The 71,656-nt window shown below is 52.9% G+C and overlaps 2 protein-coding genes and 1 pseudogene across 3 annotated transcripts; 1 reads left to right on the top strand and 2 right to left on the bottom strand.

Annotated features, from left to right (window-relative positions):
* Nucleotides 1-19,359: 19,359 nt before the first annotated feature.
* Nucleotides 19,360-29,543, bottom strand: LOC149433046 (nicotinamide N-methyltransferase-like; annotated as a pseudogene). The gene is made up of 4 exons (XR_016308887.1): nt 29,120-29,543; nt 25,658-26,443; nt 22,625-22,833; nt 19,360-22,338 (listed from the first exon to the last, which is right to left on the bottom strand). The product of XR_016308887.1 is annotated as a nicotinamide N-methyltransferase-like (transcript).
* Nucleotides 29,544-30,783: 1,240 nt separating this feature from the next.
* On the top strand, nt 30,784-35,482 carry UBXN10 (UBX domain protein 10). Its single transcript, XM_089664717.1, has 2 exons — nt 30,784-30,918; nt 32,029-35,482. Exon 2 carries the CDS (start codon nt 32,044-32,046, stop codon nt 32,797-32,799), a length of 756 nt encoding a protein of 251 aa, XP_089520843.1. The 5' UTR covers nt 30,784-30,918; nt 32,029-32,043; the 3' UTR covers nt 32,800-35,482.
* Nucleotides 35,483-38,482: 3,000 nt separating this feature from the next.
* LOC149433044 (ATP-dependent RNA helicase DDX19A) lies at nt 38,483-61,637 on the bottom strand. The gene is made up of 13 exons (XM_089664716.1): nt 61,519-61,637; nt 59,903-59,960; nt 58,225-58,287; nt 57,510-57,645; nt 51,341-51,433; nt 50,230-50,332; nt 50,038-50,152; nt 49,276-49,453; nt 47,408-47,645; nt 45,815-45,977; nt 44,679-44,870; nt 41,471-42,866; nt 38,483-39,657 (listed from the first exon to the last, which is right to left on the bottom strand). Exons 1-12 carry the CDS (start codon nt 61,573-61,575, stop codon nt 42,805-42,807), a joined length of 1,458 nt encoding a protein of 485 aa, XP_089520842.1. The 5' UTR covers nt 61,576-61,637; the 3' UTR covers nt 38,483-39,657; nt 41,471-42,804.
* Nucleotides 61,638-71,656: the final 10,019 nt, after the last annotated feature.

Here is a 71,656-nt window from a genome sequence, read left to right as displayed (position 1 = left end):
GAGTGAGGGCCGGCCTAAGCTACTTAACCCTTCCCAGGCCCTTTGAGAGGTTCTACATGCCGGGAGGTGGAGGTGGGCATTCTTCCCTCCCCACCCTGACCATCAATGATTTTCCCTCCCCACTTCCATCTATGAGCCTTCCTTCCCTCCCCACCTCCATCAATGAGCCTCCCCATCTCCATCAATGAGCCTTCCCTTCCCTACCTCCATCAATGAGCCTTCCCTCCCCACCTCCAGTGAGTGAGGGCCGGCCTAAACTATTTAACCCCCCTCCCAGCCCTTTGAGAGGTTCTACATGCTGGGAGGTGGAGGAGGGAATTCTTCCCTCCCCACCTCCATCAATGAGCCTCCCTTCCCTCCCCACCTCCATCAACGAGCCTCCCCTGCCTCCCCAACCTCCATCAATGAGCCTCCCCTGCCCCCCCCAACCTCCATCAACGAGCCTCCCCTGCCCCCCCCAACCTCCATCAACGAGCCTCCCCTGCCCACCTCCCATCAACGAGTCTTCCCTCCCCACCTCCCATCAACGAGTCTTCCCTCCCCACCTCCCATCAATGAGTCTTTCCTCCCCACCTCCCATCAATGAGTCTTTCCTCCCCACCTCCCATCAACGAGCCTTCCCTCTCCACCTCCCATCAACGAGCCTTCTCTCTCCACCTCCCATCAATGAGCCTTCCCTTCCAAACCTCCATCAACGAGCCTCCCCTGCCCACCTCAATCAACGAGCTTTCCCTCCCCACCTCCATCAACGAGCCTTCCCTCCCCACCTCCATCAACGAGCCTTCCCTCCCCACCTCCATCAACGAGCCTTCCCTCCCCACCTCCATCAACGAGCCTTCCCTCCCCACCTCCATCAACGACTCTTCCCTCCCCACCTCCATCAACGACTCTTCCCTCCCCACCTCCATCAACGACTCTTCCCTCCCCACCTCCATCAACGACTCTTCCCTCCCCACCTCCATCAACGACTCTTCCCTCCCCATCTCCCATCAACGAGCCTTCCCTCCCGACCTCCCATCAACGAGCCATCCCACAAGAGTTTTGGAGTTGCTGTGACCCAGTTGTCTAGACATTACAATTGGTCCTTGCCAAAATCCCTCAAATCTTTACACTTGTCCATTTTTTCTGCTTCCAAACACATCAACTTCAGGGACAACATGCTCATTGCTGCCTAATACATCCCACCCACTTTCAGATGCCATTGATATTCAATGATAATCAATGATATTCACTGTACCTGTCAGTGGTCAGAATGTTATGGCTGATTGGTGCACATCGCATGTGTCAGCTCCTTACCTGACGGAGATCAGCCTTTCAGCAGGTAGTAGGTGAAGGTTGGGCTCACCTGTCCACGGATTCTGCCCGTCTCTCGCACTGTCTGGGGAACGCTGCAAATAGTAGCAGCCGGGCGGAGCCTCTCTAAATGTCAGAATGTTCCTTTCCTGCTCAAGTCCGTCTCTCCCGTCTCCGGCAGTTCTGAGCGCAGACATGTCCACCAATCTGCTGTGAAGAGAACACATGGGAAGTGTGCGGTGAATCGGCAAATCAAAAACAACGGCATTCCCAACATCCCCATTGGAGCAGACTGGAACAAAATATGGTTGGCTACCTCCAATTGCTTGCTTTATTTGTTAGCCTACGAAAAGCTTAGAAACTAGTTTCACATTTGTCCATGACCTCAGAACATCTATACAAATTTGGCCTTAATGCCCCCCCCCCCCCTCCATTCCCCAAATTGTTTTCAGGGCTGTAGAGAGCGTGGTGCCCTACTCCACGATTGATGGTCCTGCCCCAAAGCTTCTCACTTTTGAATACGAGTTTATAGCTTGCTTTGGTGGGTCCTAAACCGGTGGGAAGTCCACCTACATAGACCTACCTTGGACCTCAATGGACATCAGAGAAAGCTGGTGATGTTTTGTATTTTATAGCTTGCTTTGGTGGGTCCTAAACCGGTGGGAAGTCCACCTACATAGACCTACCTTGGACCTCAATGGACAGCAGAGAAAGCTGGTGAGGTTTTTGTTCCTCACAGCTCAGCAAACGCTAGCTAAACCCTAGAGCCAACCATCAATGAATCCAGCCACGATTAATCAGAGGCTTATAGAGACCATGAGGCCCGAGGAACTTACCTCCAGATCTGTATACCCATACTAAATTCTTGAAGGTCTGGAACCCATGTGGAACTATAGTGATCAGCTAAATTTGGACCGCTACATTCTCTTGGTGTAATTGGTAACATGGAGCCATGTAGGTAGGGTCCTAAATCGGTGGGAAGTCCACCTACATAGACCTACCTTGGACCTCAATGGACATCAGAGAAAGCTGGTGAGGTTTTGTGTTCCTCACAGCTCATCAAACGCTAGCTAAACCCTAGAGAGACAACCATCAATAAATCCAGCCAAGGTTAATCAGAGGCCTATGGGGACCATGAGGCACGAGGAACTTACCTCCAGATCTGTATACCCATACTAAATTCTTGAAGGTCTGGAACCCATGTGGAACTATAGTGATCACCTAAATTTGGACCGCTACATTCTCTTGGTGGAATCGGTAACATTGAGCCATGCAGGTACTGCTGCAAGCCCAACCTGTGGCCCTTTGGCCCTTTTTGTGCAGCACTCGGGGACTTTGCAGACCTTGATCCGTATTTCCCTATTGTTATAGCCGTGATTTCCAGCAGTCTCATGTAATACGTCTCCAGTTTCCTGAAGCATGTCCAGACTCTAAACAACTCTTGGGGGATGTCAGGGGCCACACTTGAGTCCCTCCATATCAAGAACGTTGAACACCATTGCTCTGAACCCTTCCCCTTCCCGTTCCTCTAGAATGTTCTGGATCCCTCTTTTTGTCACTCTCCCTTTCCCTTTTTCTCCCGCTCCGTCAGTTCCTCAGTGATTTTGCTCCCAGTGAACTCGCTCCTCCCATGCACACGGGGGCATCTATTGGCTTCATCAGTGAGGAATCCCCATCGGACGTTACGTTCTCTGTGTATACACTTCTATATACCTTTGTATATCCATTGCTCCGTGGTCCGGTTCTGATGCTCACGTGCCCATTGTGGGCCCTTTTGGTTGTGGACACGGATCAGCATGGGCTCCCTGACCGGTCTGCGGCTACACCAGCCCCATATACAACAAACTGCTCTGTGTTCTGACACCTTCCTACCAGAACCAGAATTCACTTTTTCAGCAACTTGATCTAAATTAACTCATCTATTGGATCGGACTACACAGGCCAGCCTCCCCACCACCCTCCATCAATGAGCCTTCCCTCCCCACCCCCCCTACCGCCATCAATGAGCCTTCCCTCCCCACCACCTCCATCAATGAGCCTTCCCTCCCCACCCCCCTACCGCCATCAATGAGCCTTCCCTCCCCCTCCCCACCTCCATCAATTTGCCTTCCCCTCCCCACCTCCATCAATGAGCCTTCCCCTCCCCACCTCCATCAATGAGCCTTCCCCTCCCCACCTCCATCAATGAGCCTTCCCCTCCCCACCTCCATCAATGAGCCTTCCCTCCCCCACCTCCATCAATGAGCCTTCCCCTCCCCACCTCCATCAATGAGCCTTCCCTCCCCACCTCCATCAGTTAGCCTTTTCTCCCCCGACGTCCATCAATAAGCCTTCCCTCCCCATCTCTATTAATGAGCCTTCCCTCCCCCCACCTCCATTAATGAGCCTCCCCCACCTCCATCAATGAGCCTTCCCTCCCCCCACCTCTATCAATGAGCCCACCCCACCTCCATCAATGAGCCTTCCCTCCCCCCACCTCTATCAATGAGCCTTCACTCCCCCCACCTCCATCAATGAGCCCCCCACACACCTCCATCAATGAGCCTTCCCTCCCTCCCCACCTCCATCAATGATCCTTTCCACCCCCCTCCATCAATGAGCCTTCCCTCCCCACCTCCATCAATGAGCCTTCCCTCCCCACCTCCATCAATGAGCCTTCCCTCCCCACCTCCATCAATGAGCCTTCCCTCCCCACCTCCATCAATGAGCCTTCCCTCCCCACCTCCATCAATCAGCCCCCCCCCCCTCCAAAATAACAAAGAGGGGGGGGGGGAAAATGCACCACAAAAGTGCAAGCAGAGATGCTTCTGGAAAGCAGAATTTGTGGCCCTCAGGCTGCGTCCCCTTGGTTCATTTCCTAAATGCACGACAAAACACAAAACCGCACGTCCTTCTGTTTGTTACGGAAACGTACCGCAAACGTGCTGCCATCGCGGGGAGCGCTTGTGGTGCCATTATTTCTTAACGGCGCCCCATGAATGGGTAGCAGACACGCATTTGTCACACAAGAAAACACGCTTTAAAAGTCGCACTGAAAAGCCCGGCTGCAGCTCCGCGGCCGTAAAATTTCCGGAGCTACTTAGAGGCGTTTGACACACTTATGTGTCCTAGGCGTGACGCGGATTAATGAGTTAAAATGCGCAAAAAAGAAAAAAAAAAAAAACACGACATGAGTGGGAACGTGTTCCCTCTACTTTCAGGTGTGAATGGAGCCTTAGGGGCTGATTTACTGAAGGCAAATAGACTGTGCACTCCGCAGGGGCAGTTACTCCAGAGCTGGGGAAACTTCGCTTTGTAAAGAATAGCCAATCATATGCAAGGAAAATGTAAAAAAAACAAACAAAAACGCATTTTTGCTTGCACGTGATTGGACGATGGAAGCCAGCAGAGCTCATTAACTAAACTCTGGATCAACTGCACTTTGCAAAGTTCACGGTCTATTTGCCTTTAGTAAGCCAACCTCTCAGTGTATTTGCCTTCTGTAGCAGGCGCTGGGCGCTCCTCACGGTGCCCTTTTCTCTGACAGATTTGGATAATCGTGACTTACATCAACGTCCTCCGTATGAAATCCGATATCGAAATAAAATCTTTCGTGAAACAGAATCCCCAATTCATCTGGAAAATAAAAAAAAGGCGGCCGTATCGCCTTGTGAGTTCCTGGCAGCCGCTGCTCCACCGCCTCCTGAAAAGTGATCTGCGGAGCGTCGCTCGTGTAAACAAGCCCGAAAAACTGGGACTGTTTATTTCATATGCTCGCCAGCGCCAATCTAGTGGACATAATGCAGAACTTTCCTGATTGAGGTATTTTAGGAAAAATACCACATTGCGGCCAATAGATGGAGCCGACGATCACAGGAAATAAACGCCACAATGTGGGGATTGGTTGTAACGACTGAATGCTGAGCGATTCCCACAGCAATTTTTTTTTTTTTTTTATAAAAAGAACCCCCCCCCCCCTTTGTGGTGATTTCACAGAATTATAGAAACCAAGGCCTTTTTGCCGTGGGGGCTATAGGTCTTGTCCCAGCACCGGTCCTGGGTGCTGCCATGTGAACAGAGGTGAAGGGAGTGTACAGAGAAGACTAAGGCGGAGGATGGTGATGAGAGGCGTGCACAGCCTAGATCCGCGTTCACGGGAATTCACATCCTTCATCGCTGGTTCTGCAGCCACTTTCCGGGTCATTGAACTCCATCTGAAACCCTCTGCGTGCCAACCGGCCATCCACCTGCAGATGACTCCTCGTAGATCCCTCGCCTCGTCCTCACTTCTGTGCTCCTCAGCCATGTCTGTCTATGCTCCATTCTAGGGGTTAGTCCTCATGTGAGAGGATGGGGGGGGGGGGAACATAAGGGTTTGGGACCAACATTGCACGCCCCATAAACTGAAGACAGACTCATGTAAGTTGTATCTGAACCCAAAAAGAAAAATGTAATATATTGCAGCTTCCTGGTTCTTAGATGCGGTTGCTGCAATAGTTTTCTTTTAGGAATTTTTCCCATTATTTCCCCTCTCCTCTTCTGCATAATGTGGGTGGGAGGGGTTCTGTAGTCCTCAGTGCATGCTGGGAACAATGCAGCTCCGAGGTCAGCGACCTTTTCCACGGTTAGTGTTCATAAGTATTAGAGAGGCGGGGGCAGGGAAGGACAGCTCAATGGGGTCTTAAAGGAGAGTTCCACCCAGAAGTGGAAGCTCCGCCTATCTGCCTCCTCATCCCCCCTCTGCTGACAAATTTTACACCTTTTTTTTTGGGGGGGGGGGGGAAGGTGCCAAATGTGGCGACAGCGCATGCATCTCACACCTCAGATCGGCCCCCAATGCACGACCCATCACACCTCAGATCGGCCCCCAATGCACGACCCATCACTCCTCAGATCGGCCCCCAATGTACGACCCATCACACCTCAGATCGGCCCCCAATGCACGACCCATCACTCCTCAGATCGGCCCCCAATGTACGACCCATCACTCCTCAAATCGGCCCCCAATGCACGGCCTATCACTCCTCAAATCGGCCCCCAATGCACGGCCCATCACTCCTCAGATCGGCCCCCAATGCATGGCCCATCACTCCTCAGATCGGCCCCCAATGCATGGCCCATCACTCCTCAGATCGGCCCCCAATGCACGGCCCATCACTCCTCAGATCGGCCCCCAATGCACGGCCCATCACTCCTCAGATCGGCCCCCAATGCACGGCCCATCACTCCTCAGATCGGCCCCCAATGCACGACCCATCACACCTCAGATCGGCCCCCAATGCACGACCCATCACACCTCAGATCGGCCCCCAATGCACGGCCCATCACTCCTCAGATCGGCCCCCAATGCACGACCCATCACTCCTCAGATCGGCCCCAATGCACGGCCCATCACTCCTCAGATCGGCCCCCAGTGCACGGCCCATCACTCCTCAGATCGGCCCCCAATGCACGGCCCATCACTCCTCAGATCAGCCCCCAAAGCACGACCCATCACACCTCAGATCGGCCCCCAATGCACGGCCCATCACTCCTCAGATCGGCCCCCAATGCACGGCCCATCACTCCTCAGATCGGCCCCCAATGCACGACCCATCACTCCTCAGATCGGCCCCCGATGCACGGCCCATCACTCCTCAGATCGGCCCCGATGCATGGCCCATCACTCCTCAGATCGGCCCCCAATGCACGACCCATCACTCCTCAGATCGGCCCCAATGCACGACCCATCACTCCTCAGATCGGCCCCAATGCACGGCCCATCACTCCTCAGATCGGCCCCCAATGCACGACCCATCACACCTCAGATCGGCCCCCAATGCACGGCCCATCACTCCTCAGATCGGCCCCCAATGCACGGCCCATCACTCCTCAGATCGGCCCCCAATGCACGGCCCATCACTCCTCAGATCGGTCCCCAATGCACGACCCATCACACCTCAGATCGGTCCCCAATGCACGACCCATCACACCTCAGATCGGCCCCCATGCACGACCCATCACACCTCAGATCGGCCCCCATGCACGACCCATCACACCTCAGATCGGCCCCCATGCACGACCCATCACACCTCAGATCGGCCCCCATGCATGACCCATTACACCTCAGATCGGCCCCCAATGCACGACCCATCACACCTCAGATCGGCCCCCATGCATGCACTTCCAACATCAAAGCAGTTCCAATGCATGCATGTTAAACCTCAGATCACCCCCAATGCATGAACTTCAATACTTAGATCAGCTGCAATGCATGCACTTCAAACCTAAAATCAACCCCCATGCATGCACTTCAGACCCCAGATCAGCCCCCAATCCGGCCCCCGGCAGAAATGTTGGGCACGGCTGTAGGCAGGCGGGCCTCTTCTACGCACCATGCTGATGTCATCAGCCGCCGGCAGGCTGCAACCAATCAGAGCCAATGGCAGCGGGTGTCAGTGCGACCAGCATTGTGTGCCCACCTAAGGGCTGGGGGGTGGGGGCTGCTGATGTAACTGAGTGCAACACAGGCAGAGGGCACAGGAAGTTATCAGCTCACAAGATTCCTGGCGGGATCAACACATTTTTTCTTTTCTTTGTTGCACTTATCAAACATAAAAACCACTTTCAATGGAATATTTATCTGACCAAAACAGATCACACCGGAGGATGTCACTCTCGGGGTCTGCACTCCCATTGCCCAGCTCCAGTCTGTGCTCGGCTGACTCCCAGCATGTGGGGCCTTTGTACCATCCAATCAGAAGTGATCATCTCTCCGGGAATCCATTGTCTGCCTGATATTTACCTTCAGATCAACCTGCAAATGCAATCAGCTGCGACCCCCCCCCCCCCAATCACCAAAGTCTGAGAGGAGCTTTCACACCGAAATGTCATTGAAGACGTCATTTATAAACATTTTAACTGTTTAACCCCTCCCCCTCCAGGAGATTGCCCCCCCCTCCCCCTCAACTTCCAGAGGATTCCCCCCCCCTTCAGAGATTCCCCCCCTTCCTCTCAACCTCCAGAGGATTCCCCCCCCTCCAGAGATTACCCCTCCTCCCCCTCAACTTCCAGAGGATTCCCTTCACTCCAGAGATTGCCCCCCCTCCCCTCAACGTCCAGAGGATTCCCCCCCCCCTCCAGAGGATTAAGCTCCTTCCCTTTCCCCTCCAGAGGATTCCCCCCCCCCTTCCTTTCCCCCTCCATAGATTCCCCCCTTCCCCTCAACCTCCAGAGGATCCCTCCCCCCTTCCTTTCCCCCTCCAGAGATTCCCCCCTTCCCCTCAACCTCCAGAGGATCCCCCCTCCAGAGATTCCCCCCCTTCCCCTCAACTTCCAGAGGATCCCCCTCCAGAGATTCCACCCTTCCCCTCAACCTCCAGAGGATCCCTCCCCCCTTCCTTTCCCCCTCCAGAGATTCCCCCCCTTCCCCTCAACTTCCAGAGGATTCCCCCCTCCCCTTCCCCCTCCAGAGGATTCCCCCCATTCCTTTCCCCCTCCAGAGATTCCCCCCTCCCTCTTCCCCCTCCAGAGGATTCCCCCCTTCCCTTCCCCCTCCAGAGGATTCCCCCCTTCCCCTCAACCTCCAGAGGATTCCCCCCTTCCTTCCCCCTCCAGAGGATTCCCCCCTTCCCCTCAACCTCCAGAGGATTCCCCCCCCTTCCTTTCCCCCTCTAGAGTTTCCCCCCCCCCCATCCAGAGGATTCCCCCCTTCCCTTCCCCCTCCATAGAATTCTCCCCCCCAGAGGATCCCCTCCCTTCCCGACCAGGCCATTTTTTGTGATACGGCGCTCAGTCATGTCAACTGACAATTGCGCGGTCATGCAACGCTGCACCCAAATGAAATTTACGTACTTTTTTTCCCTAAAATTGCACTTTGCACTGTCTACACACAGCTCTCTCCCGTCACTATTTGTCGGCGATTGCCGGTGCAGGCGGAGAATCTCCAGTCAGGACCCGGTGACTGACATCCCTAGCCGCCAATGGCTGCGCAGGTAGGGTGGTGTGCTTGTGCGCCCCCTACCTGGAAAATGAAATCAGTTATATACATATGTGATTTTGTGCAGCCCTGCCGCCCTGTAGCAGTATTTCTGCAGAGGGCAACTGGTTAAAAAACAAAACAAGGTGATCCTGCCATGGAGGTCCTGGTTCAGGCACTGCCTGTTCTAGGGTGACAACGCCCTGTCCTTGCCTTCCAATTGTACTCTTGTGTTGTCACCTCGGCTCCCGATGGAGACTACAAGCCGCTGTGTCCACCCACATGACACAGACATGGCCCGCTGTTGTCACCACCTGGAAATGCCATGCAGCTGTAGTCACTGTCCCATGGAAGAGATATCCCCATCAATTCCTCTCCTGTTGACACCCATTTTCCAGGACAGGAAATGAGGCTTTATTTTGTTGATGGGGACACAGACAGCACAAAACCATCCGGAGGTTCTAACCCCTCACCATTCCAACCAAAAACAACAAAAACATTTCTGCTTTGGGGTTTTATGCCGCCACGTGGTGCATCGCAATACTGAGATCAGCCACCAGATGTCCCCTCTAGCAAAGAAATTGGAACAAGGACCGATCATCGTCATGCTGATCCGCATTTACGATGGATATCGAGCTGACAGATATCACGCTTCACCAGGGGCAGACTGACTACTCATGGGGCCCCCGGGCAATAGGGGATCATGGGGCCCCTGTGTCCTTGCCCAAACTCAAAAAAGCCTATGAAAAAGGTACCAGGGGCATCTCATGGGGCCCCCTACTGACCCCGGGCCCTCGGGCAGTGCTTAAGTTTCTAAATGGTCAGTCTGCCCCTGCACTTCACCAAAGACTTCAAACATCTGATTGGTTACAATGTAGCTACAAACATTTCTTATATTCTTTGTTTACAAAATATATATACATTTCTTCAGTTACTTCCTGGTTTCTGGCCTAGGCCAAGATGATGTCATACATTCCAGGAGTCCTTATGGGGGGGAGGGGCTTTCTCAGCTAAGCTCCTCTACCTGAATGAATGCCTGAGATAAGGGCAGACGGATTCAAGGAAGTAAATGCTACATGACTCACCTGCCCTTACTCAAGATGGCCAACTACAAGTCCCAGCATTCCACAACAATACGCACAGGAGGAATAGAACAGCAAGTCTCAGTAACTATGGGAGCAGAAAAGATGTCCTATATAACACAGAGGGGTCCCCGCCTCGGTCCTCACTATATAACACAGAGGGGTCCCGGCCTCGGTCCTCATATATAACACAGAGGGGTCCCGGCCTCGGTCCTCATATATAACACAGGGGGGTCCCGCCTCGGTCCTCATATATAACACAGGGGGGTCCCCGCCTCGGTCCTCACTATATAACACAGAGGGGTCCCCACCTCGGTCCTCACTATATAACACAGAGGGGTCCCAGCCTCGGTCCTCACTATATAACACAGGGGGGTCCCTGCCTCGGTCCTCACTATATAACACAGAGGGGTCCCGGCCTCGGTCCTCACTATATAACACAGAGGGGTCCCGGCCTCGGTCCTCACTATACAACACAGAGGGGTCCCCGCCTCGGTCCTCACTATATAACACAGAGGGGTCCCGGCCTCGGTCCTCACTATATAACACAGAGGGGTCCCGGCCTCGGTCCTCACTATATAACACAGAGGGGTCCCCGCCTCGGTCCTCACTATATAACACAGAGGGGTCCCCAGCCTCGGTCCTCACTATATAACACAGGGGGGTCCCCGCCTCGGTCCTCACTATATAACACAGAGGGGTCCCGGCCTCGGTCCTCACTATATAACACAGAGGGGTCCCAGCCTCGGTCCTCACTATATAACACAGAAGGGTCCCCGCCTCGGTCCTCACTATATAACACAGGGGGGTCCCCGCCTCGGTCCTCACTATATAACACAGAGGGGTCCAAGCCTCGGTCCTCACTATATAACACAGGGGGGTCCCCGCCTCGGTCCTCACTGTATAACACAGGGGGGTCCCCGCCTCGGTCCTCACTATATAACACAGAGGGGTCCCCGCCTCGGTCCTCATATATAACACAGAGGGGTCCCAGCCTCGGTCCTCACTATATAACACAGAGGGGTCCCGGCCTCGGTCCTCATATATAACACAGAGGGGTCCCAGCCTCGGTCCTCACTATATAACACAGAGGGGTCCCGGCCTCGGTCCTCACTATATAACACAGAGGGGTCCCGGCCTCGGTCCTCACTATATAACACAGAGGGGTCCCGGCCTCGGTCCTCACTATACAACACAGAGGGGTCCCCGCCTCGGTCCTCACTATATAACACAGGGGGGTCCCGGCCTCGGTCCTCACTATATAACACAGGGGGGTCCCCGCCTCGGTCCTCACTATATACACAGAGGGGTCCCCGCCTCGGTCCTCACTATATAACACAGGGGGGTCCCCGCCTCGGTCCTCATATATAACACAGAGGGGTCCCCGCCTCGGTCCTCACTATATAACACAGAGGGGTCCCGGCCTCGGTCCTCACTATATAACACAGAGGGGTCCCCGCCTCGGTCCTCATATATAACACAGAGGGGTCCCTGCCTCGGTCCTCATATATAACACAGGGGGGTCCCCGCCTCGGTCCTCACTATATAACACAGAGGGGTCCCCGCCTCGGTCCTCACTATATAACACACAGGGGTCCCAGCCTCGGTCCTCACTATATACACAGGGGGGTCCCCGCCTCGGTCCTCACTATATAACACAGGGGGGTCCCGGCCTCGGTCCTCACTATATAACACAGGGGGGTCCCCGCCTCGGTCCTCACTATATAACACAGAGGGGTTCCGGCCTCGGTCCTCATATATAACACAGAGGGGTCCCCGCCTCGGTCCTCACTATATAACACAGAGGGGTCCCGGCCTCGGTCCTCACTATATAACACAGAGGGGTCCCCGCCTCGGTCCTCATATATAACACAGAGGGGTCCCTGCCTCGGTCCTCATATATAACACAGAGGGGTCCCCGCCTCGGTCCTCACTATATAACACAGGGGGTCCCCGCCTCGGTCCTCACTATATAACACAGAGGGGTCCCCGCCTCGGTCCTCACTATATAACACACAGGGGTCCCAGCCTCGGTCCTCACTATATACACAGGGGGGTCCCCGCCTCGGTCCTCACTATATAACACAGGGGGGTCCCGGCCTCGGTCCTCACTATATAACACAGGGGGGTCCCCGCCTCGGTCCTCACTATATAACACAGAGGGGTTCCGGCCTCGGTCCTCATATATAACACAGGGGGGTCCCCGCCTCGGTCCTCACTATATAACACAGGGGGGTCCCCGCCTCGGTCCTCACTATATAACACAGAGGGGTCCCCGCCTCGGTCCTCACTATATAACACAGAGGGGTCCCCGCCTCGGTCCTCACTATATAACACAGAGGGGTCCCCGCCTCGGTCCTCACTATATAACACAGAGGGGTCCCCGCCTCGGTCCTCACTATATAACACAGAGGGGTCCCCGCCTCGGTCCTCATATATAACACAGGGGGGTCCTCGCCTCGGTCCTCACTATATAACACAGGGGGGTCCCCGCCTCGGTCCTCACTATATAACACAGGGGGGTCCCGGCCTCGGTCCTCACTATATAACACAGGGGGGTCCCGGTCTGAGTCTCTGGTCTGGCACTCACAATGGGGGTCTCTTAGGAGGATCCTGCAGTCGCCATCCCTGGGGGGGTCTCAGGATTCAGCCTCCTTCCTCTAGTCCCGGTCCTGTATGAGGGGTCAGGGACCGGGGTCTATGCAATATTGCGGGTGCGGCAGGCTCCTCCTCCTGTATTCAGGACACAGGGACCCCCCCTGGTGAGATCTCACCTGCAGACCCCCCATGTGGGCGCAGCCATTGATTCATCAGCCATGCAGATCCCCTGATATACACGCTGAGATCTGATTGGTCCCTGATAAACCTCTTCAGTCCCGTCTCCAGGACGGTTATTGTGTTTTTGTCTACAAATGTAAATCCCATCATGATGGAGGACAACCAATCCGAAGGCCGGGTGCAGCCTTGATGTGTGCTCAGCGGGGGAGGGGGCTCCGCTGGGGGGGGGGGCTGAGCAAGCAGATGACAGGTCCGTGTCCCCTCCGCTGGTGCAGAGCAGACACAGAGCCGCTCGCTCTTCTCAATGGGCAGTCAGATGAATACGGACCGACAGACGAAAGGGGAATTGGATCCCCAACCGTCCCTTTTTGGTGGATCGGATCAGATTGGATGTCGGCGGGTGTAAACGTACACATATCCGTTTATATCCGCCGCTCCATAGAGGTGAATGGAGGTTCTGATCCGATCCACCTGAAAACCAGGCAGGCGGAACCAATCGGAACGTCCGTGTGAATGAGCCCTTATTATAATTTTCACACCGGAGATCCGTTTTCTTCATCAGTTCAGTCACGTTTCTTCCAAGAAAAAAGCATTCCGTTCACATCAGTTTTTCATCCGTTTACATCCATTTTTTTACCAATGCAAAAATGGACCGTATGTCCATTTACGTCCGTTTACATCAGTGTATGTCCATTTACATCCGTTTACATTAGTGTATGTCCATTTACGTCCGTTTACATTAGTGTATGTCCATTTACGTCCGTTTACATTAGTGTATGTCCATTTACGTCCGTTTACATTAGTGTATGTCCATTTACGTCCGTTTACATTAGTGTATGTCCATTTACGTCCGTTTACATTAGTTTATGTCCATTTACGTCCGTTTACATTAGTGTATGTCCATTTACGTCCGTTTACATTAGTGCATGTCCATTTACGTCCGTTTACATTAGTGTATGTCCATTTACGTCCGTTTACATTAGTGCATGTCCATTTACGTCCGTTTACATTAGTGTATGTCCATTTACGTCCGTTTACATTAGTGTATGTCCATTTACATCCGTTTACATTAGTGTATGTCCATTTACATCCGTTTACATTAGTGTATGTCCATTTACATCCGTTTACATCAGTGTATGTCCATTTACATCCGTTTACATTAGTGTATGTCCATTTACATCCGTTTACATCAGTGTATGTCCATTTACGTCCGTTTACATCAGTGTATGTCCATTTACGTCCGTTTACATCAGTGTATGTCCATTTACGTCCGTTTACATCAGTGTATGTCCATTTACGTCCGTTTACATTAGTGTATGTCCATTTACGTCCGTTTACATTAGTGTATGTCCATTTACGTCCGTTTACATCAGTGTATGTCCATTTACATCCGTTTACATTAGTGCATGTCCATTTACATCCGTTTACATTAGTGTATGTCCATTTACATCCGTTTACATCAGTGTATGTCCATTTACATCCGTTTACATCAGTGTATGTCCATTTACATCCGTTTACATTAGTGTATGTCCATTTACGTCCGTTTACATTAGTGTATGTCCATTTACGTCCGTTTACATCAGTGTATGTCCATTTACATCCGTTTACATTAGTGCATGTCCATTTACATCCGTTTACATTAGTGTATGTCCATTTACATCTGCTGATATTAGTGTATGTCCATTTACATCCGTTTACATCAGTGTATGTCCATTTACGTCCGTTTACATTAGTGTATGTCCATTTACGTCCGTTTACATTAGTTTATGCCCGTTTACATCCTTTTTTGTCCATTTACATCTCTTTACATTTATTTATGTCTGTTTACATCCATTTTTCGTCCATTCTGGGGGGTTTTTAACAGAAGAAAAATAGGGCTTTCTTTGGCCCCTTTTCACCCGGGGGTTTTGTATGTCCGTTATTCATCTGTCCGTTTACGGATGAAAAACAGACCCCCATGTATTTCTATGGACTAGCGGACGTAAACGGATGATCGTCTGTTTACATCTGTTAATGTCCGCATCCATTGACATCCATTTTTTAGAACGGAAGAAAACCCTATTTTTCTTCTGTAAAAAAAAAAAACCCCGGAACGGGGAAAAAAAGGATGTAAATGGACAAAAAAGGATGTAAAACAGACATAAACAAATGTAAACGGACAAAAAACCTGATGTAAACGGATGTAAATAGACATTAATTAATGTAAATGGATGTAAACGGACATACGGTCCATTTTTGCATTGGTAAAGGATGTAAAAAAACTCATGTAAACTGATGAAATACGGATGTAAACGGACAAAAAAAACGGATGTAAACGGACAAAAAAGGATGTAAACTGATGAAATACGGATGTAAACGGACTAAAAAAACGGATGTAAACGGACAAAAAAGGATGTAAATAGATACAAACGAATGTAATCAGATGTCAACGGACATAAACTAATGTAAATGGATGTAAACGGACATATGGTCTGTTTTTGCATTGGTAAAGGATGTAAAAAAAGAATGTAAACTGATGAAAAATTGATATAAATGGGATAAAAGGATGTAAATGGACAAAAAAGATGTAAACGGACATAAACTGATGTAAATGGATGTAAGCGGACATGCAGTCTGTTTTTGCATTGGTAAAGGATGTAAAAAACGAATGTAAACTGATGAAAAATTGATATAAACTGATGAAAAACGGATGTAAATGGACTAAAAAAAGGGATGTAAATGGACAAAAAGGATATAAACGGACATAAATTATTGTAAACATATGTAAATGGACATACAGTCTGTTTTTGCATTGGTAAAGGATGTAAAAAAACAAATGTAAACTGATGAAAAACTGACATAAAGTAATGAAAAACGAATGTAAACTGATGAAAAAATGTGACTGAAGTGATGAAATAAGGGACCGCCGGGGTAAAAGGACCTTCCATGCAAAAAACTGGATGTTAACGGACGCAGACATTACCGATCGTCCGTTTACATCCGCTAGTCCATAGAAATACATGGGTGTCGGTTTGTCATCCGTAAACGCACAGATGAAGAGCGGACATACGGAACCTCCGGGTGAAAGCGGCCTTACATTGTTACATTTGTCTCCTCCAGCGAGGAGAAGATACATTGTATCCAGTGAAGAGGAGAACACACCCGGTCCAGTGACTGAGCGCTGTGATAGGCAATCAGACTCTCCCGCAGTGATCAGGTGACCATAAAGCGGACCTCCTCATTGGAGGAGAGCCCGATCTCCGTGTCTGGAGCACGCTCTAAGTCCAAACTTCCACCTGGCAGTACTCGGGTCGTCGGTTCGAATCCCAACAACGGCACCACCTGCCTGGAGTTTGCATGTTCTCCCTGTGCCTATGTGGGTTTCCTCCGGGTACTCCGGTTTCCTCCCACCTCCAAAGACATGCTGGGAGGTGAATTGGATCCGGTCTAAATTATCCCTAGTATGTGTATGTATGAATGTGAGTTAGGGACCTTAGATTGCACGCTCCTTGGGGGCGGGGCCTGATGTGAATGCACAATATATATGTAAAGTGCAGCGTAAACGGACGGCGCTATATAAGTACCTGAAATAACGTGGCGCACAGGGGCAGACTGACCATTTGGAAACTCGGGGACTGCCCAGGGACCCGGGGTCAGTAGGGGGCCCCATGAGATGCCCCTGGTACCTTTTTCATAGGCTTTTTTCAGTTTGGCAAGGACACAGGGGCCCCATGATCCCCTATTGCCCGGGGGCCCCATGAGTTGTCAGTCCGCCCCTGGTGGCGCATATATTGGTAGATTCATTTCTGTGAGGCCGCTTCGTTGGGAAGGGCTATCCCGGCACGGAGGTCCTGGTCTACTTCCTGTTCTAGGGTGACAACGCTCTGTCTACGCTTCCCACATCCGCACCTTTGTTGTCACGAGGGCTGTGAGTGGCCATTTCAACACCCACTGTTGTCACCATCAGGAAACCTCCACCGCAGCCAATGTTCGGTGAATGTCAGATTCACTGCTTTATAAACGGGCCCCAGAAGTAATCTCCATACATCTGAGTGACAAGAACTGATTTTACTGCAAGATGTAGAAAACAAGACCTGCCCTTTGCACCCCCGCACTACGCCCCATCTAATAAAATCATCGAACTTTATTGCAGCGGCCCCGCGGTTAATCATCTCCGGAGGTCAAACAAAAAAAAAGGAACGCAGAGAATTTATTTTCCAAGGCTCCGGATTGTCTGAACAAAGATGGTGCCGACCTTCAGGGGAGGAGAGCAGATGGGGTGTCGGCGGCGGTCCTGTGAGAGGTAAGAAATTCCTGGAAGGGTTTCACCGATACATGACCTGACATCTCCAGTCCACAGGAATCATCTATCTACACCGTGACCTCTGCGCCATCCTGTTCTATGATCCTTACATTCATATTTCCTGCTGAACCAATGAGGAAGCACGCAGCATGGCGTCCCTAACGCGTTTCGTCCCCTATAATTACTCCACTTTTCAGAAATACTGCTACAGGGCAGTAGGGGTGCGCAAAATCACATATATATATACATATATATATATATATACACGTGATTTCGCATTTCCAGGTAGGGGGCGCGCACGAGCGCCCTACCCGCGCACCATTCGCGGCCTCAGCTGTCAATCAGCCGACACCTGGTGATCACCGAGTACCTCCGACAGGAGAGAGACCTGTGTATGAACAGCACAGATCTCTCCCGTCAGCTCCTGCACACTGCTTTGTATGGCTCTGCATACCAGCATGCGTACAGTGAAACACGCAGACCCTAGTAAAACACGCCCAGCACACAGTTAACCCTTTGATCGCCCCTCATGTTAACCCCTTCCTGCCCGGTGCCATTAGTACAGTGTCAGTGCTTTTTTATCAGCACTGATCACTCTAATGGTGTCACTGGGGATGTCAGTGACACCAAGTCAGTCCCCCCCGAGTGTCAGAATGCCCGCCGCAGTCTCGCTACAAGTCGCTGATCGCCGCCATTACCAGTAGAAAAAAAAAAAAATCCCCATATCTATCCCGCCATTTGTAGACGCTATCACTGTCACGTAAACCAATTCATTTACACGATTTTTTTTTTAGCGGAATACATTTTGGCAGAAATTTATGACGAAATTAGATTTTTTACATTTTTTTATACTGGACGTTTTTTATAGCAAAAAGTCAAAAATATATATTTTTTTGTTTTTCAAAATTGTCGGTCTTTTTTGTTTATAGCCCAAAAAAATTAAAAACGCACAGAGGATCAAATACCGCCGAAAGAAAGTTCAATTTGTGGGAAAAAAAGGATGTAAATGTAATTTGGGTGCCGAAATTTATGACGAAATTAGATTTTTTAAAATTTTTTTACTGGATATGTTTTATAGCAAAAAGTAAAAAAAAAATATATTTTTTTTTTCAAAATTATCGGTGTTTTGTTTATAGCCCAAAAAATTAAAAGAAAAAAAATTCAACTGCCACATCGAATGATTGCCCCCCTGTGCTCCTTCCTGCAGAGTGGGGGCGTTCTAATACAGGATGTGTGTTACTGGCCAGATCACCAGGTGAAAACAGAGGGGGGGGGGGGGGAGGAAAACGAATGCAGCTGCCACATCGAATGATTTCCCCCTGTGCTCCTTCCTGCAGAGTGGGGGCGTTCTAATACAGGATGTGTGTTACTGGCCAGATCACCAGGTGAAAACAGAGGGGGGGGGGAAGAAAACGAATGCAGCTGCCACATCGAATGATTGCCCCCCGTGCTCCTTCCTCCAGAGTGGGGGCGCTCTAATATGGGAAGTGTGTTACTGGCCAGATCACCAGGTGAAAACAGAGGGGGGGGGGGAAGAAAACGAATGCAGCTGCCACATCGAATGATTGCCCCCCGTGCTCCTTCCTCCAGAGTGGGGGCGCTCTAATATGGGAAGTGTGTTACTGGCCAGATCACCACTTAAAAACGGGGGGGGGGGGGCAAAGAAAAAAAAGAAAATGAATGCAGCCGCCACATCGAATGATTGCCCCCTGTGCTCCTTCCTCCAGAGTGGGGGCGCTCTAATACGGGAGGTGTGTTACTGGCCGGACCACCAGGTGAAAACAGAGGAGGAAAAAAAAGAAAAGGAATGCAGCCGCCACATCTAAGGACTGGTAAGCTGCATTATGCTCCATTCTTGGTTTCGGGTTTATTATCGCTTTCATGAATCCAGAGCCGCCACATAACTCCTGACAACGCAGAGAAGGAATGCGACCGCCTTAGTTTGCTGAGCCTCTTCCAGAGTTGGAGAAAGAAAACAAAGACACGGGTGCAAATGATTCTCCTTTATTAATACAGACGTGTGTTCACTGGTCATACAAAGAGACACCGAGGGACTCAGACATGTGGGGGCGCCAGGGGGGGGTGGGGTCACGCCATGATAGATTGTGGGCTGAGGGGTAGGCAGACCAGGCAGCTGCCTCGGGCGCTTCATAATAAAGGGCAGGACCTGCCACCTCTGCTGCTGAAGGAGTTCATGGACCTGGAAGGGAGGGTCGGGAATCACACTTGGATCTTTGCATCTGGCACTCTATAGGACCTCGTCCCTTCACTGCCGGCACGGCACAGTCATGGCTGATCACCGCCAGAGCCATACATAGGCGGTCAAGGCTTTTAAAATTACATTCAGGGCCGGTTCACACTCCACGCGTTTCAGTTGTGTTTTTTTCTGCATCCAAAACGCACAGAAAGTCGGTGATATGGCGGTCGGTGTCATAGTTCTCATCAGCGCTGGCAGTTCTGGTGCATTCCGGTTGCAGAAAAAAAAAAGAGTAGAACAAGCCGCATTTTTCCTGCACAGAACGGCACTGGAACGCGGTGAAACGCACCAAAAACGCACCGGAACACACATGTCCCTTTTTAAATTGAAAAGAGGAAAAAATGAACTGTAACGCACTAAAAACGCACTGGAACGCGTCAAAAATGATTAAGCAAAAATGCACTGGAATGCACCAAAAAGCACTGGAACACGACAAAAACATGCAAGCAAAAACGCACTGGAATGCACATGTCCGTATTAAAACTGAAAAGAGAGGAAAAAATGAACTGGGATGCGTCAAAAAACGCGCATGCAAAAACGCACCGGAACGCACGTCCTTATTTAAATTGAAAAGAGAGGAAAAAATTAACTGGAACGCATCAAAAACGCACAGGAATGCACATGTCCGTATTTAAATTGAAAAGAGAGGAAAAATGCACCGGAACGCATCAAAAACGCACAGGAATGCACATGTCCATATTAAAACTGAAAAGAGGAAAAAATTAACTGGGATGCACCAAAAACGCACTAGAATGCGTCAAAAATGCACAAACAAAAATGCACCGGAACGCACACGACCCTATTGAAATTGCAATGCGAGGAAAAAATTATCTGGAACGCACAAACAAAAACGCATCCAGAACGCATCCAGGCTGCGTTTCTATAGTGTGAACCGGCCCTAAAAGATTTTTAACTTCCGCTGGGCATCTTGAAATTTTACCAAATTTACTATAGAGTATGTGAATCTCCCTCAGCTGATAGGAAGTCAGGTACTAGAGGCGCAGGCTGTGTTCTCCCTCCCCCTCCTCTTTCCTGCCAGTGCAGCTCTCCTGTATTAACCAGCAGATGGCGGTGATCACAGGCACACAGGAGCTGCACTAGCAGGCAGGAGGAGGGGAGGAGAGAGCCGAGACGCGGTGCGGGCTGTGTTCTCCCTCCCCCTCCTCTTTCCTGCCAGTGCAGCTCTCCTGTATTAACCAGCAGATGGCGGTGATCACAGGCACACAGGAGCTGCACTAGCAGGCAGGAGGAGGGGAGGAGAGAGCCGAGACGCGGTGCGGGCTGTGTTCTCCCTCCCCCTCCTCTTTCCTGCCAGTGCAGCTCTCCTGTATTAACCAGCAGATGGCGGTGATCACAGGCACACAGGAGCTGCACTAGCAGGCAGGAGGAGGGGAGGAGAGAGCCGAGACGCGGTGCGGGCTGTGTTCTCCCTCCCCCTCCTCTTTCCTGCCAGTGCAGCTCTCCTGTATTAACCAGCAGATGGCGGTGATCACAGGCACACAGGAGCTGCACTAGCAGGCAGGAGGAGGGGAGGAGAGAGCCGAGACGCGGTGCAGGCTGTGTTCTCCCTCTCCTCTTTCCTGCCAGTGCAGCGCTCCTGTACTATACAAGCAGGTGGCGGTGATCACAGGCACACAGGAGCTGCACTAGCAGGCAGGAGGAGGGGAGGAGAGAGCACAGCCCGCACCATCTCACCTACAGTGTGACGCCCGACATCTTGAAATTTTACCAAATTTACAATAGAGTATGTAAATCTCCCTCAGCTTGTAGGAAGTCTGGAACTAGCAGTGCAGGCTGTGTTCTCACTCCCCTCCTCTTTCCTGCCAGTGCAGTGCTCCTGCAGGGGTGGACTAACAACTCATAGGGCCCCCGGGTAATAGGGGATCATGGGGCCCCTGTATCCTCGCCCACACTCAAACCACACCCAAAAAAGCCTATGAAAGGTCATGGGATGGGGCCCCCTACTGACCCTGGGTCCTCAAGCACTGCCCGAGTTCCTGAATGGTCAATCTGCCCCTGCTCTCCTGTATTAACAAGCAGGTGGCGGTGTTCACAGCCACACAGGAGCTGCGCTAGCAGGCAGGAGGAGGGGAGGAGAGAGCACAGCCCGCACCATCTCACCTACAGTGTGACGCCGGCCATCTTGAAATTTTACCAAATTGACTATAGAGTATGTAAATGTCCCTCAGCTCATAAGAAGTCGGGAACTCGTGACGCGTGAAATGTACGCACCCACACGGCACGGTCACGAAGGCTCCGCCCCTGGCCTCCCCGGCTAGCCCTCCCAGCTACACTTTTTGGGCGTGGGCGAAGTAGAAGCCTCGTAGTCGGAAGCGTTGGGGTCGGCGTCGTCGGGCTTCCCGAAGGTGGCCAGCTCTACGATGCGATAGCCGTTTCCGGGAAGCGCTTCTCTCAGGAACGTCTCGCTCACGGGCAGCGAGAAGACCTTTTCGGCGCCGACCTCGTAGTAATTGGCGCCCAGGTCCCCCGCCAGCAGCAGGTGCCCGTTGGGTTTGAGGAGGTGGGACAGTGCCTGAGGGCCAGGCCGTAGGTCTCGAAGTTCCTGCAGGCCGCTTCCAGGCAAACGACGGCGGTGACGCAGTCGGCTTTGGGAGCGTCGATCGGTGCCAGGGGTTGCTCCTGCTGACGGTCACAGTGCAAAACCTTCTCGATTTTCCCCCTCAGCTTCTCTTCCTTCTCCTGGGGGTCGCTCTGCAACAGATTCACATTCATTATTTTAATTTTCGATGGAAACGGGCTTCCTCTGAGCTCACCGCACACTGAGAGCTGCTCACAATGTGCATTAGAAGCTGCAGAATTCAGACAGAGCTCCGCCTCATTTCCTGGAGGACGTCCAGCATCATCTAGCTCTTTCCCCCCCCAGCCTGCCCCCTTCTTTTCATTGGATTTCAGTCCTGTCAATCATGGAGGTGTGGTCTGCTCATTCTCTGACCCTGGAAATCATTCCCTCGTATTGCTGAACATAACATACTCACTTGTTTCCCTCCAGACCGCAGACGTGTTTCAGGATGGACGACCACATCAAACGCGTCGGCCTCTTTGTTCTGCCATTTCTGCAGCTGGCGCAGCTCGCTCTGCGTGAACCACGTGGCGATAATCTTCTCGAAGGCTTCGCAGGAGGAGAGGAGCTGGTAGATGGACGGGGCGGAGCCAACGTCAATGAGGGTGTCGCCTTTCACCGCACCTGTGGAGGACAATGCGAGATGGTTACCGCCCCCCATCAATGTCCCACAACTGCACAGTGCTGACTGGATGGGTTCTCGGGATGGCCACACCCCCAGAAGGGCCGATTCTGAGGAAAAGGTTGTCAGTCTGAACTCTATAATTCTATTCCAGTCTGTAATCTTAACTCAGAAAGATGGGGGCTACAGTCATCCTCCATGGTCCCTCCGTATCTAGGAATGTATGTATCTAGGAATGTAGCCCCCCTGCCTTGGTCCTACTGTATGTAGAATGTAGCCCCCCTGCCTTGGTCCCTCCATATCTAGGAATGTAGCCCCGCTGCCTTGGTCCCTCTGTATCAAGGAATGTAGCCCCCCTGCCTTGGTCCCTCCATATCTAGGAATGTAGCCCCCCGCCTTGGTCACTCCATATCTAGGAATGTAGCCCCCCGCCTTGGTCCCTCCGTATCTAGGAATGTAGCCCCCCTGCATTGGTTCCCCTGTATGTAGGAATGTAGCCCCCCCGCCTTGGTCCCTCCGTATCTAGTAACGTAGCCCCCCCGCCTTGGTCCCTCCGTATCTAGGAACGTAGCCCCCCTGCCTTGGTCCCTCCGTATGTAGGAATGTAGCCCCCTGCCTTGGTCCCTCCGTATCTAGGAATGTAGCCCCCCTGCCTTGGTCCCCCATATCTAGGAATGTAGCCCCCCTGCCTTGGTCCCCCATATCTAGGAATGTAGCCCCCCTGCCTTGGTCCCCCATATCTAGGAATGTAGCCCCCCTGCCTTGGTCCCTCCGTATCTAGGAATGTAGCCCCCCTGCCTTTGTCCCCCATATATAGGAATGTAGCCCCCCTGCCTTTGTCCCCCATATCTAGGAATGTAGCCCCACATGCCTTGGTCCCTCTGTATCTAGGAATGTAGCCCCCCTGCCTTTGTCCCCATATATAGGAATGTAGCCCCCCTGCCTTTGTCCCTCTGTATGTAGGAATGTAGCCCCCCATGCCTTGGTCCCTCCGTATCTAGGAATGTAGCCCCCCATGCCTTGGTCCCCTCTGTATCTAGGAATGTAGCCCCCCTGCCTTGGTCCCTCCGTATCTAGGAATGTAGCCCCCCCCCCGCCTTGGTCCCACTGTATGTAGGAATGTAGCCCCCTGCCTTGGTCCCACTGTATGTAGGCATGTAGCCCCCCTGCCTTGGTCTTCCGTATCTAGGAATGTAGCCCCCCTGCCTTGGTCCCACTGTAGGAATGTAGCCCCCCGGCCTTGGTCCCACTGTATGTAGGAATGTAGCCCCCCTGCCTTGGTCCCACTGTATGTAGGAATGTAGCCCCCCTGCCTTGGTCCCACTGTATGTAGGAATGTAGCCCCCCTGCCTTGGTCCCCCTGTATGTAGGAATGTAGCCCCCCTGCGGCTTCTCCTCGCCGTTTGCGTTGTATTTGTACGGATTGCAGATATTTCCGGATCAATAAATGATACATTGTTTTCTACTTGGTGGCAATTTGTATTACTTATCGTCAAACGGACTCATTGTAACGGCCGCCATGATATTGTGGGTGGTGAACGCTCAGCTGCCGCTCATTTCAATGACACCTGAAAACGCAGGGTGTTTTCGGCGCGATCGCGGCGCGGTTTTTTTCCGCAGAGCAAATGCACCGCGATTGCGCAAACAAAATTGCACGACGCCCAATAAAGATTCTGGAACCATTTTTGGGCGGCCTGTGATTTTGTTTCCCACACGGAAAAACGTGCCGCGATCGCGGAAAACACGCTCTGCTTTTTCAGGTGCCATTAAAATGAAGGTATCCTCTAACTCAGGGCAACTGTGGCCCTCCAGCTGTTGTAGAACTACAAGTCCCATGAAGCACTGCAAAACTGACAGTTACAAGCACAACTCCCAAAGGCAGAGGCATGATGGGACTTGTAGTTCACCAACAGCTGGTGGGCCACAGTTGCCCTGAGTTAGAGGATACCTTCATTTTAATGGCACCTGAAAACGCAGAGCGTGTTTTCTGCGATCGCGGCACGTTTTTCCCGTATGTTGCTCACCCTTGGTCTAACTACAAGAGAAATGAAATCTGATTGGCCGCTCAGTCCCCAGTCGCTGGGTCAGCGCAGCGCGTATCAGGTGCCAGCTGTCGGATCGGCGATAGCTGCATTGTGATTGGCCGCTCAGTCCCCGGTCGCTGGGTCATTGCAGCGCGTATCAAGTGCCAGCTGTCGGATCGGCAATAGCTGCATTGTGATTGGCCGCTCAGTCCCCGGTCGCTGGGTCAGCGCAGTGCGTATCAGGTGCCAGCTGTCGGATCGGCGATAGCTGCATTGTGATTGGTCGCTCAGTCCCCGGTCGCTGGGTCATTGCAGCGCGTATCAAGTGCCAGCTGTCGGATCGGCAATAGCTGCATTGTGATTGGCCGCTCAGTCCCCGGTCGCTGGGTCAGCGCAGCACATATCAGGTGCCAGCTGTCGGATCGCCAATAGCTGCATTGTGATTGGCCGCTCAGTCCCCGGTCGCTGGGTCACCGCAGCGCGTATCAGGTGCCAGCTGTCGGATCGCCGATAGCTGCATTGTGATTGGTCACTCAGTCCCTGGTTGCTGGGTCAGCACAGCGCGTATCAGGTGCCAGCTGTCGGATCGCCGATAGCTGCATTGTGATTGGTCACTCAGTCCCCGGTCGCTGGGTCAGCGCAGCGCGTATCAGGTGCCAGCTGTCGGATCGCCGATAGCTGCATTGTGATTGGTCACTCAGTCCCTGGTTGCTGGGTCAGCACAGTGCGTATCAGGTGCCAGCTGTCGGATCACCGATAGCTGCATTGTGATTGGTCGCTCGCTCGCGGTTCCACCTCGTACCTGATGAGAAGACGGCGTGCATCTTCCCGAGGACGAATCGCAGGTAGTCGTCCGCCAGGCTCCCGGATCCCAGATGGAAGTAGGACTCCAGATACAGGCGCGGGTCCATCTTGGCCTCGTACTCGCCGGCGGTGGTGAACTCAGCCATGGCGCCTCCGACTTTGGGAAGAGTCAGCCGTGAACTGCGACGGATCTTCTGCTGCGTCCAAAGTTCTGCTGGGGGAGGGGCGGGGCCCCGCGTCCTGAGGAATGCAAATAATGCCGAGGATATGCAATCGCTGACTGCGCTCCAAGAGGCCTCGTCCCATCCCGCGGTACAAAGCCTGACAGCAGCTGCTTTCCATCAGCCGCAGCTCATGATTCCTCCTGACTGGAGACAGAGATTGAATCAGAAAGCAGCAAAAGCTGATGATTTTCCACTGCCGATCACCCAGCAAGCACAGCGTGAAATCGCTCAGATTGCATAGGAATGTCGATGTCGTGGCAACAGAGATTTCCATCTTGTTAAATCTGCCGTTAAAATGATCTCCAGAGATCCCGCCATGATTGTCTTTTTTTTTTTAGGCATTTCCTGTGATAGGATGACAGCGTCTCCGCCTCCCATTTGTTCTCCTCCCTTGTCTGATGGTGACTACAAGTGACTGTTTTCCCGCTCATCTCACAGACACGGTCCGAGGTTGTCACCGCCCTGAGAAATGCCATCGCTGGAGTGTATGGAGACGGGAAGTGGCTGCAAAGGGGCTGCAGGAGATCCGCAGCGCGGAGATGGGACCCGGGAGGAAAAAGCTGAGAAAATAAAAGAGAAATTGTTTATGATACACAGAGAGGAGAGAAGACGGGGGTCACATCTACCGATAACACAGGTGTCTGCATTCCCCCCCCCAGATAATTCATTATGGGGTCCAGAAACAGACAGACGTGATAGATCGCCGGATCACCAGACAGCCATTTACTGTTACTGAGCCACTCCCAGTATGCCTCGATAACTCCTCCTACTCCCAGCATGCCTCGATAACTCCTCCTACTCCCAGCATGCCCCGATAACTCCTCCTACTCCCAGCATGCCTCGATAACTCCTCCTACTCCCAGTATGCCTCGATAACTCCTCCTACTCCCAGTATGCCTCGATAACTCCTCCTACTCCCAGCATGCCTCGATAACTCCTCCTACTCCCAGTATGCCTCGATAACTCCTCCTACTCCCAGTATGCCTCGATAACTCCTCCTACTCCCAGCATGCCTCGATAACTCCTCCTACTCCCAGCATGCCCCGATAACTCCTCCTACTCCCAGCATGCCTCGATAACCCCTCCTACTCCCAGCATGCCTCGATAACTCCTCCTACTCCCAGCATGCCCCGATAACTCCTCCTACTCCCAGCATGCCTCGATAACTCCTCCTACTCCCAGTATGCCTCGATAACTCCTCCTACTCCCAGCATGCCTCGATAATTCCTCTTACTCCCAGCATGTCTCGATAACCCCTCCTACTCCCAGCATGCCTCGATAACCCCTCCTACTCCCAGCATGCCTCGATAACTCCTCCTACTCCCAGCATACCTCGATAACTCCTCCTACTCCCAGCATGCCTCGATAACCCCTCCTACTCCCAGCATGCCTCGATAACTCCTCCTACTCCCAGTATGCCTCGATAACTCCTCCTACTCCCAGCATGCCTCGATAACTCCTACTCCCAGCATGCCCCGATAACTCCTCCTACTCCCAGTATGCCTCGATAACTCCTCCTACTCCCAGCATGCCTCGATAACTCCTACTCCCAGCATGCCTCAATAACTCCTCCTACTCCCAGCATGCCTTGATAACCCCTCCTACTCCCAGCATGCCTCGATAACCCCTCCTACTCCCAGCATGCCTCGATAACCCCTCCTACTCCCAGCATGCCTCGATAACTCAATAACTCCTCCTACTCCCAGTATGCCTCAATAACTCCTCCTACTCCCAGTATGCCTCGATAACTCCTACTCCCAGCATACATTGATAACCCCTCCTACTCCCAGCATGCCTTGATAACCCCTCCCACTATGCCTCAATAACCCCTCCTACTCCCAGTATGCCTCAATAACTCCTCCTACTCCGAGAATGTCTTCAAAACCTCTCCCACTCCCAGTATGCCTCCATAACCCCTCCTACTCCAAAAATGTCTCGATAACCCCTCCCACTATGCCTCAATAACCCCTCCCACTCCCAGTATGCCTTGATAACTCCTCCTACTCCCAGTATGCCTCCATAACCCCTCCTACTCCAAAAAATGTCTCGATAACCCCTCCCACTATGCCTCAATAACCCCTCCTTCTTCTAGCATGCGTCAATAACCCCTCCCACTCCTAGTATGCCTCAATAACCCCTCCTGAGAGCGACCCATTCTTTCACCAATGTTTGTAGAAGCCGTCTGCATGCCTAGGGGATGATTGTATACACCTGTGTCCATGGAGGGGATTGGAACACCTGAATCACATGATATGGAGGGGATTGGAACACCTGAATCACATGATTGGGAGGGGATTGGAACACCTGAATCACATGATTGGGAGGGGATTGGCACACCTGAATCACAGGATTGGGAGGGGATTGGAACACCTGAATCACATGATTGGGAGGGGATTGGAACACCTGAATCACATGATTGGGAGGGGATTGGAACACCTGAATCACATTATATGGAGGGGATTGGAACACCTGAATCACATGATATGGAGGGGATTGGAGCACCTGAATCACATGATATGGAGGGGATTGGAACACCCGAATCACATGATATGGAGGGGATTGGAACACCCGAATCACATGATATGGAGGGGATTGGAACACCCGAATCACATGATATGGAGGGGATTGGAGCACCCGAATCACATGATATGGAGGGGATTGGAACACCTGAATCACATGATATGGAGGGGATTGGAACATCTGAATCACATGATTTAGAGGGTGGGGCCAATACTTTTGGCAATATAGTGTAATTGTGCAAAAAAAAAAAAAAATGACACATACGTCTCCTTTAAGTCCCTGACCTGACGGGTGGACGTCGCCCGACGTCTCTGACATTTCCGAAGATGAACTCCGAGGATGAGCGAAAATATCAAACTTACATCACAGACGGTGACCGCGCTCCTTTACCAGACGGAAAAAAACGAGTGTCTGGCTGCTGCGCCCTTCAAAGTGCACAATGAGGGCCCCTTTTACTGCACATGAGGGGCCCCGTGTATGAATGTACAGTCACAGCCAAAAATCTTGCCCCCCCCCCTCCCATTTCTGTCCAATAACGCACCAGAAAATCGCTGCGATGACAAATGTTTCGGCGTTCTCGTGTTTCTTTCTTTGTATCGGCGACAGAAAACAGCGGAGAAACAAAAAGCCAAATCTGACCCATTCCACCCAAAACCCCAAAATGGACAAAATTATTGGCACCCTCCATGTAAATTTTGGTAAAAAAAAAAAAATACCTGAAATCAGTGGCTTCCTGGAACCATCAATGAGTTTCCTCCCCCTCTGTCCTGGGATTTTGGACCCCTCTTCTTCCTCCAATGGCTCCAGGTCTCTCGGATTGGAAGGCTCCTCCCCCCAACTGCCACTCTGAGATCTCTCCACAGGAGCTCTATGGGATGGAGATCTGGACTCATTGCTGGTCAGTCCAGTCCTCTCCAGCGCTGTGTGACTCCATCTCTGGGGGCTCTGTGACGTGTGCTTTGGGGTCCTTGTCCTGCTGTGTGACCCCTGACCTCTGATGGAGACCCAACTTCCTGACCCCGGGACCTACATTGCACCCCAGAATTCTTGGGTAGTCTTCAGACTTCATCACGCCATCCACACGGCCGAGACATCCAGTGCCTGAAGGAGCAAAGCACCCCCAAACCATCAGTGACCCCCCCACCATGTGTGACTGGAGGGAATGTGACCCCCCCACCATGTGTGACTGGAGGGACTGTGACCCCCCCACCATGTGTGACAGGCGGGACTGTGACCCCCCCACCATGTGTGACTGGAGGGACTGTGACCCCCCCACCATGTGTGACTGGAGGGACTGTGACCCCCCCACTATGTGTGACTGGAGGGACTGTGACCCCCCCACCATGTGTGACAGGAGGGACTGCGACCCCCCCACCATGTGTGACTGGAGGGACTGTGACCCCTTACCATGTGTGACAGGAGGGACTGTGACCCCCCCCACCATGTGTGACTGGAGGGACTGTGACCCCCCCACCATGTGTGACTGGAGGGACTGCAACCCCCCCACCATGTGTGACTGGAGGGACTGTGACCCCCCCACCATGTGTGACTGGAGGGACTGTGACCCCTTACCATGTGTGACAGGAGGGACTGTGACCCCCCCCACCATGTGTGACTGGAGGGACTGTGACCCCCCCACCATGTGTGACTGGAGGGACTGTGACCCCCCCCCACCATGTGTGACTGGAAGGACTGTGACCCCCCCCCCCACCATGTGTGACTGGAGGGACTGTGACCCCCCCACCATGTGTGACTGGAGGGACTGTGACCCCCCAGGTCCTCCTGGGTCTCCCCCCATATTTCTGTGTCAGCAGTGGCGTCCTTCTGACAGACACCCACCCCTCAATTTCTGCCCCTCCCCCACTGACAGACCCCACCCCTCAATTTCTGCCCCTCCCCCACTGACAGACCCACACCCCTCAACCTATGCCCCTCCCCCACTGACAGACCCACACCCCTCAACTTCTGCCCCTCCCCCACTGACAGACCCCACCCCTCAACTTCTGCCCCTCCCCCACTGACAGACCCACACCCCTCAACTTCTGCCCCTCCCCCAGACAAACCCACACCCCTCAACTTCTGCCCCTCCCCCACTGACAGACCCCCCACCCCTCAATTTATGCCCCTCCCACTGACGGACCCCACCCCTCAACTTCTTCCCCTCCCCCACTGACCGACCCCACCCCTCAACTTCTGCCCCTCCCCCACCCCTCAATTTCTGCCCCTCCCCCACTGACAGACCCCACCCCTCAACTTCTGCCCCTCCCCCACTGACAGCCCCCCAGACTGCTTCACTGACCCGGCACATGCGCAGTAGCGGCACGGATACAGCTCTACACCGAGGAACCATGAGAGGGGGCGGTCCGCCCCGCCCCCCATGCAAGACAAGTCCGACTCGCTCCTCTCCTCCTGGACGTAAGGACGTCAGCACGCAGCGCGCCCTCCTCTGTTGTCCTGGTAACGGACGGTTGTTTACTAGCCGGAGCTGGACGGAGTGATGGCGGCCATGGGAGAGGTGAGAGACCTCCGGGGGGGGCGGTAATTCTATTCAGAGAGATTGTGGGGGGGATTATAATTGAAAGGGGGGGAATATTATTGGGGAGGGGGCTTCAGGGGAATTATAGTGGGGGGGAATTATTATGGGGGGAGGGTAATTATTGTGGGGGGGGGGGGGCTGCAGGGGAATTATAGTGGGGGGGAATTATTATGGGGGGGCTGCAGGGTAATTATTATGGGGGGGCTGCAGGGGAGTTATAGTGGGGGAGGGTAATTATTGTGGGGGGCTGCAGGGGAATTATAGTAGGGGGGGAATTATTATGGGGGGGCTGCAGGGGAATTATAGTAGGGGGGGAATTATTATGGGGGGGCTGCAGGGGAATTATAGTGGGGGGAGGGCAGGGGCAGACTGACAACACATGGGGCCCCCGGGCAATAGGGGATCATGGGGCCCCTGTGTCCTTGCCCAAACTCAAAAAAGCCTATGAAAAAGGTACCAGGGGCATCTCATGGGGCCCCTACTGACCCCGGGCCCTCGGGCAGTGCCTGAGTTTCCAAATGGTCAGTCTGCCCCTGGGGGATGGTAATCATTATGGGGGGCTGCAGGTGAATTATAATTGAAAGGGGGGAGGGGAGAAATCGCAGTGATGATATGTAACGAAGGAGGATTTGTATGGTAATTGTAATGGGGGGGGTTGTAAATGTTATATAGGATAGGGGGTAATTATAATGGGGGAGGGGGAATTGCTGGGTGATTATATGTTATGGGGGAGGAGTCTTGGTGTAACTACAATGGGGGGAGGGGTTGCAGGGGAGTTATAGGGGGGTGTTGTAGGGCAGTCATACCAGGGTGGGGAATTGTGGGGTAAACAAAATGTTGGGGGTGGGGATTGTGGGTTACTTATAATGTGGGGAGGGAGGCAGGGAAAAATACCGTGGGGTAATTAAAAATTGAAGGGGGGGGGGTAATTTTATGGTAATTATAATAGGGGGGTGGGGGATTATCTATAATGGGGGAAGGGGATTGCAGGGTAATGATATTGGGGGGGGGGGTCAGGGGGTAGTTACAATGGGGGTCTCTGCAGGTTCCTCTGGGCGTTGGTCTGACTCCCTCTCTCCCCCCCTCCAGGTCCAGTGAGTAGGGATGGCCTCGGCTTCAACTGGGCTGAACCCCCCCGGCACAGGAGACCCCCTATGTAGAATGCACGTAGCGAGACCGAAATCTGCCAAAGGTCGCACCCGGACCACCCCGCAGGGCTTCTCCCACCATGTGGAGACTTACCCCTGCCACACCTCACCCACCCCACGACCTCCCTCAGCCCGGGCCCCGTCCAGAATTGGGCAGGAGGGCGTGCCAGAGCTGCTCCACCAGCTTCCAGCCAGACCACCTTCCTCCAGCCTGAGCCGGTACCGAGTGCTACCCTCCATTGGGGCAGCAGAAAGCAGTGGGGAACACGGGGAGGACGAACTCATCCGACGGACCGGCTGCATGAAGCTGACTTCGGGGTCGGGGGCACGTCTGCCAGCCAAAGCTTTGTACCGCAGTCAGTCCAGTGCTGCCTCAGGTGGTGACCACCCATCTAGCAGCCACAGGAATGTCAGAATGATGGACTCTGTGGTCCCTGTGAACCTGCAGGAACCATCTGAGGAAGAGCCCAGACTTCTCCTGGCCATCAGATCCCACTCTGGACAGAGGTTTCAGAGGCACTTTCGGCCTACAGACACTCTCTTCACCGTGCTGGCCGTGGCGGAGGAGAAGACCGGGGTGCCTTATAAGGACTGCATTGTGGAGTCTATGGAAGTGCCTAGGAGGAGCTTTATGGACCTCAGCCGGAGCCTACAGGAGTGCAACATCCCCAACAAGTCTGTCCTGTGTATCCAGTACCTGGAAAGAGACTAGAGGACAGAGGGTGCCGGTGATCCGTCCCTGTGATGTCCACAACCACCCCACAGTGCCGGTGATCCGTCCCTGTGATGTCCACAACCACCCCACAGTGCCGGTGATCCGTCCCTGTGATGTCCACAACCACCCCACAGTGTCGGTGATCCGTCCCGGTCATGTCCACAACCACCCCACAGTGCCGGTGATTCGTCCCTGTGATGTCCACAACCACCCCACAGTGCCGGTGATCCGTCCCTGTGATGTCCACAACCACCCCACAGTGCCGGTGATCCGTCCCTGTGATGTCCACAACCACCCCACAGTGCCGGTGATCTCTCCCTGTGATGTCCACACCGCACAGTGCCGGTGATCCGTCCCTGTGATGTCCACAACCACCCACAGTGCCGGTGATCCGTCCCTGTGATGTCCACAACCACCCCACAGTGCCGGTGATCCGTCCCTGTGATGTCCACAACCACCCCACAGTGCCGGTGATCTCTCCCTGTGATGTCCACACCGCACAGTGCCGGTGATCCGTCCCTGTGATGTCCACAACCACCCCACAGTGCCGGTGATCCGTCCCTGTGATGTCCACAACCACCCCACAGTGCCGGTGATCTCTCCCTGTGATGTCCACACCGCACAGTGCCGGTGATCCGTCCCTGTGATGTCCACAACCACCCCACAGTGTCGGTGATCTGTCCTGGTCATGTCCACAGCCACCACTTAGTCTTGGACATCTGTCCCAGTGACATTCACGTTAGGTCCTGGTGGGCTTACTGGGCTAGGACATGGAGCCCTCAAAAAGCTGAGAACAAGTTCTGCACAATGCTGGAGTGTTATTTTTTCAGGATTTTTCAGGACATGGAGCCCTCCGGAAGCTGAGGAACCCAAATCCCACAAGAACAAGTTCTGCACAATGCTGGAGTGTTATTTTTTGCAGGACTAGGGGTTCTTAGCTTTCCCAGTAGACCACGATGAAGCTCACTTACATCTACAGGGTGGCACCTTGTACTGAGCATATTCTATTCAGGGGGCGGGGGCTTGCATCACTTGGTACATTCTCCATAACAACGTTGTTTTTTTTTCTTACCCTATCAATCAAGAGGGGATCACAATGGTATGTACACTATAATAATTTATGAACACCTAACATCAGACCTATAAGAGCTTGTTGGACTTCCCAATCCATGTCCAAATTATGGAAATGAGGTGTCTCCAGTGAAGGGTCCCGGTAATATTCCCATCTTACAAAGACATTGTAGACAGTTGTGCTCTTCCAACCTTGTGGTAGTTTGGGGAAAACCCTTTTCTGTTTTACCATGACTGTCCCCTCTGTGTACAAAGCCAGCTCCATGAAGACATGGTTTGACCAATCTGGTGTGGAGGAACTGGAGTGTCCTGTACACAGCCCTGACCTCAACTGAACACCTTTGGGATGAACTAGTATGTCGATTGTGAGCCAGATCTTCTCATCCAACATCAGCGCCTGTCCTCCCATATAGGCCAAATTCCCAGACTCCCTCAAAAAAAAAAAACTTGTGGAAAGTCTTCCCAGAAGAGTGGAGGAAGTTGTGGCCATGAAGGGTGTCCAAGTCTTAAAAGACATAGTTTGACCAGTTGAGTGTGGAGGAACTTGAGTATCCTGACCTCAACCCTACTGAACACCTTTGGGATGAACTAGAATGCCAATTGTGAGCCGGATCTTCTCATCCAACATCAGTGCCTGTCCTCCCAAATAGGCCAAATTCCCAGACTCCCTAAAAAAAAAAACGTGTGGAAAGTCTTCCCAGAAGAGTGGAGGAAGTTGTGTCCATGAAGGGTGTCCAAGTCTTTGTTTGACCAGTTGAGTGTAGAGCAGGGATAGGCAACCTGCGGCTCTCCAGCAGGACTACAAGTTCCATCATGCCTCTGCAAGCCATAGCTGTAACTTTCAGTTTTGAAATGTTGCAATGCCTCATGGGAAATGTAGTTCCACAACAGCTAGAGAGCCGCAGGTTGCCTACCCCTGGTGTAGAGAAACTTGAGTGTCCTGACCTCAACCCTACCGTACACCTTTGGGATGAACTGGCATGCCAGTTGTGGGCCAGATCTCCATATCCATCATCAGTACCTGACCTCACAAATGAGCCAAACTCCCACATATACTCCAAAATCTTGTGGAAAGTCTGTCTTTATAGACTAGGACACCCTACTTTGCACCGTTTGACCAGTTTGGTGTGGAGGAACTTGCGTGTCCTGCACAGAGCCCTGACCTTAACTCTACTGAACATCTTCGGGATAAATAGGAATGAGTCAGGTCCTGACCTCAGCCCCACTGAACACATTTGGGATGAACTAGAAGGCCAGTTGTGAGCCAGGTCTCCTATTCTACCATCAGCACCTGACCTCACAAATGGGCTGAATTCCCAGACTCCATCAGAAATCCTGTGAACAGTCATCCCAAAAAGAGCTGAGGAAATTGTGGCCATGAAAGATGTCCAAGTCTTAAAAGACATGGTTTGACCAGTTGAGTGTGGAGGAACTTGAGTGTCCTGACCACAACCCTACTGAACACCTTTGGGATGATCTGGAATGCCAGTTGTGAGCCAGATCTTCCCATCCAACATCAGTACCTGACCTCACATATAGGCCAAATTCCCAGACTCTCAAAAAAATCTTGTGGAAAGTCTTCCCGAAAGAGTGTTCTTCACCCTCAACTGGTCAAACCATGTCTTTTAAGATGTGGACACTCTTTCGGGAAGACTTTCCACAAGATTTTTTTTGAGAGTCTGGGAATTTGGCCTATATGTGAGGTCAGGTACTGATGTTGGTTGGGAAGATCTGGCTCACAACTGGCATTCCAGTTCAAACCAAAGGTGTTCAGTAGGGTTGAGGTCAGGACACTCAAGTTCCTCCACCCTCAACTGGTCAAACCATGTCTTTTAATATGTGGAGCATGAGTGGGACCTCAACCCTACTGAACACCTTTGGGATGAACTGGAATGCCAGTTGTGAGTCAGATCTCCTTATCCATCATCAGTACCTGACCTCACAAATGGGCCAAATTCCCAGATACACTCCTTGTGGAAAGTCTTCACAGAAGAGCAGAGGATGTTGTAGCCATAAAGGTGGACAGCTCCATATTGATGGCCAAATGGCCTGTCCAACAAGCTCCTAGAGGTGTGATGGTCAGGGGTACACAGACTTTTTTCCATACAGTATTTCACCCCCGCCACAGAAGCTTCATGCATTGAACAGTTCGCTTGGCCCTTCCAGTGGGATCGTTCACCAGAACAACCAGATACAAATTTTCTAGTCTGAGAAAATGAACATCAACCCCAGAGCGGTCGCTATGGGCAGAACCAGCATTTCTCCTCATTCTTCAAGTCACATTTGTGTGCAGGACCCTGCGTAGTTTTATCATAGATGTTATCGCTAAAAACTTGACTGATTTGTGCAAAGGTTTTTGGGTTTGTTTTTTTTTCCCCCCCGAAATGTTTGGTTTGGATATGTAATTGTTTGGAGCCTCATTTAGCAATGTACACACTGCAAGAACCGGCCCATTGAGTCTTGACGATGGCGGTCAGATTCTTCCTTTTCTCCTCCCATACGGGGCACGCATCGATCGAGCGAGCGATCGATGTAAAATAGGGCATTATACGAGTCTTTAATGCAATTCTTTTTTATATATTTGTGTGCCGAGATTTCTGCCTGATAAAGTTTTTTTTGTGTAAATCCAAAAACGCACTGCACTTAATTCCTGAATAAATCACAATGGAAAGCTGAGGCTTGCGAGTGGTCAATACGATGGCTCGGGTCTGTGGAGGGGGAGCGAGACACTACCGGTCCCAATGGGACAGGATGGAGGGAAGCCTGGGGCCCAAAGAGGGCTGCAATGATCAATATCAGTTATTGAAACTACACTCCACTCTATGGAAATATTTGACTGTATTAGATATATTGGCAGCCATGAGGTCACATGAAATAATTCAACCAAAACCATTCCAAACAGCTCAGCTCTTTCCCTTTGGTTGTTGTCACACCACCACTGTACACATTTCCATGCAGCCTTTCCTGGGGCTGTTTACATGTAACAATCAGTATTTTGCTAGAAAATATCTTAGAACCCCCAAATATTATATATATCTTAAAGCTACGCCCTAGAGAATAAAATGGTGGATTTGGCAATTTTTTTGTCACATGGTATTTGCGTAGCAATTTTTCAAATATATTTTTTTTAAGAACAGACTCTCTTGTAATAGCAGTTGGAGCGGCAAACTGTAATTTCCATTACAAGCAGCTGGAGGGGACATGACAAGCCGTTGGGCCATGGTAGATGGGACAGACGAAGTCTGGCTGGTCAGTCAAGCCCTTGGGCCATGGTAGGTGGGACAGACTAGGAGTCTCCTGGCCGGTCAGTCAAGCCATTAGGCCATTGTACGTGGGACAGACTAGGAGTCTCCTGGCTGGTCAGTCAAGCCCTTGGGCCATGGTAGGTGGGACAGACTAGGAGTCTCCTGGCCAGTCAGTCAAGCCCTTGGGCCATGGTAGGTGGGACAGACTAGGAGTCTCCTGGCCAGTCAGTCAAGCCGTTTGGCCATGGTAGGCAGGACAGACTAGGAGTCTGGCCGGTCAGTCAAGCCGTTTGGCCATGGTAGGCGGGACAGACCAGAAGTCTGGCCGGTCAGTCAAGCCGTTTGGCCATGGTAGGCAGGACAGACTAGGAGTCTCCTGGCCGGTCAGTCAAGCCATTAGGCCATTGTACGTGGGACAGACTAGGAGTCTCCTGGCCTGTCAGCCATTAGGCCACGGTAGGCAGGACAGACTAGAAGACTCCTGGCCTGTCAGTCAAGCTGTTAGGCCATGGTACATGGGTAGGCGGGACAGACTAGGAGTCTCCTGGCTTGTCAGTCAAGCCATTAGGCCATGGTAGGCGGGACAGACTAGAAGACTTCTGGCCAGTCAGTCAAGCCATTAGGCCATTGTATGTGGGACAGACTAGGAGTCTCCTGGCCAGTCAGTCAAACTGTTAGGCCATGGTAGGTTGGACAGACTAGGGAGTCTCCTGGCTAGTTAGTCAACGAATTAGGCCATTGTACTCAGGACAGACTAGGAGTCTCCTGGTTTGTCAGTCAAGCCATTAGGCCATGGTAGGTGGGACAGTCTAGGAGTCTTCTGGCCGGTCAATCAAACGACACTGTTAGTGGGCAGGGGATAATACCAGAGTTTGAGACCTCACATCCCGCCCCCCCCCCACTACAGCCGTGTTGCTGATCACTTACAAGAAATACGGAACGGTTGTTACATGACCAGCGGCTGGAGAAGGAGCAGACATTGCAGCCACCGGTTGTGCAAAAACTAAAACAAGGGGCACTGAGCCCCCTTTGTGCAGCAAGCATGGTGGCCTTTTTAGGGGCTGGAAAACTATTGAAAAGACCGATCTTTATTGTGCATTAGAACACATCAAAGAGTTTTGGTTTTGATGAAATCCAGTTGATTTAAGTTAAAAACAAAAAGTGTGAATGAGCCCCTTCGTGTTCTCCATAGCAATCAAGATTCTCTCACTTTCATCGCCCCAGAGCAGCATGGGAGAATAGGATCGGCTTTTCACATTCTGTCACCCAAGGCAGTGAAGTGCTATGGCTGCAAAACCTGTCAGGGGTGCAATTCTCATTACAGCCGGAGCTTTACATAATATCTACAGATTACAAAGTCATGCTAATAGCACATATTCTTTATTCAAACATAATACAGCAGAAATCCAAATTTCTCCAGCAAAATCTAATGTCTACACGATAACTTTGTATTTATTTTAAACATGAAGTGTATGTGTTGTTCACCGGCAGGCAGCCATCTTGTGTGCCAAACCTGATGACGATCGATCCTCTGCACGCCTCGTGCTGCAGCTTTTAGTAAACCGACAAATCGCAGGCGGGATCGGCCTACAAGAATAATGCTCCTGCTTGTGAACAACAGATAAACTTAAAAACCAATTAGAAAAAACACTTTTCCCTAAAATTTAGGTGCATTTCTTTCCATTTTTACTTTGTAAAAGAACTGGTGGCTTCTCATTTGGAAGCAGATTTTTAAACTAAAAACACAAAAGTAGGACCCCCCACACCTGGAAGGCGGCATGGCCTACTAAGAATAGTAAAGGCCTGGCAGTTGTTCTAGGCCAAAGCCTAAAGGAGAGGCGGATTACTGCAACCTTTCATAAAAACTGCAAGTCATCCCTCCCCGCCCCAAATATGGCATTCCCAAAACCAAACCTGGCCTACCATCCCTCCCCAAATACGGAATTCCCAAAGCTACACCTGACCTACCATGCCTGAGTATGTCATTGCCAAAGTCAGACCTGGCTTATGATCTCTCCCCGAGTATAGCATTTCTAAACCAAACCTGATCTACCATCCCTCCCCGAGTATGGCATTCCCAACACCAAACCTGGCCTACCAACCCTCCCCGAGTATGGCATTCCCAACACCAAACCTGACCTACCATCCCTCCCCGAGTATGGCATTCCCAACACCAAACCTGGCCTACCATCCCTCCCCGAGTATGGCATTCCCAACACCAAACCTGGCCTACCAACCCTACCCGAGTATGGCATTCCCAACACCAAACCTGGCCTACCATCCCTCCCCGAGTATGGCATTCCCAACACCAAACCTGGCCTACCATCCCTCCCCGAGTATGGCATTCCCAACACCAAACCTGGCCTACCATCCCTCCCCGAGTATGGCATTCCCAACACCAAACCTGGCCTACCATCCCTCCCCGAGTATGGCATTCCCAACACCAAACCTGGCCTACCATCCCTCCCCGAGTATGGCATTCCCAACACCAAACCTGGCCTACCATCCCTCCCCGAGTATGGCATTCCCAACACCAAACCTGGCCTACCATCCCTCCCCGAGTATGGCATTCCCAACACCAAACTTGGCCTACCATCCCTCCCCAAGTATGGCATTCCCAACACCAAACCTGGCCTACCATCCCTCCCCGAGTATGGCATTCCCAACACCAAACTTGGCCTACCATCCCTCCCAGAGTATGGCATTCCCAACACCAAACCTGACCTACCATCCCTCTCCAAATACAGATTTCCCAAAGCCACACCTGTCCTACCATGCCTGAGAATGTCATTGCCAAAGTCAGACCTGTATACAAAGAGGGTGCAGCGTTAATAGATTCAGCAGTATTAAAGTATCAATACAAATCCATATATAAAGTGACAAAGTGCAAATACATAGGACACTGTATGGTGGTCAAAAGTGCTAAAGAGTGTAAACTCAATTTAAACAGTCCAGAAAGAAGAGGTGCTCTTGAGATTCCCAATGATCTCGGGATGTCCAGTGATACAGACCCTGAATCTGGTGGTAAATAATAAGAATGCGCACTCACCAGATACGCATTCTAAATGCGCATAAATAGTAGTAAGCCTCTGGTCATCCAGATGTCATCACAGAATGGGTTTGGTCGAATCAGATCAGGTTAATCCTCATTCCCTGGCAGTATTAATGCTCTTAGGGGTTCTCCACTCAATGGATGCAGCCTACTCACAGGGGTCCCCTCACACGGATGTAGATGCTTCTTCCCTCTTGGCCGCAGAAATGACACCCGCTCAGTGATTTACATCGCAGACAGCCACTAACTCTTCCCGAACACAACGTCGTTGTTGTGGTGCTCCGGCTAAGTGTTCGAGAAGAGTTAGTGGCTGTCTGCGATGTAAATCACTGAGCGGGTGTCATTTCTGCGGCCAAGAGGGAAGAAGCATCTACATCCGTGTGAGGGGACCCCCTGTGAGTAGGCTGCATCCATTGAGTGGAGAACCCCTAAGAGCATTAATACTGCCAGGTAATAAGGATTAACCTGACTTGATTCGACCAAACCCATTCTGTGATGACATCTGGATGACCAGAGGCTTACTACTATTTATGCGCACTTAGAATGCGTATCTGGTGAGTGCGCATTCTTATTATTTAGCACCAGATTCATGGTAGGTATCACTGGACATCCCGAGATCATTGGGAATCTCAAGAGCACCTCTTCTTTCTGGACTGTTTAAATTGAGTTTACACTCTTTAGCACTTTTGACCACCATACAGTGGCCTATGTATTTGCACTTTGTCACTTTATATATGGATTTGTATTGATACTTTAATACTGATGAATCTATTAGCGCTGCACCCTCTTTGTATATGTGTCTTGGAAGGTGTATGGGTACCTTTTTTGGTGTACAGCTGCTCATTCATTTAGGATTATTTTAGCGCTCGCTTATCTCCTTTTTGTACTCAACGTCAGACCTGGCCTACCATCCCTCCCCAAGTATGGCATTCCCAACACCAAACCTGGCCTACCATCCCTCCCCAAGTATGGCATTCCCAACACCAAACCTGGCCTACCAACCCTCCCCAAGTATGGCATTCCCAACACCAAACCTGGCCTACCAACCCTCCCAAAGTATGGCATTCCCAAAACCCAAACCTGGCCTACCATCCCTCCCCAAGTATGGCATTCCCAACACCAAACCTGGCCTACCATCCCTCCCCAAGTATGGCATTCCCAACACCAAACCTGGCCTACCATCCCTCCCCAAATAAGGTATTCCCAAAGTCAGACCTGGCCTACCATGCCTCAGTATGTCATTGTCAAAGTCAGACCTGGCTTACGATCCCTCCCCGAGTATAGCATTTCTAAACCAAACCTGGCCTACCATCCCTCCCCGAATACAGATTTCCCAAAGCCAGACCTAGCCTAAGATGCCCGAGTAAGGCATTCCCAAAGCCAGATCTTTCTAACCATCCCTCACAGAGTACGGCATTCCCAAAACCAAACCCGGCCTACCCCAAAACACAGCATTCACAAACCAAACCTGGCCTACGATTCCTTCCCAAATACAGCATTCCCAAAACCAGACCCGATATACCATACCAGAGTATGGCGTTCCCAAAGCCAGACCTTATTTGCTATGCCTCCCAGAGTATGGCATTCCTAAACCAAACCTGGCCTAACATGCCCAGTATGGCATTCCCACAGCCAAACCTGGCCTACCATCCATCCCAGAGTACGGCATTCCTAAACCAAACCTGGCCTACCATGCCTCCCAGAATATGGCATTCCCAATTCTAAACCTGACCTTCCCGCCCAAAACACAGCATTGCCAAACCAAACCCGGCTCTAAAAACCATGAGCACAGCTAGCGTCATAGGATTCAGTTGCCATGATAAAACCAAAAACCTTAAGAGAGAGGAATGTACGTGAGGGGACAGCAGCCAAACTTGAGTAGTCGGTCTTGATTTAGTCTGGTGTAGGCCCACTAATACAGGATTGATATTGGCTGTTTTAGTGTTACTTTGAGGATGGCTCGGGAGTGCGCAAGGGTCTCGGGAGGGCGCAGGGGTCTCGGGAGGGCGCAGGGGTCTCGGGAGGGCGCAGGGGTCTCGGGAGGGCGCAGGGGTCTCGGGAGGGCGCAGGGGTCTCGGGAGGGCGCAAGGGTCTCGGGAGGGCACCGTAGACAACGGATCCCGCAAAGTCTGGCCATCCCTGTTTAGTGTCTGAAATCATGATGCGCCCCTACATCTCCTACATTTTCAGCGATCATTGATAAGGTCAGAAATGAAGAAATCCCAGTTTAGAAATGAATGGTTTCAACTGTATGACGTCTTAAAGTCCAAAAATTGCACGGAATCGGGTAAATATGCAGCAATCTGTTCAAGCAGAAAGGGTAGGAAAAAAAAAAAAAAATGAAGTTCCCAATATAAGAAACAAGCCCTCCTTAACGCCATCGCTGGCAATTATGGGGCAACAACTGGTCCTCCAAAAAAAAGAGCAGCTGATAGTTTTAAAAGATTTCCTTTAAAGCTAGACTAAAAACAAAAAAGGTCAAAAACAAAGTCTGTTCTGTCCGAGTGGGGCCCCCGTGATAAAACACGAGTTCATTTTGGCGCTGGTGGTCAGATGTTGGTTGGAGAATGCCGCCACCACCGCTTCGGCCACTGGTAAGGAGAGCGCGGTGGTGGAGACTGGCTGTGGGAACGATCAGTTGGCTATCTTCTCGATTTCATCGATGTCATCTGTATCCAGCTTCTCAATCTTCTTATCTGAAAAACAGAAGTCGGGGTTAGAGGAGAAAACCCACCTCTGGGGGTTACAACATAGAGCAGCATGAGATGAGAGAAACTGCACCGCTCCAAGTCCCAACCTTGCTTCTGAAGTAGGGGGGGGGGGGGGGCTCTGGTCCATGCTGTGATGGCACAAGAGACCACCAGTCCCCTTCCATTCCTCTTCTGGATCCCAAGAGGACCCCCACCACTGGACAACCAATAGCTATGCCACTCGAGCATTGGACACCCAAAGAAGGATCCAAGCCAGAGTAAAGAGAGATGGCTCGGGGCTAGTGTGTCATGTGACGGTGGCTTTAGGGAAGGAAAATGGGCTTTTACCCCAGCAACTGGAGGTGGGCCAGGAGAGAAGGCTCGGGGCTAGTGTGTCATGTGACGGTGGCTTTAGGGAAGGAAAATGGGCTTTTACCCCAGCAACTGGAGGTGGGCCAGGAGAGAAGGCTCGGGGCTAGTGTGTCATGTGACGGTGGCTTTAGGGAAGGAAAATGGGCTTTTACCCCAGCAACTGGAGGTGGGCCAGGAGAGAAGGCTCGGGGCTAGTGTGTCATGTGACGGTGGCTTTAGGGAAGGAAAATGGGCTTTTACCCCAGCAACTGGAGGTGGGCCAGGAGAGAAGGCTCGGGGCTAGTGTGTCATGTGACGGTGGCTTTAGGGAAGGAAAATGGGCTTTTACCCCAGCAACTGGAGGTGGGCCAGGAGAGAAGGCTCGGGGCTAGTGTGTCATGTGACGGTGGCTTTAGGGAAGGAAAATGGGCTTTTACCCCAGCAACTGGAGGTGGGCCAGGAGAGAAGGCTCGGGGCTAGTGTGTCATGTGACGGTGGCTTTAGGGAAGGAAAATGGGCTTTTACCCCAGGAACTGGAGGTGGGCCAGGAGAGAAGGCTCGGGCTAGTGTGTCATGTGACGGTGGCTTTAGGGAAGGAAAATGGGCTTTTACCCCAGCAATCGGAGGTGGGCCATATTCAGGGCGTAACATGTTATGAATGCACTGGCTCCAACCAGTGGCGGATTTAGGTTTTGTGCTGCCCTAGGCAACACCAAAATTGGATGTCCCCCCCCCTACCCTGCAGAGAGAGCCTGACATTGACCAACAACACCCCTAACCCCCACCTGAGGGAGCCTTCCACTCAGACACTCACCTTCATAGCTCCAGACATCCCCGGAAAGGAGAGTCGGGCTTCTGCATGCACCATCAAGTAGCCTGCAGCCTCTCTCGGATCCAACCTGGTCCCCACTTCTGTCCTTTCTTCTGCTGCCCCCCCCATGAAAAGTGCTGCCCCTAGGCAAATGCCTTGTGTTGAATACGCCCCTGGCTCCAACTCCCACCTTTGACAGCTAGTGGGATATCTTCTCTCCCCCTGCTGTCAAACTTTCCGGGCTCCGCCCACCCGGATCACTCGTTCACAGTCCTCCGTGAATGAGAAACTACAAGTCCCAACAGCCTTAGCGGCTGTCAGCTTATAGTTTTCAATGCAATAGCACGGCGCTGCGCTAGTTCACCGATTCTTCCGGTCAGTATATATCTGCTCGTTCGTACATCCCGTATGGGCAAGCAGATATACTGAAAGATCTGCATGAATTCAGCGATCAGAGCAATGGTTTCCAGGCTCCCGCAACCAAAAATAAATACACATTTTATTTACCTGCAAAAAAAAATAAAATAAAAGTGCATTTATTATTTTTGGTAAAAAGGTGAACTTATCCTTTAAATGATCAAGGCCAGACGTGTATCAAGCGGATCTACGGTTTTAAATACTCTGCATCCTGGAGCCCCCCGCAGAAAAACACTTACTGAAGTGCTCCTGGATCTGGTTCATGATGTTCATGCTGTGTTTGCTGTCCACCATATTGATAGCCAGGCCTTGCTTGCCGAAACGCCCGGTGCGCCCAATCCTGTGGAGATACGTCTCGTTGTCTGGGTTGCCGTCTTTGTCCACGGGAAGGTCAAAGTTGATGACGACGGACACCTGCTCCACGTCGATACCTGGAGGAAAAGAGAAAAAGAGGGCTTTGGCGTTACAAAATCCCCCAGGAAAAAAAAAAAAAAAAAAGATGGGGGGACATTTCTGGCAGATGGAGACCACCCACCCATGGGGAGATCTCTATGAATTTCCCATCATGCTGCCCTACCCCCTTACACGCCGCTTCCCTCTTCTCCTGCTACCCCCCTCCTGTCCCGCGGCCCCCCGTGTCACACTGCCCTCCATCATGCTCCTGTCCTGAAGAGGTGGATCTTAAACAGGAAGGGGCGGGACAAATTTAGATGAGGGGGGTGCCCAATTTTTGTCTTGCCTAGGGCAGCACAAGACCAACATACACCACTGGCTGGGACAAGGGGTGGGCAGGAGGGGAATGTACGTGACATCATGCAACGTGCACGTGTGTGTGGGGGGGGTGGGGGGTGTTACCACAAGATTGGGGGGGGGGGGGGGCTTTGGTGGTGAGAATTGTTTGGAGAGGTGCTAGGAGTGGCAACTTGGGGGGGGGTTGGATTTGTGCTAGAATGGGAAATTTTTGGAGGGGAGGGATGTTTCTGCCATGCTGGGGGATTGGGGGAGAGAGGATTTGTGCTGCAAGGAGAAATTTGAGGGGTAGAGGATTTGTGCTAGGAGGGGGACATTTTTTGGGAGGAGATTTGTGCTGGTGGCATAGATGGGAGCGAGAGGATTTTCGAGCTGGGGGGGGGGGGGGGGGCAGGGGTGATTTGTACTGGGAGGAGAGAGAATTTATGCTTCGGGGGCAAGCAATGTCTGGTGGGCACTGCCTTGCATCTCCTCTGTGAGGTAGAGACCCTCCCCCAGCATGCCGTAAAATGCACCTAAATGGTCAGCTTCCCACTCAGATCTCCATCGACTACAAATGCAGGAGTTGGTCACCGGCTCTAAATATTGCCGACTATAAATGTCACACAAGCAGCGCTCTCCTCACCTCTGGCACAGACGTTGGTGGTCACCAGCACCTTCTCCTTCCCGTCTCTAAATCGATCGATCACAGCGGCTCTCTGCTCCACCATCATCTCTCCGCTCAGCAGCGCCACCTTATGGCCTTCCTTGGACAGCTCTCCCGCAAGCCATGATGCCGTCTTCCGTGTCTAAGAAGGGATTCAATATTCAATTAGTACCGACATACTGCTAAGTACTGTACACCGAGAGACCACGACTGTCCTGTGCCCCAGAAGCTTGCAATCTAATGCCTCCCCACCCACAGTTATATAGAGATCACTGAGCCAATCACAGTCTCTGTACCAGAGGAGCTTACACTTCAATGTCCCCTCCCCCACAGTCACACACTATTATTATACATGTATATAGCTCTGACATATACGGCAGCGCTGTACAGAGACCACTGAGCCGGTCCCATCAGTCTCTGTACCAGAGGAGCTTACACTCTAATGTCCCCTCCCCCACAGTCCCATCAGTCTCTGTACAGAGGAGGAGCTTACACTCCAATGTCCCCTCCCCCACAGTCCCATCAGTCTCTGTACAGAGGAGCTTACACTCCAATGTCCCCCCCCCCACAGTCACATCAGTCTCTGTACAGAGGAGCTTACACTCCAATGTCCCCCCCCACAGTCACATCAGTCTCTGTACCAGAGGAGCTTACGCTCCAATGTCCCCTCCCCCACAGTCACATCAGTCTCTGTACCAGAGGAGCTTACGCTCTAATGCCCCCTCCCCCACAGTCACATCAGTCTCTGTACCAGAGGAGGGGGGTGTTGCAGCTTTACGTTTACACATCAAATTAGTAAAACAAAAAGCTCCTCAATCCTGGAGCCTGGGTGAGCCCCAAATCCAGGACTGGCGCTCCCCAAATCCAGGACCGGCGCTCCGGCGGGCCCCAAATCCAGGACCGGCGCTCCCCAAATCCAGGACCGGCGCTCCGGCGGGCCCCAAATCCAGGACCGGCGCTCCGGCGGGCCCCAAATCCAGGACCGGCGCTCCGGCGGGCCCCAAATCCAGGACCGGCGCTCCGGCGCGCCCCAAATCCAGGACCGGCGCTCCGGCGCGCCCCAAATCCAGGACCGGCGCTCCCCAAATCCAGGACCGGCGCTCCGGCGGGCCCCAAATCCAGGACCGGCGCTCCCCAAATCCAGGACCGGCGCTCCGGCGGGCCCCAAATCCAGGACCGGCGCTCCGGCGGGCCCCAAATCCAGGACCGGCGCTCCGGCGCGCCCCAAATCCAGGACCGGCGCTCCGGCGCGCCCCAAATCCAGGACCGGCGCTCCGGCGCGCCCCAAATCCAGGACCGGCGCTCCGGCGCGCCCCAAATCCAGGACCGGCGCGCCCCAAATCCAGGACCGGCGCTCCGGCGGGCCCCAAATCCAGGACCGGCGCTCAGGCGGGCCCCAAATCCAGGACTGGCGCTCAGGCGGGCCCCAAATCCAGGACTGGCGCTCCGGCGGGCCCCAAATCCAGGACTGGCGCTCCGGCGGGCCCCAAATCCAGGACTGGCGCTCCGGCGGTCCCTAAATCCAGGACTGGCGCTCTGGCAGGTACACGGTGTACTGGAAGGTGTACTCACATGACAGAAGATCATGGCCTGTGCGATGGTGATGGAGCTGTAGATATTGCAGAGGGCTTGGAATTTCTCCTCGCGGCTGTTGCAGAGCACATAATACTGCTTGATGGTGTCCAGAGTCTCCTCCTCCCTCTTCAGCTTGATGATGTTGGGCTCGGGGACCACTTTTTGGGCAAACTTCCAGACTGAATCTTCAAAGGTGGCAGAGAAGAGCAGCATCTGGCAGTCCCGGGGTAACATCCTGAAAGGCAACAGCTGCTGTCAGATCAGATACAGAAAACCTCGCCAGCGACAGGATATGTACTACGCTTCCCGCACGTCGCTTAGGCCTCGCGAGCAACGTCGTATAAAGGATCACACAGGGACTCCATGGCAGCAAGAAGATCTCAGCCTTCAGGTCAATGAAGGTCGATGTCATTCTGCACATGAAATGATCCATTCACAGGGGAGGGCAGCAGAGCCCCCAGCTACAGATTGCCGATTACATGTCAGCCCTGAGCAGCGGCCAATAGAGTCCATGTATGCTGAACGCACAGATGTTGCCATACATACAGTGTGATAATACGGCCTAACGCAGGGCTGCGAGATCCCCAATACCCAACATTGGACCATTGTGTGCGGATCCAGAGAGACAACGCCGCTGCCTTGAGGTCCGTATGCCTTACATGTACACTGTATTGCCCCAAGTATTGGGCCGGCCTTTACACCCACATGACCTTTAATGGCCCCTCAGTCTTAGTCCGTAGGGTTCAATATTGAGTTGGCCCCGCCCTTTCCACACACATGACCTTTAATGGCTCCCAGTCTTAGTCCGTAGGGTTCAATATTGAGTTGGCCCCGCCCTTTCCACACACATGACCTTTAATGGCCCCCCAGTCTTAGTCCGTAGGGTTCAATATTGAGTTGGCCCCACCCTTTCCACGCACATGACCTTTAATGGCCCCCCAGTCTTAGTCCGTATATTCCAATATTGAGTTGGCCCCGCCCTTTCCACGCACATGACCCTTAATGGCCCCCCAGTCTTAGTCCGTAGGGTTCAATATTGAGTTGGCCCCGCCCTTCCCACACCCATGACCTTTAATGGCCCCCCAGTCTTAGTCCGTAGGGTTCAATATTGAGTTGGCCCCGCCCTTCCCACACCCATGACCTTTAATGGCCCCCCAGTCTTAGTCCGTAGGGTTCAATATTGAGTTGGCCCCACCCTTTCCACGCACATGACCTTTAATGGCCCCCCAGTCTTAGTCCGTATATTCCAATATTGAGTTGGCCCTGCCCTTTCCACCCACATGACCTTTAATGGCCCCCCAGTCTTAGTCTGTAGGGTTCAATATTGAGTTGGCCCCGCCCTTTCCACGCACATGACCCTTAATGGCCCCCCAGTCTTAGTCCGTAGGGTTCAATATTGAGTTGGCCCCGCCCTTCCCACACCCATGACCTTTAATGGCCCCCCAGTCTTAGTCCGTAGGGTTCAATACTGAGTTGGCCCCGCCCTTCCCACACCCATGACCTTTAATGGCCCCCCAGTCTTAGTCCGTAGGGTTCAATATTGAGTTGGCCCCGCCCTTCCCACACCCATGACCTTTAATGGCCCCCCAGTCTTAGTCCGTAGGGTTCAATACTGAGTTGGCCCCGCCCTTCCCACACACATGACCTTTAATTGCCCCCAGTCTTAGTCCGTAGGGTTCAATATTGAGTTGGCCCCGCCCTTTGCAGCTATAACAGCTTCAACTCTTCTGGGAAGGCCGTCCACAAGGTTCAGGAGGGTGTCTATGGGAAGGTTGGACATGGTTTGGTGCGGAGTTCAGCTTTAAGCCGACTGTATATCAAAAGCTGAGATAAAAATGTCATCGCTCTAAAAAGGAAGAACTGACCTCTGGATTCGGATACTCTGATCCTGGTGGCCCTGCGTGGCAATCATGACATCTGCTTCGTCCAGCACAAACACTTTGATCTTCTTCGGATCGATGAACCTCAGCTTGGAGCACCAGTCCAGCACTGTGCCGGGGGTCCCGATGACAATCTGCTCGGGGATCTTCTGTCCGCGCTCCACTGGGGACATAGAAAAGGCCGGTGACACAGGCGGAGGGACACGTGCCATACGGTGAGGGGGATGGGGTGCCTCGGCAGACCGGCAATTCGATGTGCCGCGCTCCCCCTCCCCCAGCAAGGCCACATTTCTAGTTATCGATAGAACATCTGTCACTTCTGATGCGACTTTCATGTTTTTACATATTTGCTGGTCAAGATTAACCCCTCCGTGCCGAAGGGCAAGACGAATCTGGTGTTAGCAAAACCACACATATCACCACAGAGCGGGGAGAGCGGATATGGTGAACGCGGGGTCCGGGGAGAGCGGATATGGTGAACGCGGGGTCCGGGGAGAGCGGATATGGTGAACGCGGGGTCTGGGGAGAGCGGATATGGTGAACGCGGGGTCCGGGGAGAGCGGATATGGTGAACGCGGGGTCCGGGGAGAGCGGATATAGTGAACGCGGGGTCCGGGGAGAGCGGATATAGTGAATATGGTGAACGCGGGGTCCGGGGAGAGCGGATATGGTGAACGCGGGGTCCGGGGAGAGCGGATATAGTGAACGCGGGGTCCGGGGTTTAGGAACATTTAAGGTGTGACTTACGTTTGTTTCCTCGGACGGCGTAGGCCAGTTTCAGATCTGGATGAAACTTCCCCATCTGTTCAATGACCTTCCCAGTCTGCAGGGCCAGTTCATAGGTGGGGGACAGGCAGAGACACTGCAGGAGGAGACACATAAGTACACGGTATGCAAACTCCTCCCACCAACTCTCACATGGAGGATGGTTCTGCTTACCTGCGGGTATTTGTTTGCAGGATTAACCCGGGACAACATGGCCAGGACAAAGGCAGCCGTCTTTCCTGTCCCGGACTGGGACTGAGCGATGAGGTTCTGAGGCCTGAAGGAACAATGGAACACAGAAGTACCATAAGCTGCTGTGACACTCGGGTATAAAAGGGTATAAAAAAAAAAAAAACCTGGACTAAACTGGAGGGCTCTAGTTTTGTCTTAGTGGGGGTCAGACTGCTGCATTCACACTAGTGCAGTCTGTGTTCTCCCCTGCGGGCCGCCCATGGCACAGTGCAGTCCGTGTTCTCCCCTGCGGGGATCCTTCCCATGGCACAGTGCAGACCGTGTCCTCCCCTGCGGGGATCCTTCCCATGGCACAGTGCAGACCGTGTCCTCCCCTGCGGGGATCCTTCCCATGGCACAGTGCAGACCGTGTCCTCCCCTGCGGGGATCCTTCCCATGGCACAGTGCAGACCGTGTCCTCCCCTGCGGGGATCCTTCCCATGGCACAGTGCAGACCGTGTTCTCCCCTGCGGGATCCTTCCCATGGCACAGTGCAGACCGTGTCCTCCCCTGCGGGGATCCTTCCCATGGCACAGTGCAGACCGTGTCCTCCCCTGCGGGGATCCTTCCCATGGCACAGTGCAGACCGTGTTCTCCCCTGCGGGGATCCTTCCCATGGCACAGTGCAGACCGTGTTCTCCCCTGCGGGGATCCTTCCCATGGCACAGTGCAGACCGTGTTCTCCCCTGCGGGGATCCTTTCCAGGGAGAGGCTAGTCCCAATATCTCAAATCCCAATAGGAGGGGAGGGAGGGTAACGACTTCTTCCCAGCAATAAAATCCTGACAGGTGCTGACCCCACCCGCTGCAAAACTATTAAAAAAATAACCCAGCCCCCGCAAAAAGATTTTCAACAGCCGCCCTCAGCACTTTCACAATAGAAGGCGAGCTTTAGGAAAGGTGACTCGCCCCGTAAATGAGGGCGGGGCGCTTGGGACCGACTTAAGACAAAAGGCTGTTTAAAAGAAAAATCGCAGAAAGAAATATAAAAAGACAAAAGAATCGGAAGGTTCCTCAGCGAGGATTTGTCACCACAAAGGAGGAGCGATACTCACGGTTCGGCCAGCATCATAGGCAGGGCGTTCTCCTGGATCTTGGAGGGCCGGTTGAAGCCCATTCCGTACACCCCCTGCAGGAGTTGCGGCTTCCTGAAATAAATCACAAAAACACGGAGATTTAGCCCCCGTTACTTTTTTTTTTTTTTTGGAGCGCGGTACAGAGAACAATGGAGGGAAATGACCCAAACCGAGACGCCGTGCATAGTAATCGAACGCATAAAGCGGAGAACAGCCCAGGGGCGCCCCTAGGGTTGGTGTCACCCGGTGCGGTAACACTTGGGGTCACCCCTCCGACGATCCCCCGCAGGATGGATCGGATCTGCGGATCGAGCATAATGGATCTGAGTCCGATCCATTATGATCCCCAATCCGCAGATCCGATCCATCCTGAGCGATCGTCGGTTTGCATCCTATACGGGGTTAACTGATCTCTCCACGAGCTCCACAAAAAGGTAAGTTTTAAAGAAAGCCGTTGATCCCTGCAGGATGGATCGGATCTGTGGATTGGGGAGCATAATGAATCGGACTCCAGAGGGGGAGGGGTACGGGGAAGGGGGGCGGGGGGGTTGCAGCACGCTGAAGATTTTTTTTTTCCTTTACCACTTAAGGACGGCCCTATAGTAGATATACTGATACAGGGCAGCACCTGTCACCTGTCATGTATACGTGATTTTGCATTTCCAGGTGGGGGAGGGGGGGACGCGCAGGCACCCTACCCGTGCAGCCAATCGTGGCTGCAGATGTCAATCACCGGCCAGTAATTACCCACCGGCGCCCGGTGATTGCTGAGCATCTCCGATGGGGAAGAAGATTGTTCGTAAACAAAACAATCTTCCTCCAAGTCAGCTCCGGCACACTGCACAGTACAGCTACCCCAATCAGTGTGATTACAGTGAAGCACACCTCCCCCTAGTAAAACACTCCCAGCACACAGTGAACCCTTTGATTGCCCCACGTTAACCCCTCCCTACCCAGTGCCATTAGTACAGTGTCAGGTTTTTTTTTTTAGCACTGATCACTGCATTGGTGTCACTGGAGATGTCAGTGACACCAAGTTACTGCACTGATCACTGTATTAGTGTGACTGGAGATGTCAGTGACACCAAGTTAGTGCACTGATCACTGTATTAGTGTGACTGGAGATTTCGGTGACACCAAGTTAGTGCACTGATCACTGTATTAGTGAGACTGGAGATTTCGGTGACACCAAGTTAGTGCACTGATCACTGTATTAGTGTGACTGGAGATTTCGGTGACACCAAGTTAGTGCACTGATCACTGTATTAGTGTGACTGGAGATGTCAGTGACACCAAGTTAGTGCACTGATCACTGTATTAGTGTGACTGGAGATTTCGGTGACACCAAGTTAGTGCACTGATCACTGTATTAGTGAGACTGGAGATTTCGGTGACACCAAGTTAGTGCACTGATCACTGTATTAGTGTGACTGGAGATTTCGGTGACACCAAGTTAGTGCACTGATCACTGTATTAGTGTGACTGGAGATGTCAGTGACACCAAGTTAGTGCACTGATCACTGTATTAGTGTGACTGGAGATGTCAGTGACACCAAGTTAGTGCACTGATCACTGTATTAGTGTGACTGGAGATGTCAGTGACACCAAGTTAGTGCACTGATCACTGTATTAGTGTGACTGGAGATGTCAGTGACACCAAGTTAGTGCACTGATCACTGTATTAGTGTGACTGGAGATTTCGGTGACACCAAGTTAGTGCACTGATCACTGTATTAGTGAGACTGGAGATTTCGGTGACACCAAGTTAGTGCACTGATCACTGTATTAGTGTGACTGGAGATGTCAGTGACACCAAGTTAGTGCACTGATCACTGTATTAGTGTGACTGGAGATTTCGGTGACACCAAGTTAGTGCACTGATCACTGTATTAGTGAGACTGGAGATTTCGGTGACACCAAGTCAGTCCCCCCGCCCCCCCAGTGTCAAAATGTCCACCGCAGTCCCGCTATAAATCGCTGACCGTCGCCATTACTAATACGAAAAAAAAAAAAAAATCCCAGTATCTCTCCCGCCATTTCTAGACGCTAGAACTTTCACATAAACCAATTAATTGACACGGATCGGGATTTTTTTTTTAGCAAAGACACTGAATACATTTTGGACGAAATTTAATTTTTTAATTTTTTTTTACTGGACGTGTTGTATAGCAAAAAGTCCAAAATATTTTTTTTTGTCAAAATCGGTCTATTTTTTGCTTAAAGCGCAAAAAAATAAATACTGCACGGGCGATCAAATACCGCCGAAAAAAAAAAGGACGTAAATTTAATTTGGGTGTGGCACTGCATGACCGCGCAGTTAAAGAAACGCAAAAAAAAGAAGGGGGGGGAGGGGGAAATTCTCGAGGGCGAGGGGTTAATGCATTAAGATAAACCCCCCCCCCCCAAAAAATCCCCACACTTCAGGCTTTAGAGCCACTTTAAGAACAAACTGTAGGGGGGGGGGGGGGGGCTGTGTAAACGGTTTCTCTTAGAAAGTGAAATATTTGAAGTTTATCATCTGGAAGCAGAAAGACGAGAAGATGAATGAGGGGGGGGGGGCTTGTGGATCTTCCTGCATTAAGGATGGACAACATTCCTGGCATTCCTTCATATATCCTGATCCTTGCTGGGGAGAGGCTGGCCCCCCCCCCCCCTTTGGTGGTGATGAAGGGGGGGAAGGGGGGGGGACTGGAATTCTTAAGATTCTTTGGTTTTAGTTTTGGGCGTTACTGCCGGCATTTCCTGTTATATAATCTGAGATGTTGACCCCCTTATGTGATATACTGACCTCAGCCACCAGTCCGGCACATCGAGATCCTGGTCATTATTACAGACGTCTGGCAGATCTGTTGAGGCCTTGCAGGTCCCCATCCCCCCCCCCTCCCCAACCACCACTCAGCGCATGTAGAGTGACGCCCCCCGACACCAGTCATTGGCGCATGTAGAGCGACGCCCCCCGACACCAGTCATTGGCGCATGTAGAGTGACGCCCAGCGACACCAGTCATTGGCGCATGTAGAGTGACGCCCCCTGACACCACTCACTGGCGCATGTAGAGTTACGCCCCCTGACACCACTCATTGGTGCATGTAGAGTGACGCCCCCCGACACCAGTCATTGGTGCATGTAGAGTGACGCCCAGTGACACCACTCATTGGCGCATGTAGAGTGACGCCCCCCGACACCAGTCATTGGCGCATGTAGAGTGACGCCCCCCGACACCAGTCATTGGCGCATGTAGAGTGACGCCCCCCGACACCAGTCATTGGCGCATGTAGAGTGACGCCCCCCGACACCAGTCATTGGCGCATGTAGAGTGACGCCCCCCGACACCAGTCATTGGCGCATGTAGAGTGACGCCCCCCGACACCAGTCATTGGTGCATGTAGAGTGACGCCCCCCGACACCAGTCATTGGCGCATGTAGAGTGACGCCCCCCGACACCAGTCATTGGCGCATGTAGAGTGACGCCCAGTGACACTACTCATTGGCGGAGAGCTCACTACCTGCTGAATGGCCATCAGGAACACATTCAGAGGGGCGGGACTCTATAGAACGGGATAAGAAGGATATCTGCCAAACTGCATAATCTGCCTGGATACAGGAAAAGGCGGAGCTACAAAAGCCCCCCCCCCTCAGGAAACGCAGAAGGGGTTTAGTCGGCACTCCGGGACGCGGGGGTTTCAATCAGAATGCACGAGTGTTTAGAGGGCTGGAATCCGGTCATTAGCGGAGGAAGGGAAGACAGGTCCCCGCAGCCCAGCGCAGCCAGGGATTCCTGGAACCGGTTGCCGTGGAGACGGAGGCGAGAGATTTGGCTCAGTAATGTAATTAGCGCGGCAGTCAGTCTCGCAGCGGCAGCCCGCCGCCGGAGGAAGGAGGATGCTGATCTATGACGGCCAGGAAAGGACGATCTACAGACAGGAGAGTCTAGGAACGGCAATGGGGTCACCGCCTGGGGACACTCATAGGGGGAGGAGTCAGGAAACCTGAGGAGGTGTAACCCAGAGCAACCAATCTACTCCTCTGTATGTACTGGGAAAAGTTTAATAACCAGTTCTATCGCCATGGACACCGAAGATTTAATAGGTCAACCCCCATAGCAACCAACATTATTAAATCTGACCTCCAGTCCCGCCTCCCCCCCCCTTCCAGTCCGGCACGGGAGTCCCGGCTCCCCCCCCCCCTTCCAGTCCGGCACGGGAGGCCCGGCTCCCCCCCCCTTCCAGTCCGGCACGGGAGGCCCGGCTTCCCCCCCCCCTTCCAGTCCGGCACAGGAGTCCCGGCTCCCCCCCCCCCTTCCAGTCCGGCACAGGAGTCCCGGCTCCCCCCCCCTTCCAGTCTCGCACAGTCCCATAAAGAGGACCTGTCACTAATTATGTCTCCTTGTCCCCCCCCCATATCTCTCCATAAAGAGGACCTGTCACTAATTATGTCTCATTGTCCCCCCCCATATCTCTCCATAAAGAGGACCTGTCACTAATTAGGTCTCATTGACCCCCCCATATCCCTCCATAAAGAGGACCTGTCACTAATTATGTCATTGTCCCCCCCCCCCATATCTCTCCATAAAGAGGACCTGTCACTAATTATGTCTCATTGACCCCCCATATCTCTCCATAAAGAGGACCCGTCACTAATTATGTCTCATTGCCCCCCCCCCCCCCCATATCTCTCCATAAAGAGGACCTGTCACTAATTATGTCTCATTGACCCCCCCCCCCATATCTCTCCATAAAGAGGACCTGTCACTAATTATGTCTCATTGTCCCCCCCCCATATCTCTCCATAAAGAGGACCTGTCACTAATTATGTCTCATTGTCCCCCCCCATATCTCTCCATAAAGAGGACCTGTCATTAATTATGTCTCATTGTCTCCCCCCCCATATCTCTCCATAAAGAGGACCTGTCACTAATTATGCCTCATTGTCCCCCCCCCCCATATCTCTCCATAAGGAGGACCTGTCACTAATTATTTCTATCATGGGGGATGAATGCATTCCTTGTGAGAAGAATAAAAGTGATTACATTTTTTTTTAAAGGGACAGTGCAAAAAAATAAATAAAATTAAAAAAAAAAAAAAAAGTTCAAAGTTTCCCCGCCCCCCCAGTGCTCGCACGTAGTGGTGAACTCATATGTAGGCCACGCCCAGACATGTAAATGTTGTTAAAACCACACATATGAAGTGTCGCCACGAACGTCGGAGCAACAACAAGAATTCTCACACTGGACCTCCTCTGACTTCACACTGCTAACCTGGAGACATTGTTAAAGCATCGCCCATGAAGATGTTTAAGTACCGCAGTTTGACGCCATTCCACGAACGTGCGCAATTTTAAAGCGTGACACGTTGGGTATCTATTTACTCGCCGTAAATTCCTCCTTCATATTTTACAAAATAATTGGGGTATATATTGTTTTTTTTTTAATCAGTGTATTTTTTTCAAAAAAAAATATATTCATTTTTAAAAACGGCGCATTTCGGTTTTCGGCCAAGTTACACAGTTAGTCTGGCTGAAAAAAGACAAAAGTCCATCCAGTTCAACCACAGAAGTGTATTTCGAAATTTCATTTTGGTGCACCACTAGCTAAAACTGAAGCAGCTGCACATGGGAGCCAATCAGCTTCTAACCTCAGCTTCTTCCATAAAACCTGGAAGCTGATTGGTTTCTCTACAGAGCTGCACCAGATTTGGCAGATGACCCCCCCTTGTGTCATCTAAAAGTTCAGCGCACAGAATCTGAACCCTCCCCCGCTTTGATTGCTATATACTGTAAACAGGCGATGTTCGACCTGCAAAATAATGTACATTTCTGTCCATCCAGTCCTGATAATCACACAGCTCTGCTATAGACCAGGATTTCTGTGGCATCCTCTCTCCACCCTCTGCTTTCTCTTGTTTCTTGCATGCAGCACACTGGTTGCGCTCCCAGCCCTGTCCCTGCTAGTCTGAGCTCTGCTGTACAAGAGACAGTTACCAGCCCAATTCAGGTATTAATACCACCTGAATTAATAAAAAAAAAAAAAATTATATATATATATATTAGTGGTGACCACGGAGCCTGCAGACAAATTAAATATCCTGACCGACATCAGATTTGTCGGAGCACAGCCCCCCCCATAACAGGGCACACCGCCAGGACTCACAGTCTTAGCTCCTCAAAGGACTTGACCGAATACAGTGGAGAGTTGGGGTCCCGCTGCAGAACTTCCACTTGGTTCGTCGTGTTCACCAGGTTGTTTCGGATCAGCTTGTTGAGCAGCGACTGCGCCGCCTTGTCCTCTGAAAGAGAAAAAAAAAAAAAAAATGGACGACGTTTTGCTGGATGCTCACAAAGAAGGGAGCGGTAAGAAATCTTCCCGTCGGCTGCAAGTGATCTGTGACTCCACCGGCGCCCCCTATGGTGGCTGTGAGGTCATTGAATGTCATCCTAGCACAAGATTATCCATGAAGCTGGACAATTTCTGACCACGGCCGCCTGCACTGTGCCAGCGACGTCACATTTCTATCACAGATGGTGGCCATACACACAACAATCTGATCGAACGATTCTTCACAGAATCGGGTGATCGGAACGATCGGAAGGACACGCCCTTTCCATCCAATTTATTTCCCTGAAATGATTCCGACGGGTCTGGACAGGAAATCTGCTCGTAGGAAAGAGATCATTTGTCGGTCGTACGACCCATCCAACAATGGTTTTCATCTTCTGATCGAGCGAATAAATCTACCGATAATGAGATTGTATGTAAAATTGTTCTGTGTATGGCAACATAAGTCTACATAACAAAGAGCACAAAATCATCGGAACGCCATTCGGGCCGAGATCCCGGGAACGGGGCCCACAGATGTACAACTGACCTTTATCATCGTCCTCAGTACTGGCCTTCTCACCGGCCTCACTGTTATCCGTGGAATCTGTGCCTGAAACGAGACAATCAGAGGAGAGCCGTCAAGTCTGCCCAGCAGATTGTAGAGTTTCCCCCCCCCCCCTCCAGTAGTTTGTGTCTCTGCCCCTCCCACAATGGGGAGATTTCCCTGCAGTAGTTTGTGTCTCTGCCCCTCCCACAATGGGGAGATTTCCCTGCAGTAGTTTGTGTCTCTGCCCCTCCCACAATGGGGAGATTTCCCTGCAGTAGTGTGTCTGCCCCTCCCACAATGGGGAGATTTCCTGCAGTAGTTGTGTCTCTGCCCCTCCCACAATGGGGAGATTTCCCTGCAGTAGTTGTGTCTCTGCCCCTCCCACAATGGGGAGATTTCCCTGCAGTAGTTTGTGTCTCTGCCCCTCCCACAATGGGGAGATTTCCTGCAGTAGTTTGTGTCTCTGCCCCTCCCACAATGGGGAGATTTCCCTCCAGTAGTTTGTCTCTCTGCCCCTCCCACAATGGGGAGATTTCCTGCAGTAGTTTGTGTCTGCCCCTCCCACAATGGGGAGATTTCCCCCAGTAGTTTGTGTCTGCCCCTCCCACAATGGGGATATTTCCCCCAGTAGTTTGTGTCTCTGCCCCTCCCACAATGGGGAGATTTCCCTGCAGTAGTTTGTGTCTCTGCCCCTCCCACAATGGGGAGATTTACCCGCAGTAGTTGTCTCTGCCCCTCCCACAATGGGGAGATTTCCCCGCAGTAGTTTGTGTCTGCCCCTCCCACAATGGGGAGATTTACCCGCAGTAGTTTGTGTCTCTGCCCCTCCCACAATGGGGAGATTTCCTGCAGTAGTTTGTGTCTCTGCCCCTCCCACAATGGGGAGATTTCCTGCAGTAGTTCGTGTCTCTGCCCCTCCCACAATGGGGAGATTTCCCTGCAGTAGTTTGTGTCTCTGCCCCTCCCACAATGGGGAGATTTCCCTGCAGTAGTTTGTGTCTCTGCCCCTCCCACAATGGGGAGATTTCCCTGCAGTAGTTTGTGTCTCTGCCCCTCCCACAATGGGGAGATTTCCCTGCAGTAGTTGTGTCTCTGCCCCTCCCACAATGGGGAGATTTCCCTGCAGTAGTTTGTGTCTCTGCCCCTCCCACAATGGGGAGATTTCCCCGCAGTAGTTTGTGTCTGCCCCTCCCACAATGGGGAGATTTCCCTGCAGTAGTTTGTGTCTCCGCCCCTCCCACAATGGGGAGATTTCCCTGCAGTAGTTTGTGTCTCTGCCCCTCCCACAATGGGGAGATTTCCCCGCAGTAGTTTGTGTCTGCCCCTCCCACAATGGGGAGATTTCCCTGCAGTAGTTTGTGTCTGCCCCTCCCACAATGGGGAGATTTCCCTGCAGTAGTTTGTGTCTCCGCCCCTCCCACAATGGGGAGATTTCCCTGCAGTAGTTTGTGTCTCTGCCCCTCCCACAATGGGGAGATTTCCCCGCAGTAGTTTGTGTCTGCCCCTCCCACAATGGGGAGATTTCCCTGCAGTAGTTTGTGTCTCCGCCCCTCCCACAATGGGGAGATTTCCCATACTGGACATTCTGCAGTAGATCACATGTTGGGGCTCCTCCTATCCTGTCCTCCCCCGGGACGGCGGCTGCTCTTCTATGAAATGTGTATTTCTGGTCACTCACCATTACTCTCAGCCTGGGATGGAGACTCTTTGTCTTCTTTCAGCTGCAGTTTGTTAAACTAGAGGAGAGGAGGAGACAGAATATGAGAGGGAGGGGCAAAAGAGGCAGGGGGAGGGGCAAAAGAGGCAGGGGGAGGGGCAAAAGAGGCAGGGGGAGGGGCAAAAGAGGCAGTCTCAGCCACCTTCCAGGGACAGACTACACCACGGCCCAGTATAAGGGGGAGGCCCCGCCTTCCAGGGACAGACTACACCACGGCCCAGTATAAGGGGGAGGCCCCGCCTTCCAGGGACAGACTACACCACGGCCCAGTATAAGGGGGAGGCCCCGCCTTCCAGGTTAATGATAGGACCCCTAATATATATATATATATAGCCTGGGAAGGGCCCCAAGATGATATCTCCCCCAGAGGGGCCCCTGTGATAGATATAGAAGACCCAAGATAGGGCCCCTAGTATATATGAACACTGGGGGGCCCCAGGATGATGTACACCAGAGGGGCCCCTGTGATAGATATAGAAGACACAGGATAGGGCCCCTAGTATATATGAACACTGGGAGGGGCCCAAGAATGATATCTCCCCCAGAGGGGCCCGTGATGACTATAGAAGGCCCAGGATAGGGCCCCTAGTATAAATGGACCTTGGGAGGGGCCCCTGTGATGAATATAGAAGGTTAATGATAGGACCCCTAATATATATATATAGCCTGGGAAGGGCCCCAGGATGACATGTACACCAGAGGGGCCCCTGTGATGGATACAGAAGGCCCAGGAGAGGGCTCCTAGTATATATGAACACTGTTAGGGGCCCCAGAATGACATGTACCCCGGAGGGGCCCCTGAGATGGATATAGAAGGCCCATAACAGGGTCCCTAGTATATATGAACATTAAGAGGGGCCCAAGGATGATATCTCCCCCAGAGGGGCCCCTTTGATGACTATAGAAGGCCCAAGATAGGGCCCCTGGTATATATGAACACTGGGAGGGGCCTGGTATGACATGTACACCAGAGGGGCCCCTGTGATGACTATAGAAGGCCCAGGATCGGGCCCCTGGTATATATGAACACTAGGAGGGGCCCCAGGATGATATCTCCCCCAAAGGGGCCCCTGTGATAGATATAGAAGACCCAAGATAGGGCCCCTTGTATATATGAACACTGGGAAGGGCCCCAGGATGACAAGTGCCCCAGAGGGGCCCCTGTGATGGATATAGAAGACACAGGATAGGGCCCCTAGTATATATAACCACTGGGAGGGGCCCCAGGATTATATCTCCCCCAGAGGGGCCCCTGTGATAGATATAGAAGACCCAAGATAGGGCCCCTAGTATATATGAACACTGGGAAGGGCCCCAGGATGACAAGTGCCCCAGAGGGGCCCCTCTGATGGTTAAGAGAGCCCCAGAATTAACTAGACCTTAGAGGGACCCTTGTCCTGAGTATAGGGGCCCCATGATGGAGTGGATCTCGGAGCTCCTGTGCTGAGTTTAGGGGCCCCTGAATGAGCTGGATGACAGAGGGGCCCAGGGCTGAGTACAGTGGTCTCAGGATAAAGAGCTAAGTGAAGAGGCCCCAGGATACAGCAGCCCCTGAGGGCCCCCGGTCCTCCTCTCACCGTCTCGGCCGCCGCCTCTTGTTCGTCCACCGCCTGGGCCCAGGAGTCAGTCGCCATCGTGCTTCGGCTTCTCTCACAACCGGAAGCTGACTGTGACAGAACCCACGCCCACTTCCGACCACGGCCCACCAATGGGAGTGAAAATTCGGCCGGCTTGTCCGCTCTGATATTCTCCCGGCCGGAACTCAGTATTTCTTCTTCAGTTCCGGCCGCTGCGAGCTCCCGAAACACACCTAGCCCCGCCCCGTCCAGAGCTCATCCACTGCTCCGCCCACTTCTGCTGGTTTCCTTGGTAACTGTGTACAGCCACAGTAGGGGAGAGAATAGGGGTAGTGTGTGCTGTATGGGGGCCCCAGGATACCAGTGTGTGCTGTATGGGGGCCCCAGGATCCCAGTGTGTGCTGTATGGGGGCCCCAGGATCCCAGTGTGTGCTGTAGAGGGGCCCCAGGATCCCAGTGTGTGCTGTATGGGGGCCCCAGGATCCCAGTGTGTGCTGTAGAGGGGCCCCAGGATCCCAGTGTGTGCTGTAGAGGGGCCCCAGGATCCCAGTGTGTGCTGTAGGGGGGCCCCAGGATCCCAGTGTGTGCTGTAGAGGGGCCCCAGGAGCCCAGTGTGTGCTGTAGAGGGGCCCCAGGAGCCCAGTGTGTGCTGTAGAGGGGCCCCAGGAGCCCGAGGTGTGCTGTGGGGCCCCCAGTGTGTGCTGTAGAGGGGCCTCAGGAGCCCAGTGTGTGCTGTCGAGGGGCCCCAGGAGCCCAGTGTGTGCTGTAGAGGGGCCTCAGGATCCCAGTGTGTGCTGTAGAGGGGCCCCAGGATCCCAGTGTGTGCTCTAGAGGGGCCCCAGGATCCCAGTGTGTGCTGTCGAGGGGCCCCAGGAGCCCAGTGTGTGCTGTAGAGGGGCCTCAGGATCCCAGTGTGTGCTGTAGAGGGGCCCCAGGATCCCTGTGTGTGCTGTAGAGGGGTCCCAGGATCCCAGTGTGTGCTGTAGAGGGGCCCAGGATCCCAGTGTGTCCTGTAAAAGGGCCCCAGGATCCCAGTGTGTGCTGTAGAGGGGCCCCAGGAGCCCAGTGTGTGCTGTAGAGGGGCCTCAGGAGCCCAGTGTGTGCTGTAGAGGGGCCTCAGGAGCCCAGTGTGTGCTGTAGAGGGGCCCCAGGAGCCCAGTGTGTGCTGTAGGGGCCCCATGAACCCAATGCTTGCCTTGGAGGGGCCCCAGGAGCCCAGTGTGTGCTGTAGGGGCCCCATGAACCCAATGCTTGCCTTGGAGGGGCCCCAGGAGCCCAGTGTGTGCTGTAGGAGGGCCCCCAGGATAGGGCCTGTAGTATATATAAACCCTGAAAGCGGCTCCAGGATGACATGTACCCTAGAGGGACCCCTGTGATGAATATAGAAGGGGGGGGCTCCGGTATAAAAGCCCCTGCAATCAGCATTGGGGCCCCGTAATGAAGTGGATCTTAGAGGGGGCCCTTGTGTTGAGTATAGGGGTCCCATGATGGCGTGGATCACAGGGCCCCTAGACGAGGTGGATGGCAGAGGGGTCCTTCATCCCGACTTCTGTAGCCCCCTCCCCCAGCATATAGAGAAGGGGTTCCTATAGCTCTGTGTGACCCCCTTTCCCTCCTTCCTGGTATGGGTGTCACCAGGACAGGAAGTGAGGCGGGATACCATTCAGCAATGATCTTTGTACAGCTCTACAGACCATGTCAGCGCTATATAAATGATTCATGAAATAGGCGTCGGCCCAGCACAGGAAGAGCCAATGAAACGCTCCTCCGCGGCTCGCGGAGCTCCTCATTAAATTTGGCGAATGGGGCGGCGGTGATCTCACATGAATCGCTCCCTCGGTCGGCATTCCGCTCGTGTCCGCCGCAGGATCCCACTTTTTATATCAAACTCCAATTGCTGTAAAAAGGCGAAGAAAAAAAATTAACGGCGCTCCCGGGAGATGGGTGGGGGGACGGGGGCTGAGGAGCCGTCTCTGATTGGAGGATTCCGAACACAATGATCCTTCGGAATACTTTGACGTTTGAATGCGACCCTACACACCGCAATCCGATTGTACAATCTCCAAATCAGGTGAAATCACCAAACCCCACCCCCGTCCCCACCCACCTATTCACAAAAAGAAAACCGTCTGTCATGTGACTTTTTTTGCGGGTGCAAGCCCACCGCCCGGTCTCTTGGTGAAAAGTCGTGATGCTGCCGCTTGGACCCCACCATTGGACTCCTCTACAGCCAATGAAAGGCGGGTACCCGAGGAAGGTTTTCCTGACACCGAGAGATAACAAGGTGACAGAGGGGAGGAGGAGCTCCAGCACACAGCCTGTGATTGACAGCCTCAGCTCTGCTCCTGTGTGGTCGTGAAGGTGGGGGGCCGTCCCTAAAATCAGCTCTCACTGAGCTCTGCAGTAGCTCTCCGCCCCCTTTTTTCTGAACTCTCAGACAAGCTGTATAAAGTCAGCACTTTGAACGGAAGTATAGAAGAGAAGGATACAGATAAACAGGTACAACTTATGTACTCTTTGGATAGAAGGGAGGAGTTAGATGACCCCCCCATCAATTTTCATCGCCGTCTGCGCCCCCCCATTAGGGGGATTCACTGTCCTGTTTGGCATTATCATTGAGGACCGGTTCACACTCCATGCGGTTCAGTTGCTTTTTTTTTCTGTCTCCAAAACGCACAGAAAGTCGGTGATCTGGTGGTCAGTGTCATTGTTCACATCAGCGCTGGCAGTTCCGGTGCGTTCCAGATGCAGAAAAAAAGTAGAACAGGCGGCATTTTTCCTGCACAGAACTGCACTGGACCACGGTAAAACGCAGCAAAATGCACCAAAAAACACACTAATAACGCACTGGAATGCACATGTCCCTATTTAAATTGAAGAAAAAGAGGGGGAGGGGGGAAAGAACCAGAACGCATCAAAAACGCATCACAAATGCACCGGAATGTGTCAAAAACACATCTGGACTGCATTTCTATAGTGTGAACAGACCCTGAAAGTGAAAAAAAAAACCCTAAGTTTTGGGTTGTCACTGGAACAGGAAGTGAAGAGAAATTTTCCAATGGGGGACACCGGGGATTCCCTCACTTTGGAGGGATTTCCTCTCACTTCCTGTGCTGGCGATGAGACAGGCAGTGAAGGGAAATCTTCCAATGGGAGACAGTGGGAATTCCTTCACTTTGGAGGGATTTCCTCTCACTTCCTGTGCTGACGATGAGACAGGAAGTGAAGGGAAATCCCCCCCCCCCAATGGGGACAGAAATGACAACTGACGGGGGTCACAACCCTCCTTTATTCTATCCATAATGGAAAAAAAAAATTTTTTCTGCTGTTCTACTTTAAGGGTCCATTCAGACTTGTGCGACTTCAAAATCTTGCGATCTTCATTGCCACCATAAGATGGAATCCCGGGGTTGCCACATGAGGGAATCCCGGGGCCACCATACGATGGAATCCCGAAGCCGCCACATGAGGGAATCCCGGGGCCGCCACACGAGGGAATCCCGGGGCCGCCGCATGAGGGAATCCCGGGGCTGCCACATGAGGGAATCCCGGGGCCACCATACGAGGGAATCCCGGGGCTGCCACATGAGGGAATCCCGGGGCCGCCACATGAGGGAATCTCGGGGCCGCCACACGAGGGAATCCCGGGGCTACCACATGAGGGAATCCCGGGGCCACCATACGATGGAATCCCGGGGCCTCCACATGAGGAAATCCCGGGGCTGCCACACGAGGGAATCCTGGGGTTGCCACAGGATCAAATCCCGGGGCCACCATATGATGGATTCCTGGGGCAGCCACATGAGGGAATCCCGGGGCTGCCACACGAGGGAATCCCGGGGCCGCCACATGAGGGAATCCCGGGGCCGCCACACGAGGGAATCCCGGGGCCGCCACACGAGGGAATCCCGGGGCTGCCACATGAGGGAATCCCGGGGCCACCATACGATGGAATCCCGGGGCCTCCACATGAGGAAATCCCAGGGCTGCCACATGAGGGAATCCTGGGGTTGCCACAGGATCAAATCCCGGGGCCACCATATGATGGATTCCTGGGGCAGCCACACGAGGGAATCCCGGGGCCGCCACAGGATCAAATCCCGGGGCCACCATATGATGGATTCCCAGGGCCGCTATAGAATAGATTCCTGGGGCCGCCATACAATGGATTTCCGGGGCCACCATACGATGGAATCTCAGGGCATGACTTTGCAGGCTGTGGCCCTTACATTGAAGCCAGTGGCCCTTACATTGAAGCCAGTGGCCCTTACATTGAAGCCTGTGGCCCTTACATTAAAGTTAGTGGCCCTTACATTGAAGTCAGTGGCCCTTACATTGAAGTCAGTGGCCCTCAAGTTGCATGAAAGTTGAACCACAGTAGTGCCGGGACTACTTTGAAGTCGCAGAGATATGAATGGTGAATTGGGAAATATGGGGGGAGGTGACTTGTCATGCGACCCAAAGTCACATGACAAGTCGCATAAGTGTGAATGGGCTCCAACTTGTGCGGGACAATATTTTTTTTTCCGTTTAACCCGGAGTTGGGCTTTAAAGGCGCCTCCCGGCACTTTAACTGGTTTGTGATGGCAGGAGGCGGGGTTTAGGGTTATGTGAGCGCCGTGATTGGCCATGCAGCGGTCACATGATTGGAAACCTCACCTTTCCGTGTGTCGTTGGTGAATGTGTGACGCGATTGCGCAGGGTGTGCGCTCAAGACACATGCAAGGTTTTTTTTTTCAGGGACGCAAATATGCAGCCTGTCCGCGTCACGACCCCGCCGCCGAGAGGCCGCAGATTTGCGCCAACAGGCTTCACGCACGCTAGGTGCATTTTTTTCACTGGAATCAATTCTCGAAGACATGGAAAGCGCCAAAACGACCGCGTTTACGCACATCAAAAGCTCCTCCCAAAATTTCCTGCGTTGACGCCAAGCGAAATCGGGATTCTGACGGAATTTCCGTGAAGTAAAACTGATAATTACGCTTGAAAATTGGGCGGAAACGCCCCGGCGGCACCCAGCGCTGGCCCCGCCCCCTTGTGATACCGCGCAGCGCGGCGGGTTGTTTATATCAGGTGTTTTAATGGCGCGTCGCAGCATTTGATCTAATAGACGGCTCGGCAAAGAAAAGCGCCGCGAGCACAACAATGGCGGCGGCGTGCGACGCGTGAACTTCTCCTACCCTGAACTGAAATGACACCGTCAGTGAAAGGAAAAGACGCTCGAGCTGTGAATGGCGCCGTGGCGAGGAATTTCCGCTCGCTTTGTGTCTGCGGCAGAATCTTTGTGTGAATGTTGGAGGAGAGGAGAGGAGCGCCGCAGCTCAAGGTCCCCCGCTGAAGTGGAGGCAGAGCCGAGGCATTGATAGTGGTGGGGGGAGGGGGGGTGGAATCTCAGGGCCACCATACAAGGGAATCCCTGGGCCGCCATACGAGGGAATCCCGGGGCCGCCATACAAAGGAATCTCAGGGCCACCATACGATGGAATCCCAGGGCCACCATAGGACGGAATCCCGGGGCCGCCATAGGACGGAATCCCGGGGCCACCATACAAAGGAATAACGGGGCCACCCTACAAAGGAATCCCGGAGCCGCCATACAATGGAATCCCAGGGCCGCCATAGGATGGAATCCCGGGGCCACCATAGGATGGAATCCCGGGGCCACCATATGATGGAATCCAGGGCAGCCATAAGATGGAATCCCAGGACCGCCATAGGATGGAATCACAGGGCCGCCATAGGAAGGAATCCCGGGGCCACCATAAGATGGAATCCCAGGACCGCCATACGATGGAATCCCGGGGCCGCCATAGGAAGGAATCCCGGGGCTGCCATACGATGGAATCCCGGGGCCGCCAGAGGATGGAATCCTGGGGCCACCACAGGAGGGAATCCCGGGGCTGTCATAAGATGGAATCCTGGGGCCGCCATACGATGGATTCCCGGGGCCGCCATACGATGGATTCCCGGGGCCGCCAGAGGATGGAATCCCGGGGCCACCACATGAGGGAATCCCGGGGCTGTCATAAGATGGAATCCTGGGGCCTCCATATGATGGATTCCCGGGGCCGTTAAAGGATGGAATCCTGGGGCCGCCACATGAGGGAATCCCGGGGCTGTCATAAGATGGAATCCTGGGGCCTCCATATGATGGATTCCCGGGGCCGTTAAAGGATGGAATCCTGGGGCCGCCACATGAGGGAATCCCGGGGCTGTCATAAAATGGAATCCCGGGGCTGTCATAAAATGGAATCCCGGGGCCGCCATACGATGGATTCCCGGGGCCGCCATACGATGGATTCCCGGGGCTGCCATAGGATGGAATCCCGGGGCTGTCATAAGATGGAATTCCGGGGCCGCCATAGGAAGGAATCCTGGGGCCACCACATGAGGGAATTCCGGGGGCTGTCATAAGATGGAATCCCGGGGCCGCCATAGGATGGAATCCCAGGGCCGTCACAGGATCAAATTCCTGAACAGAATCCCACCCGCCAGCATATCGCCCACCTACGCTGCGGCAAAGCTGACTCCTGGGAGGAGTAGAATTTGACATTTTGTATTCCTTGTGCTCCTTCTTCAGATCTCGGCGCCCCCCGCAGGAACTTTGTATTTCATTTTCTCTGGAATCTGGCAGCATGAGAAGAGAGATGCGAGATCGCCGGCCTGGATTGGACGTCTGTGGGCTCGATTGGACGTTTGTGGGCTCGATTGGACATCTGTCGATTGGACGTCTGTGGGCTCAATTGGACTTCTGTTGATTGGACGTCTGTGGGCTCGATTGGACATCTGTCGATTGGACGTCTGTGGGCTCGATTGGACGACTGTCGATTGGACGTCTGTGGGCTCGATTGGACATCTGTCGATTGGACGTCTGTGGGCTCAATTGGACTTCTGTTGATTGGACGTCTGTGGGCTCGATTAGACGACTGTCGATTGGACGTCTGTGGGCTTGGCGGTCGCCCAGGATGTTTTTAGTGGTTTTTGGCTCAATTAACTTTTATTGAATGCATTCTCCAGTTATCACACCGCAACTGCCACTGACTGCCCCCCAACATGAGCCCCACCCCCAATACTGAGGAGGGAGGAGCAAAGGGATTTAGGCGAATGGGATTTCCCTGCAAAATTACCAGCTTCACTTTCCCAAAAATTTGTCCGAATTGGCCTCAATTTTTCCCATTCTGACTCCTCAGCTCCAACTGAAGGACCGCACGCCTCCGACTGAGGGACCGCACACCTCCGACTGAGGGACCGCACACCTCCGACTGAAGGATCGCACGCCTCTGACTGAAGGACCGCACACCTCCGACTGAAGGACCGCACACCTCCGACTGAAGGACCGCACGCCTCCGACTGATTGACCGCATACCTCCAAATAAAGGAGCCCACCCCTCCGACTGAAGGACCGCACACCTCCGACTGAGGGACCGCACACCTCCGACTGAAGGATCGCACGCCTCCGACTGAAGGATCGCACGCCTCCGACTGAAGGACCGCACACCTCCCACTGAAGGACCGCACACCTCCCACTGAAGGACCGCACCCTTCCGACTGAAGGACCGCACACCTCCGACTGAGGGACCGCACGCCTCCGACTGAAGGACCGCATACCTCCAAATAAAGGAACCCACCCCTCCGACTGAAGGACCGCACACCTCCGACTGAAGGACCGCACACCTCCGACTGAAGGACCGCACGCCTCCGACTGAAGGACCGCACACCTCCGACTGAAGGACCGCATACCTCCAAATAAAGGAGCCCACCCCTCCGACTGAAGGACCGCACACCTCCGACTGAAGGACCGCACACCTCCGAATGAAGGACCGCACGCCTCCGACTGATTGACCGCATACCTCCAAATAAAGGAGCCCACCCCTCCGACTGAAGGACCGCACACCTCCGACTGAGGGACCGCACACCTCCGACTGAAGGACCGCAAACCTCCGACTGAAGGATCGCACGCCTCCGACTGAAGGACCGCACACCTCCCACTGAAGGACCGCACACCTCCCACTGAAGGACCGCACCCTTCCGACTGAAGGACCGCACACCTCCGACTGAAGGATCGCACGCCTCCGACTGAGGGACCGCACACCTCCGACTGAGGGACCGCACGCCTCCGACTGAAGGACCGCATACCTCCAAATAAAGGAGCCCACCCCTCCGACTGAAGGACCGCACCCTTCCGACTGAAGGACCGCATACCTCCGACTGAAGGATCGCACGCCTCCGACTGAGGGACCGCACACCTCCGACTGAGGGACCGCATACCTCCAAATAAAGGAGCCCACCCCTCCGACTGAAGGACCGCACACCTCCGAATGAAGGACCGCACGCCTCCGACTGATTGACCGCATACCTCCAAATAAAGGAGCCCACCCCTCCGACTGAAGGACCGCACACCTCCGACTGAAGGACCACACATCTCTGACTGTAGGAGAGCACACCTCCGACTGAAGGACCGCACGCCTCCGACTGAAGGACCGCATACCTCCAAATAAAGGAGCCCACCCCTCCGACTGAAGGACCGCACCCTTCCGACTGAAGGACCGCATACCTCCGACTGAAGGATCGCACGCCTCCGACTGAGGGACCGCACACCTCCGACTGAGGGACCGCATACCTCCAAATAAAGGAGCCCACCCCTCCGACTGAAGGACCGCACACCTCCGAATGAAGGACCGCACGCCTCCGACTGATTGACCGCATACCTCCAAATAAAGGAGCCCACCCCTCCGACTGAAGGACCGCACACCTCCGACTGAAGGACCGCACACCTCCGGACTCAACAGATCTACTGGCAGGATCATCAGGGAAATGAACTACGTTAGAGGGAGGACTCTGGGAGGTCGATGTTGCTGACGCGCTGCATCACATATATGTCATGTTATATTGTACCCAGAGCTCCACTTTGATCAGCGCTCTCCGCTTGTCACAGTCTTCTCTCTCTCTTTCTTTCTTTGAATCCTTTTTCTAGCTGCTTTGTTGCTGTGCAGGACCAGAGAAAAGGAAGTCAGACGTCGTGTTCTTTGTTTTAGTCGGCTTCCAACCAACTGCAAATTAGCAAGAAAAAAGAAAACAATGGAAGCGAACGGCGGAACGATGCAAATGGCGGCGAGAAGCGAACGGCGGAACGATGCGAATGGCGGCGAGAAGCGAACGGCGGAACGATGCGAATGGCGGCGAGAAGCGAATGACTGCGAGAAGCGAATGGCGGCAAGAAGCGAATGGCGGCGAGAAACGAATGGCGGCGAGAAACGAATGGCGGCGAGAAAAGAATGGCAGCGAGAAACGAATGGCGTCGAGAAACTAATGGCGGTGAGAAGCGTATGGCGGCAAGAAACGAATGGCGTCGAGAAACGAATGGCGGCGAGAAGCGTATGGCGGCAAGAAATGAATGGCGGCAAGAAGCGAATGGCGGCAAGAAGCGAATGACTGCAAGAAGCGAATAGCGACAACAAGCAAATGGCGGCACAAAGCGAATGGCGTTGAGAAACGAATGGCGGCACGAAGCGAATGGCGGCACGAAGCGAATGGCGGCAAGAAGCGAATGGCGGCACAAAGCGAATGGCGGCGAGAAGCGAATGACGGAGAGAAGCGAATGGCGGCGAGAAGCGAATGGCGGCGAGAATCGAATGGCGGCACGAAGCGAATGGCGGCAAGAAGCGAATGGCGGTACGAAGCAAATGGCGGCGAGAAGCGAATGGCGGCACGAAGCGAATGGCGGCGAGAAGCGAATGGCGGTACGAAGCGAATGGCGGCGAGAAGCGAATGGCGGCGAGAATCGAATGGCGGCATGAAGCGAATGGCGGCACAAAGCGAATGGCGGCGAGAAGCGAATGGCGGCGAGAAGCGAATGGCGGCGAGAAGCGAATGGCGGCACGAAGCGAATGGCGGCGAGAAGCGAATGGCGGCGAGAAGCGAATGGCGGCGAGAAGCGAATGGCGGCACGAAGCGAATGGCGGCGAGAAGCGAATGGCGGCGAGAAGCGAATGGCGGCACGAAGCGAATGGCGGCGAGAAGCGAATGGCAGCACGAAGCGAATGGCGGCACGAAGCGAATGGCGGCGAGAAGCGAATGGCGGCACGAAGCGAATGGCGGCGAGAAGCGAATGGCGGCGAGAAGCGAATGGCGGCACGAA

The sequence above is a fragment of the Staurois parvus genome, unplaced genomic scaffold (assembly GCF_062004578.1).
Source record: "Staurois parvus isolate SC_StPar_1 unplaced genomic scaffold, SC_StPar_1.0 ptg002007l, whole genome shotgun sequence".
NCBI lineage: Eukaryota > Metazoa > Chordata > Amphibia > Anura > Ranidae > Staurois > Staurois parvus.
The sequence above is the reverse complement of the archived record's forward strand: the minus strand, read 5'-3'. Positions and strand labels throughout refer to the sequence as shown.

Excerpts from the sequence above, each read along its gene's own strand:
- UBXN10 (XM_089664717.1), top strand. The coding sequence starts at position 32,044 with ATGGCCTCGGCTTCAACTGGGCTGAACCCCCCCGGCACAGGAGACCCC.
- LOC149433044 (XM_089664716.1), bottom strand. The coding sequence starts at position 61,575 with ATGGCGACTGACTCCTGGGCCCAGGCGGTGGACGAACAAGAGGCGGCG. Across the intron at positions 59,961-61,518 it reads AAGAGGCGGCGGCCGAGACG|TTTAACAAACTGCAGCTGAA; the intron begins GTGAGAGGAGGA and ends CCTCTCCTCTAG. Across the intron at positions 42,867-44,678 it reads CCAGATCCAGGAGCACTTCA|ATAAGAAGATTGAGAAGCTG; the intron begins GTAAGTGTTTTT and ends TCTGTTTTTCAG.